General features: G+C 40.6%; 4 protein-coding genes and 2 pseudogenes across 15 annotated transcripts in view; 3 read left to right on the top strand and 3 right to left on the bottom strand.

The window, feature by feature from the left end:
- ARMCX2 (armadillo repeat containing X-linked 2) overlaps window positions 1-1,864 on the top strand; it is a 4,513-nt gene extending 2,649 nt beyond the window's left edge. For all 4 annotated transcript variants that reach the window (XM_043570913.1, XM_043570916.1, XM_043570915.1 and 1 more), the window contains one exon: window positions 1-1,864. This exon is cut by the window's left edge and continues 511 nt beyond it. In XM_043570913.1, the coding sequence (XP_043426848.1) occupies window positions 1-1,448 (1,448 nt within the window). In that variant the 3' untranslated portion in view covers window positions 1,449-1,864.
- Window positions 1,865-29,668: 27,804 nt separating this feature from the next.
- On the bottom strand, window positions 29,669-38,386 carry ARMCX3 (armadillo repeat containing X-linked 3). 6 transcript variants are annotated; one of them, XM_043570903.1, is made up of 5 exons: window positions 38,223-38,386; window positions 37,611-37,718; window positions 37,243-37,303; window positions 36,913-36,983; window positions 29,669-36,636 (listed from the first exon to the last, which is right to left on the bottom strand). In XM_043570903.1, the coding sequence occupies exon 5, from the start codon at window positions 36,488-36,490 to the stop codon at window positions 35,351-35,353; it is 1,140 nt and encodes a 379-aa protein (XP_043426838.1). In that variant the 5' UTR covers window positions 36,491-36,636; window positions 36,913-36,983; window positions 37,243-37,303; window positions 37,611-37,718; window positions 38,223-38,386; the 3' UTR covers window positions 29,669-35,350. The 6 variants fall into 6 exon arrangements, with proteins under 6 accessions (XP_043426838.1, XP_043426840.1, XP_043426839.1 ...); XM_043570905.1 differs by having other exon boundaries at window positions 37,611-37,690; window positions 38,223-38,376; XM_043570904.1 differs by having other exon boundaries at window positions 38,069-38,374.
- Window positions 38,387-43,268: 4,882 nt separating this feature from the next.
- Window positions 43,269-46,208, top strand: LOC122477655 (protein ARMCX6-like). Of its 4 annotated transcripts, none has more exons than XM_043570912.1 (4): window positions 43,273-43,400; window positions 43,703-43,780; window positions 44,112-44,231; window positions 44,549-46,208. In XM_043570912.1, the coding sequence occupies exon 4, from the start codon at window positions 44,694-44,696 to the stop codon at window positions 45,594-45,596; it is 903 nt and encodes a 300-aa protein (XP_043426847.1). In that variant the 5' UTR covers window positions 43,273-43,400; window positions 43,703-43,780; window positions 44,112-44,231; window positions 44,549-44,693; the 3' UTR covers window positions 45,597-46,208. The 4 variants fall into 4 exon arrangements, with proteins under 4 accessions (XP_043426845.1, XP_043426847.1, XP_043426844.1 ...); XM_043570909.1 differs by having other exon boundaries at window positions 44,112-44,237; XM_043570911.1 differs by having other exon boundaries at window positions 43,297-43,470; window positions 44,112-44,237.
- A 4,391-nt stretch (window positions 46,209-50,599) lies between these two features.
- On the bottom strand, window positions 50,600-52,471 carry LOC122477105 (annotated as a pseudogene).
- A 723-nt stretch (window positions 52,472-53,194) lies between these two features.
- On the top strand, window positions 53,195-55,216 carry LOC122477653 (annotated as a pseudogene).
- Window positions 55,217-59,606: 4,390 nt separating this feature from the next.
- On the bottom strand, window positions 59,607-71,457 carry LOC122477104 (protein ARMCX6-like). Its single transcript, XM_043569998.1, has 2 exons — window positions 71,400-71,457; window positions 59,607-60,775 (listed from the first exon to the last, which is right to left on the bottom strand). The coding sequence occupies exons 1-2, from the start codon at window positions 71,455-71,457 to the stop codon at window positions 60,219-60,221; spliced, it is 615 nt and encodes a 204-aa protein (XP_043425933.1). The 3' UTR covers window positions 59,607-60,218.
- Window positions 71,458-71,852: the final 395 nt, after the last annotated feature.

Genomic DNA, 71,852 nt, shown 5'->3' with positions numbered 1-71,852 from the left:
AACCAGTAGTCAGGGCCACAGCAGCTTCTTCAATGGCACCACCTCCCAGGGAGGCAGAGGCTTCCGTGGCTGTAGAGGCCCCCACAATCACAAGGGCTCCCAAACTGCCAGAAGCCCTTGACACAGCAGAGGCTCCCGGGGTGCTAGCAGCACCTCCCAGGGCGCCAGTGATGCCTCCTACGGCGCCAGCACCTACTGAGGCTGTGGAGGCTCCTGTAAGGGCAACGCCTACTGCAGCACCAGTGCCTTCTGGGGTAACAGTGCCTACTGGGGCTGCAGAGGCTCCTGGGACTTCAGGATCCCCTAGAATAGCAGCCTACAAGAAAGCGACCCCTGGGGCTCATACAGGCGCAATACCTAAGGCCGGATCAGCCACTGGAGCTGTACCTAAAGGTGGAGCCAAGGGAACCAAGTCTCGGACTGGGGGCAAGGGCAAGGGAAAGAAAAACAAGGTTGAAGTAGACGAATTGGGGCTGGGCTTCCGCCCTGGGGATGGGGCTGCAGCAGCTGCTGCAGCCTCTGCTAATGGAGGACAGGCTTTCCTGGCAGAGATCCCTGATTCTGAGGAAGGAGAGTCTGGGTGGACTGACACAGAGTCAGAGTCAGATTCTGAGCCTGAAACCCAGCAGAGAGGGAGAGGGAGGAGACCTGTTCCCATGCAGAAGCGCCCCTTTCCTTATGAAATAGATGAGATTCTTGGTGTCCGAGACCTCAGGAAAGTCCTTGCTTTGCTTCAAAAATCAGATGATCCTTTTATCCAACAGGTAGCTTTGCTCACTCTGAGCAACAATGCCAACTATTCATGCAACCAAGACACAATTCGCAAATTGGGAGGCCTCCCAATTATTGCAAACATGATCAACAAAACTGATCCCCACATTAAGGAAAAAGCCTTAATGGCCATGAATAACCTGAGTGAGAACTATGAAAATCAGGGCCGACTTCAGGTATACATGAATAAAGTGATGGATGATATCATGGCCTCTAACCTGAACTCAGCAGTACAGGTAGTTGGACTAAAATTTTTAACAAACATGACTATTACCAATGACTACCAGCATCTGCTTGTCAACTCCATTGCAAACTTTTTCCGTTTGTTATCTCAGGGAGGTGGGAAAATCAAGGTTGAAATTTTGAAAATACTTTCGAATTTTGCTGAAAACCCAGATATGTTAAAAAAACTGCTCAGCACCCAAGTGCCATCATCATTTAGTTCTCTTTATAATTCCTATGTGGAATCAGAAATTCTTATTAATGCCCTTACTCTATTTGAGATCATCTATGACAATCTCAGAGCAGAAGTATTCAACTACAGAGAATTCAATAAAGGTTCCCTGTTTTACTTATGTACTACATCTGGAGTGTGTGTTAAGAAAATTCGAGCCTTAGCAGATCACCATGACCTCTTGGTGAAAGTGAAAGTTATAAAACTAGTGGATAAATTCTGATTGGCTATGTGCTGTCAAAAGACTTGAAGAAATTTCTTGGTTTTCCATTCTGGAAGCAATGAAAATTGAAAGTTACTACTTTTCCACTTTTCATTTAGTAAAGGGATCCTTTCAGCTGCCAGTTTTGAATAATGTATCATCCAGAGTGATGTTATCTGTGACAGTCTCCAGTTTTAAGCTGAACCATTTTATGAATACCAAATAAGTAGTCCTCTTGTACTGAAAACACATTTGTGACATTAATCATGCTGCTTGAATGGAAATATTTTTACTTGTTCCTCTATGTAAATTGACAGTGAACCTGTCCATCAAAAATAGCCTACACTTCTGTCATATGTTTTGTCTTGAATTTATCCACCAAAGACTTCATTTGTGTATCATCAATAAAGTTGTATGTTTTGACTGATGAAAAAAAATGTTCTCATGTTTGAATTTAAATTCTAGCTGGTGAGATAAAGTACATAAACACAAAAGGATTACTGACAGCACCTGGGCATCTGTTCATTGTCAAATATATGCTGTCTGGTTAAATAAAGAAGTTGCTGGAGACCTTTAAGGGGGAAGGGCACACTTAGGCTGGGACCTGAAGGGAGAGCATGAGAAAACACAGAAGGGCATTCAGGTGGGTAAGATGGCCTGAAGAAAGGCATGAGGTGGAAAATCTGTTCTGTGATAAGAAGACAACGAATTTGCCTGAAATGGAAGCTGTGGAAGAGAAGGATGAATGAAAAAGGTGGGGAAAGTTTTGAGAAATCCTGAACCCCCACCTGAGATGGAAATATCCCAGAGTTACTGGACATTTTTGACAAAAGGAAAAATAATCTGGTGGCCGTGTGAAAAATGTATTGGAGCTAGGATGGGGTTAGGCATAGAGACTGGAAATGAGAACTGTTGTTAGGAAGTTATCATCAACCGAACATGAGAGTGTGAAGGGTGAAATAGGGTGATGATTATAAGAACTGTTAGGGAAGGGTGCCTGTGGCTCAGTCAGTTAAGCGTCCGACTTCAGCTCAGGCCATGATCTCACGGTTCGTGGGTTTGAGTCCCGCGTCAGGCTCTGTGCTGACAGTCCAGAACCTGGAGCCTGCTTTGGATTCTGTGTCTCCTTCTCTCTCTCTCTCTCTCTCTCTCTCTGCCCCTCCCCTGCTCACACTCTGTCTGTCTCTCTCTCTCTTTCTCTCTCTCTCAAAAATAAACATTAAAAAGGGGCACCTGGGTGGCTCAGTCAGTTAAGCATCCAACTTCGGCTCAGGTCAGTATCTCATGGCTTGTGAATTCAAGCCCCGTGTCAGGTTCTGGGCTGACAGCTTAGAGCCTGGAGACTGCTTCCAATTCTATGTCTCCCTCTCTCTCTGCTCCTTCCATGCTTATGCTCTGTCTCTCTGTTTCAAAAATAAACATTAATTTTTTTAATAAATAAAATAAACATTAAGAATTGTTAGGGAATGGTGGGAATAACAGATGCTTACAAAAAAACAAAAACAAAAACAAAGTACCAAGATCTGCTGTCTGACTTGACTGTAGGTTGACAAAGAGGGAGAATTGTATGATCTGGTGCAAGTCCTAACAAAGAAAGCCTTCTTTCTTGGGCGGTTCTTGTGATCAAGTAATGCCAAAGTGAGTTATCATTTCTAATGATGAGACAAAACATTGTGACAGAAAGAAAGACTCATTGCAAAGAGTGTTTCTTTCCCCTAAGATTAGAGATTTAGCTCTGTCTTCTTTTAGAAGAGGGGCAGTGGTTAGGCCTTTATGGGAACCCCACCCTCACCCTTAAATTCATTAAAGAGCAGATGCATCTTCCTTGCTCTTCTCCCTGGCCCACTGAAGCAATGAACATAGAAAATGGGTCCAGACATTTTTCAAACCCAGCCTACTTTCCTGACACCTCTCACAAAATCCTAATTTTTTAAGTTTATTTACTTATTTATTTTGAGAGAGAGTGACAGTGCAAGTGTGAGTGGGGTAGTGGCAGACAGAGAGGGAGAGAGAAAATCTCAAGCAGGCTCCATGCTCTCAATGCAGAGCTGGGCATGGGGCTCAATGCCATGAACTGTGAGATCATGACCTGAGCCGAAATCAAAAGTCAGGTGCTTAACTGACTAAGCCACCCAGGGGCCTCACAAAATCCTCATTTTTGTACAAGTGTGTGATAACCTGAGGCAAGGATAAAGATAGGGATTCCTGGGAGGAGAATACATAGAAAAGGGGCAGGTGGTTATTATTCACTGGCACAATTTATCTGGAAGGCAATTTGGTAGTCAACATAAGAAGCTATAAAGATAGCAATCTCTATCAAAATAACACCAGCATTCTTCACAGAGCCACAGCAAACAATTCTAAAATTTGTATGGAACCAGAAAGACCTCAAATAGCCAAAGCAATCCTGAAAAACAAAACCAAAGATGGATGTATCACAATCCTTGACTTCCAGAATTATTACAAAGCTGTAATCATCAAGACAGTATGGTACTGGCACAAAAACAGACACATAGATCAATGGAACAGAATAGAAAACCCATAAATTGACTCATAAACATATGGCCAACTAATCCTTGACAAAGCAGGAAAGAATATCCAATGGAATAAAGATAGTCTCTTCAGCAAATGGTATTGGGAAAACTGGACAGTGACATGCAGAAGAATTAACCTGGACCACTTTCTATTAAATGCACACACACAAAAAAAACCCTCAAAATTGATGAAAGACCTAAATGTAAAACAGGAAGCCATCAAAATCCTAGATGGATGAAAGACCTAAATGTAAGACAGGAAGCCACCAAATTCCTAGAGGAGAAAACAAGCAACAACCTCTTTGACCTCGGCCACAGCAACTTCTTTTTTATTTTTTATTTTTTTAATGTTTATTTACTTTTGAGACAGAGAGAGACAGAGCATGAGCAGGGGAGGGGGAGAGAGAGAGGGAGATACAGATTCCGAAGCAGGCTCCAGGCTCTGAGCTGTCAGCACAGAGCCCGACACGGGGCTCGAACTCACGGACCGTGAGATCATGACCTGAACCGAAGTCGGATGCTCAACCGACCGAGCCACTCAGGCGCCCCAGCAACTTCTTACTTGACATGTCTCTGGAGGCAAGGGAAACAAAAGCAAAAATGAACTATTGGGACCTCATCAAGATAAAAAGCTTCTGCACAGGGAAGGAAACAATCAGCAAAACTAAAAGGCAACCGACAGAATAGGAGAAGATACTTGCAAACAACATATCAGGTAAAGGGTTAGTATCCAAAATCTGTAAAGAACTTATCAAATTCAACACCCAAAAAACAAATAATCCAGTGAAGAAATAAATGGGCAAAAGACATGAATAGACACTTTTCCAAAGAAAACTTCCAGATGGCTAACTGACAGATGAAAAGATGCTCAACATCACTCATAAACAGGAAATACAAATCAAAACCACAATGAGATACCACCTCACACCTGTCGGAATAGGTAAAATGAACAACTCAGGCAACAGATGTTGGTGAGGATTCTGAGAAAGAAGACCCTTTTGCACTGCTGGTGGGAATGCGAACTGGTGCAGTCACTCTAGGAAACAGTATGGAGACTCTTCAAAAAATTGAAAATAGAACTACCCCACGACCTAGCAATTGCACTACTAGGAATTTATACAAAGGACACAAGAGTGCAGATTCAAAGGGGCACATGCACTCCAGTGTTTGTAGCAGCACTACCAAAAATAGCCAAATTATGGAAAGACCCCAAATTTCCATTAACTGATGAATGGATAAAGAAGATGTGGTATATATATATATATATATATATATACATACATATATATGTATATATATATATATATACATATATATGTATATATATATACAATGGAATATCACTCGACAATCAAAAATAATGAAACCTTGCCATTTGCAACTACGTGGATGGAACTAGAGTGCATTATTCTAAGCAAAATAAGTCAGTCAGAGGACAAATATCATATGATTTCATTCGTATGGGGAATTTAAGAAACACAACAGATGAACATAGGGGAAGGGAAGGAAAAATAAGATAAAAACAGAGAAGGAGGCAAACCATAAGAGACTCATAAATACTAAGAACAAACTGAGGGTTGCTGGCAGGGTGTTATGTGGGGGGATGGACTAAATAGGTGATGGACATTAAGGAGGGCACTTGTTGGGACGAGCACTGGTTATATGTAAGTGATGAATCACTAAATTCTATTCCTGAAATCATTATTAAACTATATGTCAACTTACTTGGATTTAAATAAAAAATAAATAAAATTTAAAAAATAAAAAAATGAAGACACACCTACTTTCAGATAAGGCATTCCACTGTGGAATGTTTTTCTTAAGGAAATAATCAAATAATTTTACACAGAGAAATATACAAGGGATGCCCATTTCAGCACTGTTTCTAAGGGAGAAAAATTAGAAGCAACTTAAATGTCTAACACTATAAAACTGATAAACAGGGATGCCTGGGTGGCTCAGTGTGTTGAGCGTCCAACTTTGGCTCAGGTCATGATCTCATGGTTCATAAGTTCGAGCCCCACATCAGGCTCTGGTGGTGTGGAGGCTGCTTTTGATTCTCTCTCTATCCCTCTCTCTCTGCCCCTTCTGCACTTGAGCTCTCTCTCTCTCCAAAAATAAATAAATAAACTAAAAAATATTTTTTAAACTGCTAAACAATAGGTGGTATGTCCACACAGTAAAATATTATACAATAATCAAAATCCGTGATGTGCTTCTATATTATGGGCATGAAAAGACATTCACCATATTTGAGTCCATGGCATCAGTCTAAAAATGCTACTGCAACTGAAAGTCAGTGAAAATTCTTGCAGATGTTCATGTCATCTCTATGTATTTTTACACAGAATTGGAATCATATTTGTACATCAGTGGTTCTCAATATAAACCCCACAAACCATTGCAGGTCCCTGAAGCTGTAAGGTCAAAGTTATTTTCAAACAATATAACATTTTATTTGCTATTTTCACTAGGTTGACATTTTCACTAATGCTGAAAATGCTGTGGTGTATAAAACTGCTGGTGTCTTAGCATGGATCAATGCAGTGCCCCAAACCATACTAGTAGTGATTGACTTTTTACAGACACAGATTTAAAAAAATGTTTTAAATCTAGTTTCATTTTAAAATGTCATGAAGGGGCACCTGGGTGGCTTAGTCAGTTGAGTGTCTGACTCTTGATTTCGCTTAGGTCATGGTCCCAGGGTCATGGGGTGGAACCCTGTGCTGGACTCCACACTGAGAATGGAGCCTGCTTAAGATTCTCTCTCTCTCTCCCTCTCTCTCTCTCTCTCTGTTTATCTCTTTCTTTCTCCCTCTCTCACTCTCTCCCTCTGCCCCTCTCCCCAGCTCCCACACTCTCTCTCTAAAAATAAAAAACAAAAAATAAATAAATAAAATGTTATGAAGAGAGTCCTTATTTATAATAAAATCATTACTTTTATTAAATCTCAATGCTTGACTGCATGCCTTTTTAATATTTTGTGATAGAATGGGACATGTGCAAAAAGCACTGCTGCTGCAAAGCTTAAAACAATGGTTGTCTCAAAAAATATATTTGCATGATCATTTAGTTATGACCTGAATGCACTAGGGTTTTTCTTGTATGTTTTTTTTGTTTTTTGTTTTGTTTTTTTATTATGAAATTTATTGTCAGATTGGTTTCCTTACAACACCCAGTGCTCATCCCAAAAGGTGCCCTCCTCAATACCCATCACCCACCCTCTCCTCCCTCCCACCCCCCATCAACCCTCAGTTTGTTCTCAGTTTTTAACAGTCTCTTATGCTTTGGCTCTCTCCCACTCTAACCTCTTTTTTTTTTCCTTCCCCTCCCCCATGGGTTTCTGTTAAGTTTCTCAGGATCCACATAAGAGTGAAAACATATGGTATCTGTCTTTCTCTGTATGGCTTATTTCACTTAGCATAACACTCTCCAGTTCCATCCACGTTGCCACAAAAGGCCAGATTTCATTCTTTCTCATGGTCAAGTAGTATTCCATCGTATATATAAACCACAACTTCTTTATCCATTCCTTGGTTGATGGACACTTAGGCTCTTTCCATAATTTGGCTATTGTTGAAAGTGCTACCATAAACATTGGGGTACAAGTGCCCCTATGCATCAGTACTCCTGTATCCCTTGGATAAATTCCTAGCAGTGCTATTGCTGGGTCATAGGGTAGGTCTATTTTTAATTTTCTGAGGAACCTCCACGCTGCTTTCCAGAGCGGCTGCACCAATTTGCATTCCCACCAACAGTGCAAGAGGGTTCCCGTTTCTCCACATCCTCTCCAGCATCTATAGTCTCCTGATTTGTTCATTTTGGCCACTCTGACCGGCATGAGGTGATATCTCAGTGTGGTTTTGATATGTATTTCCCTAATGAGGAGCGACGTTGAGCATCTTTTCGTGTGCCTGTTGGCCATCTGGATGTCTTCTGTAGAGAAGTGTCTATTCATGTTTTCTGCCCATTTCTTCACTGGATTATTTGTTTTTTGGGTGTGGAGTTTGGTGAGCTCTTTATAGATTTTGGATACTAGCCCTTTGTCTGATATGTCATTTGCAAATATCTTTTCCCATTCCGTTGGTTGCCTTTTAGTTTTGTTGGTTGTTTCCTTTGCTGTGCAGAAGCTTTGTATCTTCATGAGGTCCCAATAGTTCATTTTTGCTTTAAATTCCCTTGCCTTTGGAGATATGTCAAGTAAGAAATTGCTGCGGCTGAGGTCAGAGAGGTTGTTTCCTGCTTTCTCCTCTAGGGTTTGGATTATTTCCTGTCTCACATTCAGGTCTTTTATCCATTTTGAGTTTGTTTTTGTGAATGGTGTAAGAAAGTGGTCTAGTTTCATCCTTCTGCATGTTGCTGTCCAGTTCTCCCAGCACCATTTGTTAAGGAGACTGTCTTTTTTCCATTGGATATTCTGGTGTTTGTTTGTTTGTTTGTTTGTTTTTATGGAGTGCCATTTCTACTTGAAAGAATAGTATAAAAACTGGTTTTTCAGACTTGGGTATTGGGCAGACATTTTCTTGAAAATGAATGTGTGAACCTTCAAAGTAAACATTGACTGTATTTGTCACCAACAATAATACTTGAGCTTTCAAGCAAAATCAGAATTTTGCAAAACTTGCATCCACAATCATAGCCTAAGGATTTTCTGAAGCAATCTGTGGTGATAATGAAAAAGGCTAAAGGCTTTTTTTCTCCTTAGAGGAGAAATGATGGAGGATCCAGAGCCTAATGTTGATCTTCCTCGGTTTTACTATGACCATTGTAATTCATATAACATCAAACCCATGGCCATTTTATAAAGAATACCATTGCTGTAGTAACAAGGTGACCCTGTGTAAGGCTAGACCCAAGAATGTTTGAGCCCTTAGTAAGGAGTATCTGAAAAGATGTCAATCTGGAACTGTAATGTCTTCTCCTGGGTGAGGTAGAGGTGGTGTTTGAGCTCATATACTGAGGATGGATGCATCAGCATCTCTTGGTTCAATTCCAGCTATTAGGGTAGTCCACCCAGCTTCCTTTACTCTAGTAGTGGAAACTTCAATCCACTTCTGATGAAATGTATTCTGGCACAGAGAAATGTAAATCTGGCCTTATGAATGAGCTAAGAATTACACAATAGGCAAATATTTCATTTCCTGAAGTCTCAGTTTTTGTGTCTTAAATCACATTACACGTGAAAGATCAACAGCATAGCCCAGGTGTGGCTGAGACATAAGAATAGTTATTTGAAAAGATTTAACTTTACAGGAAATGTACTGTTCTATTATTTCTAAAATATGACTGTTGAAACATTCTTTAGACATTCTGTACTATAGTTTTTACTTTTTACATTGTGTGTCCAGGGCATGGGTGAAATGGAACAATTCTTACAACCATGTTTGCACTGAATAGTGCTTCCTTGCTTTAATTTATTGGTCTGGGTAAACAATCGGATTATGAAGTGATCATGTTCTTTTTCTTCAATAATATGAACAGATAAATGTAAAGACTGAGAACACAGGGCTGTTGTTTTAGTCACCAAGCGCAAGGCTGAAGTGATACAAACTGCTGCTATTGGAATCCCTAATGCTGCACCTGTTTCCACCTTTCATCAGGTCAGGTTATTCAATTTGCCACTACTTGTAAGATATGTCACAGTATATTTCCTTATATTCCTTTTGTGTGCTTAAGCAATGGCTACAGACTAAAAGTCAGAAATAGGGTAGTAAATAATAGAGTCTCAAAAAAACATGGGATATTTGGGTTGAAATGGGGAAAGTAAAAATGAGACTACCTTCCACAATCTGGGTTTGAAAACTAATAGCCTACAATTAACTGAGCGCTTTCCCTCTTATAATAGGTCCTACGTGACAAATAGTTGTTCCTATAGAATGACTTCATGGAGAAAAAGAATTAGTTGGTATCAGATATTTGTTTCTAAGGACACTGACCAACTTCCAGTGAAAACAATGAGTAGACTAAATTATGGAATACCTGATTCAATATAAAAGATAAAATAGAGCCTTTATAGAATTCTCATACAAGAATTGTCTTACACTTAAAGCTGTCAGACCAAGATAATTTGAAGAATGAGTTTAGAAATTGGTCTACTATTTAATTGTAGTATCAGTTGAATTCACCACTTGACCACATTTCTTCTTTTTTTTTTAATATGAAATTTATTGCCAAATTGGTTGCCATACAACACCCAGTGCTCATCCCAACCGGTGTCCTCCTCAATGCCCATCACCTACCAGCCCCCTCCCTCCCATCCCCTATCAACCCTCAGTTTGTTCTCAGTTTTTAAGAGTCTCTTATGCTTTGGCTCTCTCCCACTCTAACCTCTTTTTTTTTCCCTTCCCTTCCCCCATGGTCTTCTGTTAAGTTTCTCAGGATCCACATAAGAGTGAAAACATATGGTATCTGTCTTTCTCTCTATGACTTATTTCACTTAGCATAACACTCTCCAGTTCCATCCATGTTGCTACAAAAGGCCATATTTCATTCTTTCTCATTCCATCAACTGATGAATGGATAAAGAAATTGTGGTTTACATACACAATGGAATATCACATTTCTTATTTTTTTCAATATACGAAATTTATTGTCAAATTGGTTTCCATACAACACCCAGTGCTCATCCCAAAAGGTGCCCTCCTCAATACCCATCACCCACCCTCCCCTCCCTCCCACCCCCATCAACCCTCAGTTTGTTCTCAGTTTTTAACAGTCTCTTATGCTTTGGCTCTCTCCCACTTTAACCTTTTTTTTTTTCTTTTTTCCTCCTCCTCCCCCATGGGTTTCTGTTAAGTTTCTCAGGATCCACATAAGAGTGAAACCATATGGTATCTGTCTTTCTCTGTATGGCTTATTTCACTTAGCATCACACTCTCCAGTTCCATCCACGTTGCTACAAAGGGCCATATTTCATTCTTTCTCATTGCCACGTAGTACTCCATTGTGTATATAAACCACAATTTCTGTATCCATTCATCAGTTGATGGACATTTAGGCTCTTTCCATAATTTGGCTATTGTTGAGAGTGCTACCATAAACATTGGGGTACAAGTGCCCCTATGCATCAGTACTCCTGTATCCCTTGGATAAATTCCTAGCAGTGCTATTGCTGGGTCATAGGGTAGGTCTATTTTTAATTTTCTGAGGAACCTCCACACTGTTTTCCAGAGTGGCTGCACCAATTTGCATTCCCACCAACAGTGCAAGAGGGTTCCCGTTTCTCCACACCCTCGCCAGCATCTATAGTCTCCTGATTTGTTCATTTTGGCCACTCTGACTGGCGTGAGGTGATATCTGAGTGTGGTTTTGATTTGTATTTCCCTGATGAGGAGCGACTTTTCATGTGCCTGTTGGCCATCCGGATGAGCATCTTTTCATGTGCCTGTTGGCCATCCGGATGCCTTCTTTAGAGAAGTGTCTATTCATGTTTTCTGCCCATTTCTTCACTGGATTATTTGTTTTTTGGGTGTGGAGTTTGGTGAGCTCTTTATAGATTTTGGATACTAGCCCTTTGTCTGATATGTCATTTGCAAATATCTTTTCCCATTCCGTTGGTTGCCTTTTAGTTCTGTTGGTTGTTTCCTTTGCTGTGCAGAAGCTTTGTATCTTCATGAGGTCCCAATAGTTCATTTTTGCTTTAAATTCCCTTGCCTTTGGGGATGTGTCAAGTAAGAAATTGCTGCGGCTGAGGTCAGAGAGGTCTTTTCCTGCTTTCTCCTCTAGGGTTTGGATTGTTTCCTGTCTCACATCCAGGTCCTTTATCCATTTTGAGTTTGTTTTTGTGAATGGTGTAAGAAAGTGGTCTAGTTTCAACCTTCTGCATGTTGCTGTCCAGTTCTCCCAGCACCATTTGTTAAAGAGACCGTCTTTTTTTTTCCATTGGATGTTCTTTCCTGCTTTGTTAAAGATTAGTTGGGCATACGTTTGTGGGTCTAGTTCTGGGGTTTCTATTCTATTGCATTGGTCTATGTGTCTGTTTTTGTGCCAATACCATTCTGTCTTGATGATGACAGCTTTGTAGTAGAGGCTAAAGTCTGGGACTGTGATGCCTCCTACTTTGGTCTTCTTCTAAATTACTTTGGCTATTCAGGGCCTTTTGTGGTTCCATATGAATTTTAGGATTGCTTGTTCTAGTTTCGAGAAGAATGCTGGTGCAATTTTGACTGGGATTGCATTGAATGTGTAGATAGTATTGACATTTTGGCAATATTTATTTTTCCAATCCATGAGCAGGGAATGTCTTTCCATTTCTTTAAATCTTCTTCAATTTCCTTCATAAGCTTTCTATAGTTTTCAGCATACAGATCTTTTACATCTTTGGTTAGATTTATTCCTAGGTATTTTATGCTTCTTGGTGCAATTGTGAATGGGATCAGTTTCTTTATTTGTCTTTCTGTTGCTTCATTATTAGTGTATAAGAATGCAACTAGGGGCGCCTGGGTGGCGCAGTCGGTTAAGCGTCCGACTTCAGCCAGGTCACGATCTCGCGGTCCGTGAGTTCGAGCCCCGCGTCGGGCTCTGGGCTGATGGCTCGGAGCCTGGAGCCTGTTTCTGATTCTGTGTCTGTCTCCCTCTCTCTCTGCCCCTCCCCCGTTCATGCTCTGTCTCTCTCTGTCCCAAAAATAAGTAAAAATGTTGAAAAAAAAAATTAAAAAAAAAAAAAGAATGCAACTGATTTCTGTACACTGATTTTGTATCCTGCAACTTTGCTAAATTCATGTATCAGTTCTAGCAGGCTTTTGGTGGAGTCTATTGGGTTTTCCATGTATACTATCATGTCATCTGCAAAAAGTGAAAGCTGGACTTCATCTTTGCCAATTTTGATGCCTTTGATTTCCTTTTGTTGTCTGATTGCTGATGCTAGCACTTCCAACATTATGTGAACAACAGCGTTGATAGTGGACATCCCTGTCGTGTTCCTGATCTCAGGGAGAAACCTCTCAGTTTTTCCCCATTGAGGATGATGTTAGCTGTGGGCTTTTCATAAATGGCTTTTATGATCTTTAAGTACGTTCCTTCTGTCCCAACTTTCTCAAGGGTTTTTATTAAGAAAGTTGCTGAATTTTGTCAAATGCCTTTTCTGCATCAATTGACAGGATCATATGGTTCTTATCTTTTCTTTTATTAATGTGATGTATCACGTTGATTGATTTGCGAATGTTGAACCAGCCCTGCATCCCAAGAATGAATCCCACTTGATCATGGTGAATAATTCTTTTTATATGCTGTTGAATTCGATTTGCTAGTATCTTATTGAGAATTTTTACACCCATATTCATCAGGGATATTGGCCTGTAGTTGTCTTTTTTTGCTGGGTCTCTGTCTGGTTTAGGAATCAAAGTAATACTGGCTTCATAGAATGAGTCTGGACGTTTTCCTTCCCTTTCTGGAATACCACATTTCTTTAGTGAAACTGGGAACACTGGTAATCAAAATAGGTGATATGGGAAATCCTGAGTCTTTCTGGGCCTTTAAAAAATAGTTCCCACTATGACCTGCTGATAAGGAAAATAAATAACAATTTGTCTCATATGCTCTCTTTGAGAGTCATACTGCAAAATATAAAAACACCTTAGGTCTGGTTGTGATACTGCAATATCAGAACAAAAAAGAGAATTATAGGTTTTGAGGGTGCCTAAGAACATAAATTTATATCAGTCCATATTAATTGTAATTGAGCTGTCACCTACTATTTATATACTGTACTGATTAGCTCTAGACTTGTTAGATATGAAAAATAAAATTTCAGAAGAGACTACTAAAATAATAGAATGTATGATGTCTAAGGCAGTAAAGAAAAAATGCACTAACAAAAAAATCCAAAAGAAGGTAAGAAATGAGAAAAGTAGAGCCTCAAAAACACAATACAAATAGAAAGCACAATAGTTCACATGTATTAGTATTCATAATAAGTGAAAATGGGCTAAACTTAGTAGTTAAAAGATATTGTCATATTTTTTACATCCAGCCACATGCTCAGGAATAAGTATGCAGAAACTTGGAAAGTAAAATATGTGAAAATATACCATATAAGCACTAACCAAAAGAAAGTTGGCATAGCCAAATTAATATCAGACAAAATATATTTTAAGACAAAAAACATTATTAAAGATAAAAATAGGTGAATGGTTAAATAAATTGTACATCTATATCATTAAATACTATTTGCTAATGAAAAGGAATGAACTATTGATACACACAACAACTTGAATGAATCTCAAGGGCATTATACTGAGTGGGAAAGAGAAAAAAATCCAATCTCAAAATGCCACATACCGTATGATTCCATTTATATAACATTCTTGAAATGAAAAAATTATAGAGATGGAGAACAGATTAGTGGTTGCTAGGCATTAGGGATGGTCGGGTGCAGAATGTGTGTGACTAGAAAGAGGTAGCACAAAGGAGATCTTTGCAGTGATAGAACAATTCTGTATCTTGATTGCAGTGGTGTGATAAAATAGTGTAAAACTATGTACACAGTGTACTAATGTCAGTTTCCTAACTTTGTTATTACACTATAGTTATGTAAGGTGTAATCATTGGGGGAAACTGAATTGTATGGAAGAAGTCTCTGTACTATCTTTGCAACTCCTTGTAAATCTATTATTATTTAAAGATAAAGGTTTTGTTGAATGATGATAAAAGGTTCAAATCACAAAAAAAATAATTCTAAATGTATGGGAATTACCCTATGACCCAGCAATAGCACTGCTAGGAATTTACCCAAGGGATACAGGAGTACTGATGCATAGGGGCACTTGTACCCCAATGTTTATAGCAGCACTCTCAACAATAGCCAAATTATGGAAAGAGCCTAAATGTCCATCAACTGATGAATGGATACAGAAATTGTGGTTTATATACACAATGGAATACTACGTGGCAATGAGAAAGAATGAAATATGGCCTTTTGTAGCAACGTGGATGGAACTGGAGAGTGTGATGCTAAGTGAAATAAGCCATACAGAGAAAGACAGATACCATATGGTTTCACTCTTATGTGGATCCTGAGAAACTTAACAGAAACCCATGGGGGAGGGGAAGGAAAAAAAAAAGAGGTTAGAGTGGGAGAGAGCCAAAGCATAGGAGACTGTTAAAAACTGAGAACAAACTGAGGGTTGATGGGGGGTGGGAGGGAGGGGAGGGTGGGTGATGGGTATTGAGGAGGGCACCTTTTGGGATGAGCACTGGGTGTTGTATGGAAACCAATTTGACAATAAATTTCATATATTGAAAAATAAATAAATAAATGCATGGGAATTTAATAAAGTAACCTCAAAATATATAAAGAAAAATGTTATGGAACTATAAAAAGAAATGAACAAACCAACAATCACATGAGAAAATTCAACATACTTCTGTAAAGTATTCAAAAGACAAGGAGAACAAAAAATAGTAAAGATATAGAATAGTGAACAATGCGATCAACAGGCTGATTTAATGGACATATACAGAATCCTGCCCCCAATAATAGGAGAATACACTTTCTTCTTAAGCTACATAGAAAATTTACAATAATTAATCATGTACTTGGCCATAAAGCAAGTCTCAACAAATTTCTAAGAATCAATATCATAAAGATCATCTTATCTGACCAAATGAAAATAGGATAGAAAACAGTAACAACAAGATAAGATTTTTAAAAATCCCATGTGTTTGGGGTTTTTAAAACATGCTTCTAAGTAATTCATATTTTTAAAAAGGAAACATAATGGAAATTTTTAAATACTGAAAACTGAGTAATAATTAAAATACTGAAGATCAAATTTGTAGAATTCAGTAAAAATAGTATTTCAAGGTGAATTTATGTTCTTAAATTTTTATGGTATACAATATTTTTCGTATAGGTAAATCTACAGAGACAGAGAGTAGAATTGTGGTTGATGAAGGCTGAAGGGGAAGTAAAGGAGATATGGAGAGTGACATCTAATGGGTTCAAGGTTTTTGGGGGAGGTGATAAAAATGTTTTAAAATTTATCATGGTGATGGTTGCACATCCCTGTGAATATACTAAGAAATGTTGAATTGTACACATTAAATAGTGAACTGTTTAGTATGTGAATTATCTCTCAAAGAAGCTGTTATTATTTTAAAACGTTATGTTAGACTAAAAAAACAACAAAAATCAATAAGCTAGGTATCCAAATTAAGTTAGAAAAAGACTAAGAGGATAAATGTAAAGACAGAAGAATGAAAAACACAGGAGCAAAAGATAGATCAAATAAAAAGCAAAAATACATTAGACAGTATTACCAGAGACAAAAGTTCTTCCTTTTAATGGTATAATAAAAAAGGCAAATCTTTGGTGAGAGTAGTCAAGAAAAAATGTAAATAAACTATTAGCAATGAACAAAAAGACATAATATTGCAAAAGCAGAGATTTTTAAAGATAATATTATGACTAACTTTATGATAATAAATTTGAAAACAGGGACGAATTTGATGAATTCCTTGAAAAATAGAACTTACCAAAACTGACTCAAAAATAAAAAGCCAAAGATTCCTATAACCACTGTGGAAACAAATATGTAGGTTAAAAGTCCCTCTGCCCCTCAAAACAAGCCCATATAGAATTGATAATTCAAGTCTTATACAAACTCTTCCAGAGAACAGAAAGAAGTAATACTGTCCAATATATTCTACAAGACTAGTATTAACCTTTATATCAAAATCATAAAAAGTCAGTATTAAAAAGGAAAATTGTACATGTCTCACTTATAAACATATATGTGGAAATTTACAACAAAAAACAAGCAAGTAGAATCCAGCAATGTACAAAAATATATCACGATCAATATTGGAAAGCAAAATTGGCTTAAGGTTAAAAAAATCTATCAAAGCTTAATTGATACAGTCTAACATTTATATGAAAGTATTCACCTTAAAAGAGTTATGTCAATTTTGAGAAATAAGGATTAAGAGGAGATACTTATTCAACCAAATAGTAAGATATACTACAAAACCATATAGATTAGTCAAGGTAACAAAAGGCTATGCTGCATTAACAAAGGAACCCCAGAATCTCAGTGAAATAAATAAATGTTTATTCCTTGTTTACATAAAATTTAATAAGGTTTGAGCAACTCTCCAGTCTTCCATGCAGTTACTCACTGATCCAAGGTTTCTTCCATCTTTTGGCTCCTCCATCTTAATACATGGTCTTTTTTACAGGTGTTTAAACTACCTTGGCCCAGAAGTCATTTACATTGCTTTTGTTTATAGTACCTTGTCTGAGTCTGGTCACGTGGTCCCAATCCAAGCGCAAGGCAGGCTGGGAAAGTAGGGAAGTACAAAGACCATTTGGTCAGTATTAGCTGTCCCCGCCATATCACAGTAATAAAAGCAATATGGAAGAGATAAATAGATAAATGAAAAGACATAGAGACAGAAGTAAGTAAATATAGAAACCTAATATAGTATAAAATTGGCACCACAAATCAATGGAGAAAGGACGAAGAGTTTAGTACATTATATTGGGAAGACTGGCTCACTATTTGAAGAAAAATAAAACTGGACTCCTGACTAGCACCAAATATAAATCTGGACACCAGAGGATGAAAGAACTAAATATGAAAGTTAAAATTATGAAGTTAACAGAAGATAATAGAGAAGCATATCTTTGTGCCCTCGAATTGGATAACAGTGTCTTAAACAGAATCTGGGAACTATATACCATATGGCAAAAAAGATTAATATATTTGATTACATTAAAATGAGAATTTCAATAAAGGACACTATGAACAATGTTAATAGATAACAGATGAAAAAAAAACATATTTGCAATATGTTAAACTAACAGAGAATTAGTATCCAGCATACATAAAGTACTCCTGCAAATCCAAACGAAAAGGACAGGAACACACCACCCTAAATTTGCAAAATATATAAAAAGCACAATCAGATAAGAGGAAAACCAAAATACTTAGAAATACACGGAGGGGTGCTTGGGTGACTCCGTTAAGGGTCTGACTCTTGATTTAGGCTCAGGTCATGATCTCAGGGTTGATGAGATTGAGCCCTGACTTGGGCTCTGCACTAACGTTGTGGAGCCTCCTTGAGATTTTCTTTTTCTCCCTCTCTTTCTCTGCCCCTTCACTGCTTGCTCTGTCCCTTTCTCAAAATAAATAAATAAACATTAAAAAAAAATACATGAAGAGATGTTCAAACTCATTATTAATCAGATAATTGCTGATTACAATACAATTAGAAATGTATTTACACCTATTTGGCTGGCAATTAGAAAGCTGAGACATACCAATTGTTAGTAAGTGTCCAGAAATATAGGAACTTCAACACATACAGCTGATTAGATTTTAGACTGGAGCTGCTAATCCAAAAAACAGTCTGGCAGTACTTAATTAAAATAATTATATATATTTCCTATGGCCCCAAACTCCATTTATTTTACATATATTCCAGAACACATCTCACATAGGCATGTAAAGGAACATGTATGATGACATTCATCACAGCGTTTGAGGTAGTAGGAAATCGGAAGCAGTCTAGATTTTGTTTCTAGGAAACTGAAGTAGATTAGAGTAGATGAACACTGTGGTATATCAAACAACAATTAAAAACTCCAGATTAGGGACACCTGGATGACTCAGTCGGTTAAGTGTCTGACTTGGGCTCAGGTCATGATTTCATGGTTTGTGAGTTCGAGCCATTTCAGGCTCAGTGATGTCAACTCAGGTCCTCTGCCCCCCTGTTTCTCTGCCCCTCCCCCGCTCACTCTGTCTGTCAGAAATGAATAAACATTAAAAAGAAAAAGACTACAGATTAGATGTACACAGAGTAACATGTAACATATTTTCTAAAATACTGCTGAGTGGGGAAAAGAAACAATGAGAACCACAGTACCATACCGTTATCTAAAATATCAGAGTCAATCTCCTGAGCAGACGGGGACAGGCCCTGAGCTGGGGTGGCATGTATCCCAAAGGGACCTGGGCCATGCAGGGGAGAGTGACCTCCTGTGCTCCTGATGACCATCCCTCCTTGGCAGTGATGGGGTCCAGACCCATACCCCATCTCTCCTCTCTGTTTTACATGAACATGAGGAGCAGCAGTTTTTTTTATTTATTTGGTCCAAAATCACATGTAGGATTTGGGAATGTGGATTTTTAAACAATTTGTTTTCTTTGGTTTAATGGAGGATATACAGACCAACCAGAACCAAGTGCCAAGAGGGCAGGAAATGGTCTGGTGGTGCCGCCTGGTCTGCATGCTTGTGTACAGCTTGGGCTGGACTGTGCAGCTGGTGGTCATGGGCAGAGTTAGGGGGTGATCTTTGCTCAGCTGATAACTGCCATGCACTGTACCACACATGTCCCCAGAGCCTTCTGGAACCATACACATTCAGGGCATTTCTCCCTCCAACCAGAGCTTGTCTCCCAACTGACTGGCCTAGTCTCCTCCAGGTATGGTTCCCATCTCCAGGGTCCCCCTCCCAGCCTGAGTCCTGCCTCCAAAATCTGGAAGAAGCCCCCTATAGGGTCTGGCTGAGCTCCCACCTTTTCCCTCCCTGGTCCCTTTCCTTTCCTGTCCAACCCCCAGTTGGGGTTGCTGCCTGGACTAACCACGTGTGGAGCCAGGACATCCTAGTAGGCAGCCTTTGTCGCCTGCTGCCCCAGGGGTGCTCTAACAGCTCTCCTTCTCCCCAGATCAGCCCTGGCTCCCTGCCTCCCCTCAGCCTGCCATGGGGACCCATCAGCCTGGCCCCACTCCGTGGAACCCAAAGTCTTACTGTAGATAACTCCAGGTGACATTTCTATATTTATAGCAGTGTTTAAACCCCACATGTTTTACACAGAGAACCACTCTCTCCAACCCATGACCTTTTCCCACCCAACAAAAGGTTTTCAGAATCCTTAAGTTTTCTGGGGCAGGTGGAAACAGGATCATGGATTGTGTGTCAGCTGCAGCAATGATTACAATAAGCAGCAATGGGGAGGAAACACAACATTTTTTTAAAAATCATTTTTAAAAAAGATTTATAAAACAAATTTTTAAGATGTTTGTGATTTGCTGACCTTGCTGTAGATGCCATGTTACCAATGATTTCCTGTGGTGGGGGCTTGTCATTGTTTACTCATTTATTTACCAACTTCTGGCCTAAGCATGACAGTGGGCACTATACCCCTGCCCCAAGTTCTGGCAGGGCTCAGCACTCAAGCTCTGTGATATAATTTGGCAGGGACCTGTTCCTTACACATTTACAGTTACCTCATTTTTCCCATGTATGTATTTAACATAATGTTAATATACAAAGAAAAAATGATTCTTAAAGCTTAAGTGTGTTTTTTTCCATTCTGTGGGATTCACATTAGCTTATAGCATTTAACATAACTAGTATGTTGTATTTTATATGTGTATTTACTGATTGACATTTTGACAGATTTTTACTTTTTAAAAGTGAAAGTTGCTAGTTCTGCTTGACCAAGTAGTACAATCATAATTTTTTATATATTGTTGCTAATTTCAGAGGGATATTCACTAATAAATGTATGATGTATAGCAAGTATTCCCCCAAAATAAAAATAAAAAAAAATTCATGCATATAAAATAATTTGAGTTTTAAAAGAAGTCAAACAAAAATATGCACATCAAATATATTAGGTCAGTAGTCTCCAGAGTGGAGGATGGAAGTGAGGAATAGAGATAAAAGGAAACAAAGTAGTAAATGAATGAATAAAGAGGGAAAGATTTTGATTAGACCAATGCAGATAGCATGGTATGAAGGAAGGAATATAGGAATATAGTTAGTATAATCCTCATCATCTGAAGTCTAAAAAAATAAATAAGGAAAGAAATCCATTAATGTCATAGTAGCTTAAAAAGCTACAACTGTTGTAACAAAAGACTCAATAGTATGCCTTTTTAGAAAATTATTTCCCACTCACAAAAGAGTCTCAAGTTAATGTTCCAGATCAGTAGTGAGTTTTTGCTGCAAATGCCTATTCAGGGTCCCAGGCTCATTCCATCTTATTATACTCCACTCTCTACTAGGTACTCAGCATTCTCTCCATTCATCTGGTAGATAGGAAAAAAACAGCACAGAACAGGCATGCAGTTTTATGAGAGAGAATTTGGAAATGACATACATCACTTCTGCAACTCATTGGTCTAAACTCAGTCTTATGGCCACATTCATTCATAAGGGACAACTGATCATTGTCATCTAGTTGGGTGCCCAGGAGGAAGCAGACAGCATGGTTATAGGGGAGCACTAACAAACCCTTGCCACAATGGATAAGAGCTTTGTAAAAGGAATTATAAAATGTCATTAAAAGATATTAGTCATTCAAGATGATGGTCACATTGCCTGCTTTTCCTGACTCTGGGTAACTTTCTTTCAAATGTCTTCAGACTCATTGATACCTTTCTCAGGGCTAGCCTGATCCCCAGGCCCCTCCCTCAACCTTCAATTTTACAGGAAGTAATATTTTCCATTTCCTCAGCCACCATGTCCATCCACTAAAATGGGAATGTGGGTGGGCAGGAATTGGGATTAGAGAGTGGGCAAGAGGTCAGCAGTAGAGACATGGAGTTAAACATGAGATTTTTATTTCCTCATATTTTCCAGTACTATTGCAGCCTTTAAAAATAAGCACCAACATGCAATCATTTTCACCATCAGAAAAAAGGCAATGAAATTATTTTCACTGAAAAATCAATAAGAAATCAATATGAAGAAAAATCTGTCATGAAAATATTTTCCAGCCTAAGAGGGAGGCATAGTCCAACTAATATTACAATTGTATAATTTTTCTATGTAAGAAGTGTTAATAAACATGCTAAGATATTTAATAAGTTTTTAGACTGAATCCTTCTGAACAACAAGATTCAGCTCTGGGCAAAGGGAAGAGCTGTGAGACTGAGACAGCTCAGAGTGTGGAGTGTGAGGGATGCAGAGATGGTTTGTTTGATCCTTCCTGTCCCGTCAAGAGTGAGAGAAGGTGCTGTCCCCTGGCCCCTTCCTATATTCCAGAGCCTATCATTATTTGCATTCAGGTAACTGACTCTGCTGCTGGCTCCAAGGAATTACATGAACAAGTGATGAAGGTGGTGACCTAAGTAAATGCCTTTTGGACCTCTCCATCCCTCTTCCAGATTCCGATAGAGATAATTCAGTCCCAGCATAGATGGGTGCATTGTTCCTACTGATGGAAACCAGAATGAGATTCCTCCTATGCCTCTACAGCTGAGGGTTTCCATGAAGCCTAAAGAAGTGATTGCTGTGGAGCAATCCCCAAAAACCCACTTGTTCTCAGTCCTTATTCATGATACCTAAGTAGAAGCTGCCCTGAATCATTTCTTCTGCCTCCCACCTAGCCTGAGGAGTGCAGTCTGGCAGGTCTTTCATCCCCAAACTCCAGAGAACCCAGGAGGAGCCTAGCCGTGCTGCAAGTTTTCTGCCTGCCGGTCCACCTCCTACCTGGTGGCCCCTAAGCCAGGCTTAAGCTAGTATCCAAGGAATTCTCACCTACTGACCATACTGATTAACCTAGATAGACCAAGTGTTCTTAGCCAAGTAAAAGCACCCGGAAAGTATATGCAAGATTGTGTGTTGGGAGTGAAAGGAGGGTGTATGTGGATTTTTCAGGAGAGAGAATATAATTACCAACACATTGTTAATGGTAAGTATGACCCTCAAAGGTATTAGGAATCAAAATAAATAGAAGGTATGTTTATATTTTTTTCTAAATGGGATGATTTTTACTTTCTTTTAATAATGAAATTAATACAGTAATTGTGAAAATATTCCAAAATGCAGAAATGTATTCATTTATTCATTTAATAAGTCTTTATTTAGTGCCTATACAAGTTACTGAGAATACAATGGTAAGAAAAACAGACTAGGCCTTTGCACTCATGAAGCTCACAGACTAGGATATACATAAACCAAGTAATCACACAAGTGTATGTATAATTATAATTTCATAGAAGTACAGAGAAGGAATAGAACACAGACATAGAAAAGTATACACCAGGGGCACCTGGGTGGCTCAGTCAGTTAAGCGTCTGACTTTGGCTCAGGTCATAATTTCGCGGTTTGTGGGTTCGAGCCCCGCATCAGACTCTGGGTTGACAGCTCAGAGCCTGGAGCCTGCTTCAGATTCTATCTCCATCTCTCTCTGCCCCTTCCCCACTCGCACTCTGTCTCTCTCTCTTAAATATAAATAAAACATTAAAAAATTAAAAAAAAAATAAAAGTACATACCAGAAGATCAAGACACACTCTGAGGCAGTAGATATGGGAAAAATTCCCTAAGGAAGGGAATTTGAGTTGAAATAAGGAAAAGTATAGTCAACTAGGCAAAAAAGACAATATAAATGTCTTGTAATCTCACTGCTACAGAATACCATAGCTAACACATTGTGGTATATCCTTCTAGCTATTTTATTATTCATATACAAATCTGTATGTACATATATGTGCATATATTTTTATGTAATTGCGATAAAGCCTAGTCTACAAATTCAAGTATTTAAGACATCCGACTTTTATTTTCTATAGCAATACTCATAATTTCCTTTTTGTCTTCTCACTACATGGGGGTGACCAAAATGGTATCAGTTCAAGATCTGCTATTTCCTCTATGGTTGTGTCTAAGTTCAAGGATACTTATAGAGTGCCTTAGAATTATTGAAAGGAAAGACACCATGTGGTTCTGGTGTCATCTACAAAATTTACCATTCTCATTCCTTCCTTGTGGCCCCTTTGGACATGATGGCTCTCTATTTGCTTTTGTGTCATCCTTGATTGATCAAGACTTTCTCTGCTGCTTCCTACCTTTGCTATGCTGGGACATAAAAAGCCTGATAAGACCCTATACTATCTGGATTGAAGTAATATAAAGCAGCCACCTCCACCACCACCCCAGATGTCTCTTAAGAGACATGACCATAAGTCATATATACAATTCAATCCAACAAACCTATTTTAGAAGCTTCCAGTCAATGGCAGACTGAACTGACTCAGAAAACTTCCCTCTTCCCACTTGAAACTCACAGAAATAATAGAATATGCATCCCCTCTAAAAATAGTAATATAGTCAAGCTCATAATCATGAAACAGAAATCCCCAAGAATCAGAAATAACTAACAACATTGAGCGGGAGATGAAGACAAACAGATGGATATTGGTTTGAAGGGCTGGGAACCAGGATTTTAATTCTGCATAATGACAGAAGACAATGCTTCTAGGCAGTGGAAGGTAGGAAGCTGGTACTGAGCTACTGTCTAAACCCAGACCCCACAAAAGCACAACCAGTACATGAAAATGATGACTGAAAAACCTTTCCTCACAGCAAAAATATGGCTTTGCTTATCTTTTATGTGAGGGTGTGGGTAGATAAAGAGCCCCCTGGGAGCAATCAGAACCTAGGCCAACTCCACCCATCAGTATGGGACTGAATTCAGTTCCTACATTTTAGATAACCCAAAGGATACAAACCAACAAAAAAATCTGGAACTGGTGAAATGTGTATGGCACTGGCAGAGGTTAAACTCAAAAGCAAAGAGATAATTAAGACATCAAAACAGAGATCTCAAAAAATTACCTGAAATGAGCCCAAAAAGATGAAGTGGTACAAAATATAAATGAGACGTTAGACTACATGGCAGAAAGAATGTAAAGTATTCAAATATGTCTAGAATAATTTCCAAAAAGAGAAACTAGAGACAATGAGGAAAAGGCAGTCTTTGAAGAGACTGTGGCACAACTGAAGTAAGACATGAATACTCATATTGAACACACTGAGTCTTCAGCAGGCTGAATACAAATAAAACTGTAACCAGGTACATCTTTGTCCAGAGCACCAACTATACCTAGTATGATATTTTCATGTGTTTGGGCCTTGGGAAATCACAAATCCCTTCCATAAACCTTTCTTGAAAAGAGGAATGAGGAAAATGGAAAAGTAAGAAATATTGTGGAAGAGAAAAACAAGAACATAAGTTTATATCTGAAACATAATAATCTATCATATATGCATACATGTAAAATGTATATATTTATAATCTCCAGTGAAATATTAAATCTCTGCTTTGAAAATAAATAAGAAACCATCTTCAAGGAAAGGGAGAAATGGCACTCTTTTTCCAGGATTTCAGTAAGTGAGCACTTGGAAATGTTCAATAGTTTTCAGTATCTGTCACCTCATCCCTTAGTAAATAATTGTATTATTTTCTTCTTTCTTACTCTTCAGAGGTTTCCCTTGGAGACATAAGCAAGATGAGCCCATTGGGAAACGGTATCAGCTATTGGTCAATCCATGGTCTCTATGAAACTTATTTGCTTGCAGTCTGTTTTCTCCTAGACACTAAATTCTGAGCCCAGCTCTTTTAAAGTACAGCTAATCAAAGCACAATACAATAGTTGTATTTTAGTGTACTAATAGAACACTGTGTTAATTTGATACATTGCAGATGTGCAAGGGATTGGGTAGACAGAGTAAGAGAACAGATAAATTATGGGTAACAGTCTAAAGATACTTTATGAAAAATATTCAATCTACTATTAGGTAGGCATCACTAGATATGTCTAAGAAACAGTGTTTGAAGAAAATGTGACTATGGTGAAGAATAAACACAGAATCATAAAATTGATTTCAATAAAATTTCAGTCATATCTCAGTCCTGCCTCCAAGGGATAGCGCCCAGAAGACCTTTCTTGGAGTTTTTCATTCTCCAAATTTCTCCAGTCCCTTGTATTACTTCCATAAGTGACTATTCATATCCATTGTCTGTGCACTGCAAAATTTAAAATATGTCCCACCGAAATAGAACTATTGAAGGAGTCAGAGATAATCTTTAGCAAAATAAATAATAACAGCACTGAAGGGATTATAATTAAAGCAAGAAAAATAATTTCTGGGATTAAAAAGCAAAATTTTCAGAGATGCCTGGGTGGCTCAGTCAGTTAAGCATCTGACTCTTGATTTCAGCTCAGGTCATGTCCTCACAGCTCATGAGATCAAGCCCCATGTCTGGCTTCACACTGGCAGGGTGGAGTCTGTTTGGGATTCTCTCTCCCTCTCTCTCTGCCCCTCCCCTGCTTGCACACGCATGCTCTAGCTCTTTCACTCTCTCTCTCAAAATAAATAAATAAATAAATAAATAAATATTTTTAAAAAATTTAAACACTACTTTCAAGTTTAAAAACTCAGATTAAATGAAGGAGGAAATATATTTTAAAAATGAGACAATTTATAAGCACACCCTCTTATCTTAACAAAATAAAATCAGAAATAAATAATAAAAGATCACCATAAAATGTAACTGCCTGATTATATAGTTCTCTAAAATAACTAGTGGGTCAAAGCAGAAATTAAAACTAAAGTTGTAAGCTATATGGAAAGCAAAGAATACATCATATCAAAGCCTATGGAGCATGACTAAAGCCGTACTCCATGAAAATAAAGTCTTAATTACCATTATGATTCAAGAAGACCATATAAAGGGAAATAAGCACTCTTCTTGAAGAATTACATAAAGATAAATACAACAAAACATATCCAAAACTACAAGAAATTATAAAAGTTAAAGATAAAAATATGACCAAGATAAACAATTGTAAAAGTGAAAAATCCAAAACTGACTCTTTGAAAAGACCAATAAAATAGACTCTTCATGAGTACAACTAAGTGAAAACAGAGGGGAAGCAAAAGTATACACATTATGAAGAATAATGGGTTTAACTATATAAATGTGATTAAAAATTATAATTTTACATACATATCTGACATCAAATTAAAAACTCTAGAGATAATGGGTGATTTCCTAATAGAAATTACCAACATTAACTCAAGAAACAGAGGATTTGAGTAGAGAAATTACTAGAGATTGGAAATGTGATTATAGATCTACCACTAAAAAAGTAACCAGAATCAAATGATTTCACAGTTCAGTTCTATCTAACCTTTAAAGAAGAGATAATATCCATGTTACTCAATCTCTACTAGAAAAGAATAAAAAAATTGAAAATTCACTAAAGAATTTTATAAAGCTAGCAACCCTAAAACCAAAATCTGTTAAAAATAGTACATAAAAGAGAATTATAAAAAATACTAATAATAAATATGAAATCAAAATATTAACAAATTATAAAACATATAAACAAATAGAGCCCAGAAGGTTGGCAAGAAAAAGCTATATCATGATTTAATAGGGATTGATCCACAAAGGCAAAAATGTCAAAATTAAGAATTCTACCAATATAATTAATTTCATAAAAATATTAAAGGAGAGGGGCGCCTGGGTGGCGCAGTCGGTTAAGCGTCTGACTTCAGCCAGGTCACAATCTCGCGGTCCCTGAGTTCAAGCCCCGCGTCAGGCTCTGGGCTGATGGCTCACAGCCTGGAGCCTGTTTCCGATTCTGTGTCTCCCTCTCTCTCTGCCCCTCCCCCGTTCATGCTCTGTCTCTCTCTGTCCCAAAAATAAATAAAAACGTTGAAAAAAAAATTTTTTAAATATTAAAGGAGAAAAAGTATGCTTCTTTCAATAGATATTGAAAAGTGATTGGGGAAAAAATCAGCATATACTCCTAATGGATACCAACAGGAACAGAAGGGAATAACTTAAATATTAAAAGCGCTTTTTACCAACAATCAATAGTAATCCTCATTCTAAACATGAAATGTCAGAGTCATTTCCACTAAATGGGAATAAATCAAGGTTATCCACAATCTTTATTTTTATTCAACAGTATCTTTGGAGATTAAAGCTACTGCAATAAGATAAGAAAATAAATAATTAGTATAAAATTGGGAAAGTTAAAACTAATTTCAATTTACAATAGATATGATTGTGTTTGTCTAAAACACAAAGGACTATTTAAAAAGTACAAAGTTAATAAGCACATTTGAAGAAGTGGTGCAACATAAGATAATACAAAAAAATAGCTTTCATCTATTCCAGCAAATTTTCAGGGAGTATGACGAGACCATGTGCTAACATTATTTTCTTATTTCTTTTGCTTAAAAGGATATATTGTTGGTGAAAGGAGTAACATCTATTAAATTCATCCACAGAAGGTTTTCATCAATTGCTACTTCAGCCAACTGTGTTGGTGTCAATGTCCCACTGGTATCTACTTCATTTTTTATTACATTTTTTATTTGTACTCAAGTGTGTTTTATAAACTTAAATCTCTATCTATTCCAGATTTTATAAGAATATTACTTTATCTTGTTAGTGTCCACCAAAATGTCCTAATTCATAGTGTTCAAGCTCTCTAGATCTAACAGTTCGTTCCATGTTTCAAAAAGATCAGTTTCTTATCTTTGGTTCCAAGGTAAATATAACAATATATAACAACTCTCCTCCTTGGAAGATTGAATTAGCTAGCATATTTTCAAATTATCAGATACACTGATTAGTTCATCCACTGTCATGTGTCCCAAGACAATATTAAGATTGCTTTGAGTGAAGTGTTGTCATACTCACAAAGTCATCTGCTAGACTGCCTTTTACAAATTCTTATGGCATGCTCATACCCCAAAGCACACTGTATTTATCTTTCTGGTGTTTTAAATGTCTTCATAATAGACCCATAACACAATGAATTACTAATTTCACAACCCAGTACTATTAACTTCATCTTTAATAAAAGCGGCTCTATAATACAGGAATTCACCAACTGTCCTCGGTATATCATACTTCAAAGATAGCATAAAGAACAATAATGTTTCCATTTACAGAGAACAATAACATTTTGTACATAGCCTATGACTGATAACATATGAAAAATTCTGCCAAAAAGTGGAGGAGACTATGGCATATTCAATGTCTGGGGCTGGGAAAAAGAAGTAAAATTACTTCTCTATTTCATACCACTCATAAAAGTACATACCAGAAAGATTAAACACACACACACACACACACACACACACACACAATTTTTTTTAAGTTTGAAGAAAATATAAAAAAATTATTTTAAAACTGTGGGGTGGGAAAAGTCTGCCTCAGCATGATCCCAAAACTAGAGACCCTAAAGGGAAAGGTTGAGTGATAGGACTACCTAAAAATGTAGATCATCTACACAGAAGGACAACATGAACAAAGTTAAATGAAGTAAGAGATGCATGGAAAGATACACATGATTTGTTTTAAGTGAAATAAAAGTTGCAAAACAGAACAATGGACTATCAGTTCATTTTCTGATAAAAATGTGAATACATATATCATTTATGTTTCTATATGCATAAAACATATTAGACTTGTAATAGTAGCTAACTGTAATGATGGGTAAGAAAAAGGCAGTTTTATGTTTCACTTTATATGTTTATCTGTTTTAATTTTTAATAAGCATGAGTTATTTCTATGGTTTAATAAAATAAAATAAAGAAGATTAAAAATGAGTTCATTGTGAAAAATAACTTCTCAGAGTTCTGGTAATTCGCAAGTCTGTCTCAAAGTGGTAGTCAAATGCCCAGTTGGATGCATAATGTTGTCCACCAATGCAAAGCCTATACTATGGCCTTCTTCCCCAGACACTAATTTTCTCTGGGTTGAAACAAATCTGGGACATCTATTAGTAGTTTAAGAACATCTTAAAAACATTCCCGGGTGTTATTAACATCTTAATACTTCCCCAATTATAAACATATCCACCTAAACAAACATAATCATATATGTGATATACATTTATAGACATTCAAAGTTATGATATTCATGAATAAGGATTTAAGCTTTATATTGGAAGAAAATCAAACAGAATTTATTGAATTTTCACAGATGACATGGTGCAATTTAACAATTCCATTTTTGGGCTGTAAATTACATGGGTCAGTTTAACAAGAGGTGAAGACTGATGATGTTAAATAGTAGTTGATTATAATGAATCATTGTCCAAATCAGTTTGAATGGATTTACAATTTATAAAATATTTTAAATACTGGTGGTTTTATTCATTCTTGCCTAAATTCCACTTTTCTAATATCAAAATGAGAATCCTTTTAGCTCATTTTAAATGATAAAAGAAAGTAAAAATTAAAATTTTTGCTTTATGAATCAATTTCATTATATCTGCATTTTCACTGCAGTTTATTGAACGAAAGCCACAAAAATTAGCATGAACATAGTTAAATCACATTTCAGTGAACAGAAGACTGAAATGGAAATGGAAAAAAATAATTAAAGAGCTGACAATTAATTTTGCTTGGGTTTCAGAAAAATTTAATAACAAATTATCATTACTCATCAAACAAAAATAATCCAGAAAAGAGAGACACTAATCAACATGTAGGGAAGAATGTATTGCACCAATACCAGTTTCCTCCTGCTGTAAAAGTATACATCTCTCAAACTCTGTATGAAAGCTAATTGATAATATATATTTATAGTCATAGTATATCTTTTATAGTCATAAAACTGCCATCCACTCATACTCTGCCTCTGTCAAAGGGGTATCCAAACAGACAAAATTTAGATTTGTGTCCAGGAAGAAATATACTCTAACTATTGAATATAAGTATTTGATTTCAGTAACAAGTCAATCCCCACAGCAGACATGGATGTACCAGCTTCTTCTGCTTTGATGGCACCATTTAGCTAACATCAATTTGTCCTGATTCCCTGAGAACTAAATAAATAATCATTTGATGATAATTCGGTTTCTAATGTAGACTGATTTCAGGGACAGAATGTTCTGAGCTCCAAACACTAAGAATCTGGTCTACTTGGTAACTATTTTTCTTACAGTAACATAAATTATCACTATATATATATATATATATATATATATATATATATATAAAATGGAATATTACCCAGCCATAAAAAAGAATGAAATCTTGTCATTTGCAACGACGTGGATTGAGCTAGAGTGTATTATGCTAAGAGAAATAAGTGAATCAGAGAAAGACAAATACCATATTATTCCACTCATATGTGGAATTTAAGAAACAAAACAGATGAACCTAGGGGAAGAGGGGAAAAAGAGAAGGAGGAAAAACTATAAGAGACTTTCAACTATAGAGAACAAACTGAGGGTTGATGGAGGGGAGGTGGGCAGTGGATGAGCTAAATGGGTGATGGGTATTGAGCAGGGCACTTCTTGGGATGAGCACTGGGTGTTATATGGAAGTGATGAATCACTAAATTCTACTACTGAAATGAATACCACACTGTATGTTAACTAACTAGAATTTAAATAAAAACTTGAAACAAACAAACAAAAAAGAAATGCTCGATAAACAGGGGGCTCTATGCCCAAAGATCTTGTATTATTACTCTTTCATTTTTTAAAATATAAATGGTCAATAGGGCCAGAGAATTACACTAAGCCCAATCTCATTGGTGGACTGAATTATATGTGCATGAACCTGTAAGGATAAAGTAATAAGGCTTCCTGCTCTCCTCACCTCCTTTCTTCCTACACTAAGGTCTATCACCAAATACACAAACTGTCCAAACCCTTAACACAAGGCCTGAGGGGAACCCAATGCACAGGGTCAAATGTGGAAGTATATCATTCTGAAAAATAAATATTTGATATCCTGCTTAATACAACCCCTCAGGGCAGGACAGACCAGGGGCCACTATCTTAGTTTACTACACACCAAGATGGCATGCAAGATAGTTCTAGTTTAAAGGCAAAGAAGAGCCACAGCTCAAATAGAGAAACCAGAAAAAAACCTTTAACTTGGGATGTGATGTAAAATGAATGTACAAAGATAGCATTGAAAATAGTCATAATCATTCTTAGAAAACCCATTTTCAAGAGAACTTAGCAGAGAAATTAAACAAATGCAAGCATAAACACACAATTTTCCTGAACCATATCAATTTGCTAAACCTACACTTGGAATGTTTATTGAGACAAGACAAGTAAACTATGAATTTTAAAAAAGAAAGCCACTTTCCCAAGCCTTGAAATATTGTGCTTTAGGTGACAATTTATAAGAGAAGTATACTTCAGTTTTGTAAAATTACCTTTGGATACATTTTACTGGGATAGACCCACTTAAATTCCTGAAATTGTTAGATGATAACAAAACCAAAATATCCTCCAAGTTCCTAATTTCCTCAGTTTCCCAGGAGCTGCCATCATCTCTAAAGACAGGACACTGCCTCCTCCATGCCCCCATGATCTGCCACTATCACGGCCACAATCCTAGAACTATACCCTTCCCAAAATGATTGAGAGTGGCAACCTCCAGTGTGAAAGCATCAGGACACTGGCATGTGGCTTGGCTGGCCATGTGGCCTGCCTGGACCAGGCTGTCACACATCTGTCTCACACAGCACTTCCCAAAGTCTGGGCAATTTGGTTCCAAATAATACCAGGCGTGGGACATCAAAAGTACATGCCATGCACATAGGGCTGTGCCACGCTAAGACTAGTTCCTCCTCAGTCTCTGTTCAACAAGAGTTCCAGAAAATTTTTGGCATCCACTCACACCCTAGGTCGCCACATTACCACAGCAATGACAATTCTGTATTAAATGCCCACTGTTGCGTGACCTGGTGTCATGGAAATTAAATGGTCACAGAAGCACAAAGAGACTATATATACATCCAGTGATCTCCCAGAAGGAAGAAATAAAGATAGAAGTGGGAAGGAGGGAAAAGGGAAAAGAGTGGGGAGGAAGGAGGAGAAATCTGCCAGAGCAGATGGATGCTAGTCAGGCCTGTGCCCCTGCCACATGGTGGCTTTTTATTACTTAACCTCATTTTCACCCACATTTCAAATGAGGTTAAGTAAAAAAAAATCACTCAGCACCCCAAATTCAACATGGCTTGATGTGAATTTTTTTTAGATGTTCAAGCTACACATCTGGGTCAGAAAACAAGTGTGTTCTCATTGCCTCTGTTTTCTCAAGTATCTTCAATGAATATTTTTTAGGAGCAAATTAGAAAGATTTTAAATCAGGCTCTGAAAATTTATATACAGTATCATCTAATTTTATGTATACAATATATAGAAATATGGATAGTGAAAGTGTCTGAAAGGGTATACACTCAGCCTCAATTCTGTGCTTCTCTCCCCAGCTGCCACAGTTCCTTTGGCACCCCTCCACTCTTATACTCTGCACCTCCTCTCTGGGAAACCACATCCACTCCCATGTCCTCAATTACCATTCATCTTCTGATGGCTCCCAAGTCTTTATTTTTCCTCTGAGTGCCAGTTAAATCCATTCAAATGACAATAGGCTGTCTCCACCTGGATGGCACATAGATTCCTCAAACTCAATTTATTTTAAGTGTATTACCCTTCCCCTCCCAAATCTTTTTCTCCTACCCAATAATAGAGCAAGAAAAAAATGTTACTTGCCTTTTCCCTAATCTATCCTTAAAACTGGTGTCAAATGAGTCTCCACTTTTACTTCATTCAATAAGGTCCTCGTATGCAACAACTTTAAGCCAACCAGCTCCTGACCCTTTTGTCTACTATAGACAACATTAAGGTAAGTATATAGAAGTCTGGGGCTGAGAGCAGGTGGTAACTGAATGGAAGATTTTACCCTTCCCTGATCTCACTTGGAATATGTTGCGAAAGCTGGTGAAATCATGTCTGAAGAAACACTGAGCCCTTGGAAATAAGGAAGTCTTATTCTTTGAGAAATTATTTTAACAGTTGTCTTGGAGGAATCACAGAACTCTACACAGTAGTCACTTAATAAATGCTAACTTTTATTGTTGTTCTTATTTATTAAATGACACTGACACATGGCAGAATGCCCCCAACAAAACAAAGGCCACCCCAAAAAACTATCAACCCTGCATTCTAGGGAATTAAGAGTGCTTATTTTTCTTAATTAACTGCTCTGTACCAGAACATTCAAAGTATTTTGCATGTATTTAATTTAATCCTCATGACAAGCCCCATCTTCATCACTCATCTATCATTTCAGAGAGGAAACTTCACGCCATCTCATTTTTAATCTAAATTCTTTTTTTCCACTCAGTACATGCTCCAATCACCTGCTTCATTGCCAACACTTTCTTTTTCAATAATTTCCAAAAAAAACAATACTCATTTTATATAAATAAAAATATAAAGATGAATAAAAAATAAAAAAGTAAAAGATCACTCATTATCCTTCCACTCAAATATAGCCAGTTACTTTTGGGGTATCTATAATTCCATAATTGTTAGTGTCTACTTTAAAATATGTTTTATTATCTTCAAAAAGGAAAAGGAATCATTCTATGAATACTGCTATCTAAACTACCTTTCTCATTTAACAATGCAGGATGAGTATCTTTTCCTGGCAACATGGATTTGGATCAACATATTTATCTTATATACTGTGTGAACATTCCTGAATTTATTTCACCATTCTGGTGTGCTAGACACTTAGTTGTTTCCAATTGTTACTGTTTTGGACAGTGCTGGGATGAAAAGCCTTGTCCATAAAGCCTTTAGCCAATTATTCAATTATTTCCTTAGGACAAAAGAGTAACAAACTTTAAGGCTTATATGTATTACCAAATGGCCCTCCACAAATCTTGGGCAAACTCAGTGTAAACTTATTCCTACCACAAGAGTTTGATAGGATCCATTTATCCACACCCTCGCAGATGCTGCACAGTTGGTGAGAGAGGAATCTCTATATGAATTCCAATTGTTCTTTCTAGTCAAAAATATTTGACTCTTGGTGTTCAGTGGGATAATATTCAAACAACTCTCCACAAACTGGCTTCGTTCAGCTTTCCAAGTTTATTTACTTCCATTCCCCACACTCTCTACTCTAAGTAGACTAGTATCCTCACTGTCATAGGAAAAGGGTTCCTACCTCCATGCCTTTCTCACCCTAGTGCCCCCTCACTCCAGCTCTTGGAATGCCCTAACTACGTACACCATTCAGGACTCATTTTAAATAGCCTCTTCTTCCATGAATCTGTAGCTGACTACTGTATCCCACAGAAGCCTTTGCTTCCTCAGTGCTCTGAGACTGCACATTTGACAATGAGTATATGGTCCAGATATTGTTATCTATTTGTTTGTATTTTTCTTACACCTCCAACTATATTATAAACCAAAGGACAAGGCTGGTTTCTTTCTTTCTTCTTGTTTTGTTCAGCATTAATACACAACTTTATTGATGATATACAAATCAAGTTAATGCAAATGACAGGAGGGAGCTTACTTATGAAAAACTAGTTCACTGTCACTTACGCAAAAGAAATAGTAAAAATATTTCAATCTAGGCAGCGAGATAAAAAGCAACAAACATGTTTTCAGAACAGGTACTGATATTCATTCATCCAGCTTAGACCTGAAGATCAGCTCAGATAAAAATCAACATTGATTATACAATGATATTCATCACTCAAAATTGGCAGCTGAAAGGATTCCTTTACCATATAAACAAGGTGGAGAAAAGGAATAGTTTACAATGTGTGTTACTTCTAAACTACAAAATTAAGAATTTATTCCTGGCTCTTTGGGAACATATGCTCAGCCAGTTTGGCCATGAATTTTCCAACTTTTACTTTCACCAAAAAATCATGGTGACTTTCTATCCCCAGAATCTTATCAGCACACACTTGAAATTCTTTTAAAAAGAAGAAAAGTGAACCTTCACTGAATTGATTCTGAGCAGATTCATTTTTTTCCCATTTAAAATTGTCATTTATGTTCTCAAATATGACCAGAAGTTTAAGAATAACCTCTTTGTTCTCCTTCTTATTAAAGAGGGAACCAAGTGAAGATGGTACTTGGGCCCTGAGCAGTTCTCTAGTCATGGCTGGATTTTCAGCCAAATTCAAAAGGAGTTTCAAAACCTGAAATTTGGTTTCTTCATTTCCTGCTGAAAATAAACGAAAAAAGTCTGAAATGGAATTAGCAAGCATGTGCTGATATTCATTAGTAACAGTCATATTTGTGAGCAATCTTAGTCCAGCCAGCTGCACCGATGAGTTCAAGCGAGAAGTGATTGTGTCATCACACACTTGATTCATGTATATCTTAAGCCTGCGCTGATTTTCAGCATTCACACTCAAGTTATTCAGGACAATTAAAGCCTTTTCCTTAACTATGGGATCCCGAGTATTGAGAATCTTTGCAACAATTGGGAGACCACCTAGATCACGAATAATATCTCTGTTAAATGCATAAGCAGCGTTGTTACCCAGAGCAATTAAAGCTGCTTCAAGAATATAAGGCTTTTCAGACATCTCAACCAAGCAAAGAACTTTCTGCAGCTCTTGAGGGGACAAAATAGTATCATCTGAATTGGGGGAAGCCCGTTTCTGAACAGCCCGACGAGCCCGAGTAGCCCTGGCCCTTGCTCTGGCCCTTGCTCTGGTTCCAGCCTCAGTCCCAATCCGGGCCCAAGGTGGGTACCACACTATACCCTTGTTTTCACTGTTGTCATCATCATCATCAGACCAGTCATTGTACCTGGCCCCAGGACAGTCCCCAACATCATCCACATCCCCAGACCCACCCTCAGCCATTTTCTCCTTGTTCTGTTTTCTTCCCCGGGTCAGTCTATAAATGCAATAGCAGGCTCCAGCCCCAATCACTAGTCCCGCAGTCACCCAGCCTACTTTCCTGGCGTAGCCCATGCAATCGTCCCTGACAATAGCAGGGACCAAGGAACAGAGTATTCACTCAGGCTGGGAGAGGAGCACTATGGGCCTGGGTACAAGGCTGTGGAAGGTGATCGTCTTCAGCCACTTCGAGGACACAATAGCTGATACTGGAGGTGGACCTGGGAGTGGAGGAAGGAAATGGGATTTGAGTTTCTTTTTTGTGTTGCCCCACACAGAGAGTTGCACAGAAGGACGGGAGCATAACAAATGTGTAGCTGGTATGAAATGTAGATTGTTAATAAACCCTCTGTATCTTCCTCATTTCACCCTCCCCCTACCCTCCCTAACCCACTCTCTTCCCAAGCCTAGATAAAGGCTATGGAGCCCACAGTCTCTGCTGAGGCCTCAGCACCCCAACCTCAGGTGTACCCAGGGAATGACACTGTTACACTAACCTCTTCCAGACAGACAGTTTGTCCCTTCTTCCCTTCCCTGGAGGTGTGCCACGCCCAACAACCCTTGCGATCTGCAGAGAGACCACAGCCGGTGAGAACTAAGGACTTTGATGGATTGACTGTTCACATCCATAGCTTTCCTGATTCACCATCCAGGCTGTTAGATTTTTTTAACCTCTATGCCATCCAAAACATGCACAAGCCTGCCCCTTCCCTAACCTGAAATGGGAGGGATGTTAGGAAAATAAGGTAGAATTGAGTGAGCTTATCCAACTGCGGCTGATTTCCAGCCCCTCCCCCATTCCAGGCAGCCCCCACGCCTACACCGACCTCTACTGATCCAAGGAAACTTCCTCCCTCTCTTCAAGTGGTGCCACCTGCTACAGCAGACCTGCAGGATGACAGATCGAAAACATCGGACTAAGTACTGTTGAGAGAGGATTATGAACAAACTCTCTGATAGGTTTCCATACTGTCATTCTCCTCCACCCCCACCCCCACCCCCGCCCCTGCGACACACACACACATACACACACACACACACACACACACACACACACACACCCTGAACGCCATTTCACCACAGTCCAGAGAGTACAAGAAAGACACTCAGACTCAGACCTAACCTAGATCATTGCCATCTCTGGCTTCTCCCTAACCCCACCACCGCCCCTCTTAGGGTCTCCAGATAGTCTTACCCTCAAATCGACCTTCACCAATTGGGGTTAATTTCCTTCCTCTTCTCTTGCTTGGTGTAGTGTCGCAACCTACGGAAAGACTGGCAATCCAGGAGAGGCTTGGACCCCCTAGACACAGAGCCATGGTCAGGAAGACACAGCCACAGTCAGAAAGACGGAAAACGGCTGCTACTAGAGCTCTTGGTGGACGACCAGTCCCCAGAACATGAAACTCTTTCCTAATTCAGAGGCCTGGTTGTCAAAGGTTTCCCACCCCTATTAACCACTCTCAGCGTTCTGCTGACACATCACTTTGCACCTTCCCCCTCCCCAAATGTTCAACCTTTCCGCCAGCACTGTCCTGAAGGACTGGGGGCCAACACCCAGGCCACAGCTCCCTTTCCGGATTACAGCCTCGGCTCCCAGCAGATTTCCAACTCCGGATCTCTGTGCTCCTCCCCAAACAGCCCCCTGCTCACCATTTCGTAGCATCAAAATGGTCTGCGGGCGGGACAGATGTCTTGGAAAGCCGGCGGGGAGAGGAAAAGACGACGGAGGCGTCTCAGGACCCGCGACGGTCTCCGCCCTACGCCCTCGGCCATCCCCACCTTATGGAATCTCCCAGGCACTGACCTGCAAGAATCCAGGACAATTTCCTTCTCCTTCACCTCTTTCCCTCTGCCGCAGGTCTGCTAGCCCTCAGGGCAATGGGGAGCTGGTACTCAGACGGGAACAAGGACCAGAACAAGAAGGACTTCTGCACACGTCAGCTCTTGGTCACGTGAGACCTACGTCATCCACCAACTCGGGTCCCTAATTTCCCCTCCCACCAGCAGTGCGGCAGAAGAGGGACCGCCCCCCTCTATTCCCTCCCCCATACCAGGCCTTGTTACTCTTTCTTCTTTGCTAACCCCATTTCCCTGTAGTTGTGTTTGCCTTCCTCGGATTACCAGGAAGGGACAGCATCTTCCCCAGGGGCTACTGGCCACTTGTACTTTTTGAAAAATTGCCTCTTCCTTCCCCTAAGCTCCTGGGACAGCAACCTCTCCTTTAACCTCCCCTCCTCCCAGCTATTAATGTCTACCATTTCCTCTGAAGTCTAGTCCCTGATCTCAAACGAAAAAGCCATCAGAAAAGGAGACTTGTAGTGAGAGCGTGTTTTTTACTTTCTTAACACATTTTTGTTCTTTTTGTTCTGCCCTCTCCCGCCCCCAACCTGCATTCTTTTGTGAGGAAAAAAATACTATAAAGCTATTTTCATTTGAGAGAAAAAAAAAAAAGAGTGGGAGTTGGAGAGTGATGTTGGGTGATGGCCTCCAAAGCCCCACATTTTCTCATTCGTGGGGAGTGTTACACACCTCACTCCAAATCATCTTGATGTCTTCTGAGGCCTAACACATAACACAAACCCTAAATGAGCCCATTGAAGTGTCTAGAATTGCATAAATCTCCTGATGAGGCCAGTCTTCTAAACAGGAGAGCTACACACTTACACTTGCATCAGTCAGCAAGAAAGAGGCGTGGAGCCCTCAGAAGCCAGTAACACAGAAAAGATTGAGTAGGAATCATAGCTACGTAGTGGATATCTGTCCAAAAAGGCATGCACACTGACAAAGTAAGTAGCATAAAAGAACATTACAAAATATACTTGAGTACAAATAGGAAATATCACCTTTAAATAAAATAAGTATTAGAGAAACACTGAGACCTGAATTGCCTGAAATCAGCATCTAGCAATTAGTGTAAAACAATTTCACTGACTGATTTGGTGAACTCTGTGATTCACCTGTCAGCAATGATAGAACTTTTTTATACGGGGAAAAGTAATCAAATAATGTCAGAACATGGGATCTACAATGGAATATTCCTTAATAGTTCAGATATAAGGCTATTATCTGAGTATAACTTTTATAATCCACAGACAATATGGAAGCAAATCAAGAAACTGGAAAGTTTGGGAATAGGCAAAACTCCACAGAAATCCTTGTCAGGGTAACTTCCAGGAGGAAGTACTTGGATATGACTGAAATTTAGCAAACAGAAACCAAATCAGCTATGTGATACTGTATTTGGAGAAAGATCACGTGCAGCGTGGGGCTTATTCAAGAATAGGAATGTATGAAAAGAAGAGTCAGAGAAAAATATTGGTAGTTCCCACCCAAGTGCTGTCTGGGGAGAGGGAGTCTTGGCTAAGATGAATGAAACATTCAGCTTTCCTTGGCAGAGCCATCACCATAATGTGTAAGAGTATTTCAAGCTTCCTTAGCTGAAAGCCACTTCTTAAGGTGAACCAATGACCTTGATCTGATTTCAGGCTCACCAAGCAACCTTCTGAGGTTGTGGCTTCCCAAATAGTAGCTTGCCTACAGGGAGAATGGACTGGTAAAACTGACAGAAACCTCCAGTACCCCCTGACAGTTGAACTTCTCAGGGTAAATTATTAATTTGTCACTCCTATTGAGACTTAGCTTCCCTTTTGTCCCACTTACTGGTAGAGAATGCAGAGATACATGGGTTTGGGTATTCAGATCTCAATTTATACATAAGTCTCTATGAATGGGGTTCTTTCCTTGATAGAGGCCTTACTTTCAGATAAAGTCAGGGGTTGATCATACAACAGTGAGGACAAGACACTGAACTATATATACAGCCTTGTGGAATCCTGTCAGGAAAGCCAGGTAACTCTGGCTTAGAATACAATCCTGTGCATCACCATTTCCAAAATGTACCTCTCTAATGTTTAGTTAATGTGAAAATTACAACTAAGACATCCTGTGGCACATAGGCCCCCAGCATCTCAGTCATAGCTGGACAATGGGTTAATATCCAAAGTAGTTAAAAGGCTCTTGCAAATCAATATCTGAAACAATTTACATTTATCCCTGTGAAAAGAAAGTAAGTGCATATTACGTTTTACATACCCTTTCATTTTCCCCAGCAAAAGGGTGAGCATTGTGCCCAAAATAGACCAACTCAATACTCTCCTACTAAAATTTAAATCTTGAATACAGATTTAAGAAAACACTGAAAATCAGCATAATTGTGGTATCCTGAAGAGACTATCTGTGAATTTCTCCTACCTATACCCTTCAGAGCTGACCCTGATCTTCGACATTCCCTCATTGTTTCCATTAACCAAGTTTGGTTTCTGTTGCTTGCAACCAAACAAAGTTAACTAAAACAAATTATTTAGTACAAAAACAAATAACACAGTACATAAAGTAATACAGCTTTTTAAAATAATCTTCTATAATTTTTTTTCTCACTCTCTACAATCCTATTAGTGTTTCCATCTGGGGATCCTTTTGTGTTTGGGGGCACTCTGTAAGACACCTATCACATGTGACTACATACCAAGTTGAGCCAAAATGTTCCTTTTGGCAGTGGTTTCACATAGTCTTCTTCAGGCTCAGGAACTTTTAACAGGCTTGTCTGAAGAATTGCTTAAGGATTTTCCTCTTTTGCTTTTGAAATGGTATGTCAGGCAAACAACTTGCCCTTAAATAGTTGATGATGCCCTTAAATAGTTATAATGGAAAGCAAAGTAGATTTTAAATGTTAGTTTCTAGGTTCCTTGGTAAGAATTGTGGATCTGAATGACAAAGGAGTAAGATAACTGAAAGGGTTATCATTCCCATGTTTTATAGGAAGTTTTAGAGATGGAGTGGACTCAAACAGGAAAGGTCTGACAGACTGGAAAAATGACGGTCAGGATAGTTATATGTTGGAATAAGTGTAAAACATACCAAAGTAGGGGAGGGAGATATTTTATACTAGTAAGGAGAGGTAAGAGTGGCGCTTTTGTCCTTGAAGCTTTGTTAAGCTTTACATACTCCTAAGTTCTTTCTAATGTATATGGTCAAAACAAGCAAAACCCATTTATATAAGTACTTAGCAGCCAAAAATTGAATGATGAACAGCTAGATTTGTTAGTAAAACTCCATAAATGGAATTCACTCGTCTAGAAGAAAATAAAGGGAGACAAAAAGAACAGTATAAGGAGATGATGCGAAAGAAATGCTGTTTTAGAGAGAAATGGCATAATACTGGTGAAGGAATTTGGACTACAAAAGTTTTGAGGAAGACCAGAAAGTTGTGGTGTGCTCTTGACTTCTGAATATTCACCAGCAAGGCACTCTGGGCTCCCTGACTCACCTCCTGAAAGGGCCTCCCCCACACAGGGGCCCCTTGCAAGGGGAGCTTCCTGCTGGGGTGTCTTATTTCAATGTTCTAAGAAAGAAGCTGCCTGAAGGGTCTATATTTAGAGTATGACTCCCTGGCAGGGACAGCTGAATGTCTGGAGACTAGTTTCTGCATACTTTGTCCCTGAGTTCTGGGATTATTCTGAGGTGTTTGTATGGGTGGTACAGTGAAATTGTCACAGAAGGCAGCGAGTGAAAAGGCCTCTTTCTCCTGGCGACTGCTTGGGATCCTGTAAACTGCGCTTTTTGTGAGGTAAAAATGACAAAGATTTCATTTACAGACCCTCACCACTATCTACACTGGAAGGTGCTGAACACAAGCCACTGCTAAGGTGACATATAGTACATGAACAACAGATCCAGGAGATATCTCACCAATGTTGTGATTAAATGAACATTCCACCTGCTAGGCCTCATTTCCATCAGTGAGTGGGATAACAGGGAATTCTTTAATTTATGGATTTCTTATGGGTTACACTACAAAACTTGAGAATAGATTTTGAATAAAGACTTTTGGGTGAAAAACAGGCTAATCTGTGAAGTTACTAATTTCTAAAGTTCATCTAAACAGTAAGATTAATCTGAATTTAGGGTCTGCATAAAGTATGTCCTTTGAAGCCAGAAGGAAAGCCATTCAGCAATTTTCTATGAAGTTCTCAGCCATCTGACACTTAATACTATGAGTTCAGCCAAAGAAAGGGAGAGTGGTTCATGTATCAAAAATGACCACGATTAAAACACTGACCACCTCACTATACATTCATTTTATCCATCAATCTATAAATCATATTGAAAGCACACTAGTTTTGTTTGCAAGGATATGTTTTTAAATTTTAATATGCTGTTTGAAACCTGCTATTTCCTGTGAATTCAGTAGAAAATATTTTCAACAGGGTATAAATTAACTTGATCAAATCAATGAGGTCTTCCTATTACCTGGAAAATCTTGTTTATTACATATATATGTATCTACATATGTACATAACTTAAATTCTTTTTTCTCCAACTGAAATAGATTTATTATATTTTCTGGTTACAAAATAGTGTAGCTTGAGTCAATAAAAAAGAAAGCATGAAATAGAACATAAATGTATCAAAAATATTAACAAAAACCTCACAACTACTTGAGCTTCCTTTCATGCAACTCCCCCCAAACCCCCGAATTTTGGTGCAGAAACCGGATGTGCAAAGGAGTAGAAAAAGAAGGTATGGGAGCAGGAGTTTCAGAGCCAAGGAAAAGATAAGAAATTTCCCCCCAGAAGAAGTATAAGTAACAGCTGACCCAGGAAAAGATGCTGCCCCGTCGTGTAATTAGAGAAAGGCAAATTCGACCACCAGAGAGCCAAGGCCACGTCTGGCTTAACGGTATTGTTATAGAGGAAAAGAGTGACAGGGCCCCGTGTGAAGGGAGGAGGTACGGGGCAGGCTGGCGCCTGCCGCACTGCTTGTGGGAGTGGAAATTGGGGGCCAGAGCTCATTCGTGACGTGGTGGTCACGTGACCAAGAGCTGCCTAGAGCAGAAGTCCTGCTAATCGCCTCCATCTGGGTACCAGCCCCTATTACTCTGCAGGCGTGTGGAGGAAGAAGGAAACTAGTCCCGGACCGCGAGGTCGGTAGGAGCCTGGGCTCTGCTTAGAGGCGGCGGGGGTAGGAGAGGGCCAAGGGCGTCACGAATTCAGGTTCGAGCTGATCCGGGTTGTGTCCCCTTCTCTCCTATTTTCTAAATGCCGGCGCCCCCCTCCCTCGTGCCCATTTAGTAGAGAGAACTGGTGGACTTTGGGCGGGTGGTTAGAGGAGTGAATGGCGGTTCCAGAGACTCCAAAGAAAGGTGCCACAATTAGGGCACTCGTGTCCCGAGTGCTGCTCCGTCCACCAAACAATCTGTCCCCTGGGTTCCCTGTCTGTTTGCAGGTTTGTAGGTCTGTTGGCCCATAGGACGCCTCAAAAGTCGTCCTGAGGGAAGGAGCAAACTGCCTTGGGACCGTGCAGGTCGGTCTGAGGGTGGGATGAGCCCTGGACCCTGGGTGGGGGTTGGTGATGGGGGTGGCGGAGAAGGAAGGGCTGGGAACTGCGCGGGCCTGGTCTAGTCGCCCTCTCCTGGCCCCTTCTTTCTCCACACCCCCTCCCATCTCAGTGCAGGGAAAGGGGTGTGGCGGCCTTTGCTGGGGAAATGGCGGATGATATGGGGGGAAGGGGGAAAACCCCCGTTAGAAAAGTCAGGAGGGTGTGAAAAATATTTTAAAGTCAAAGGCTGAAAATTCAGAAAAGCAGGTATTAGGACCTGTGTTCTCAGTGCTGATCCATCCAACCACACTTTCAGTTTTTCAAAGCCGGCTATCTGTCTTTCCATCTGTCCTTCTGCCAGACTGTCCATCAATCTCTGTGGAAGGAGCACTGACAACCGAAGACAAGGGAAGAAGAAGGAATTTACCTGACTTTGGTAGAGGTTGGTGGGGAAAACTGCCTGTGAAGCTTTGTAGGTGGGGGTGTGTGACAGAGGAGACTACCTGAAGGTTTGCCTCTCCATGTCACCACCCTCCTGGATAGCATAGCACAGCCCTATCTCCTGCCCTTTTCTGTAGGGCCTGAAAGCATAATGGTTGGTCCCAATGGTACATAGAGAATAATACAAATAACAAAGAAACAGGTTGCTAATAATCCAACTCTCTCAACCAGAACTCAAACTCTACCCTGTTTGTGTAGTGAGGCACAAATTCAAACACAGCACAAGGCCCTGATACTATTTCTCAACCATAGATTCATCACAAGAGAGCTACAGGAACCTGAGAGAGGCTGAAGAGGACTACACTCCACCATTACTCACCCTGGCCTTAGCATCCTCTTCAATCAGGTGGAACAAGTCCCTCTCCCATCCTACCCAAAGACTGGCACAGACCTGAGCATGGGCCGAGCTCGGGAAGTGGGTTGGATGGCAGCAGGACTCATGATTGGGGCTGGTGCCTGCTACTGTGTTTACAAACTAACGTTAGGAAGAGATGACAGTAACAAGTTGGAGGAGGAGGAAGAGGAATGGGACGATGACCAGGAGCTGGATGAGGAGGAACCTGAGATTTGGTTTGATTTCACAACTATGGCTCGGCCCTGGAGTGAGGATGGGGATTGGACTGAACCTGGGGCCCCTGGAGGCACTGAAGATAGGCCTTCAGGTGGGGGCAAGGCCAATCGAACACACCCAGTAAAACAGCGCCCATTCCCTTACGAACATAAAAATACTTGGAGTAATCAAAGCTTTAGAAATTTCAGTTGTGTTCTTGACTTCTCCAAGTGTCCTTTCATTCAGGGCAAAATGTGGTTTACTCAGCCCAAGGATGCTGGTTTTTCATCTATCCACAATATCAATAGTCATTTGGCCAGCCTCTCCATTGTTGGAAACACGATCCCCACTCCTGACCCCGCTATTAAGGAGAAAGCTTTATGTGCTCCGGATAACTTGAATGCAAGTATTGAAAATCAGGGGCAGATTAAGATGTACATCAATGAAGTGTGTCGGGAGACTGTGTCACATTGCTGCAACTCGTTTCTGCAGCAGGCCGGATTAAATTTGTTAATAAGCATGACAGTTATTAATAACATGCTTGCCAAGTCCGTTTCAGACTTGAAGTTTCCTTTGATAGCAGAGGGAAGTGGATGTGCTGAGCTTCAGGTTTTGAAACTGTTGATGGGCTTGTCCGAAAAGCCAGTCTTGGCAGGGGAATTGCTGGGTGCCCAAATGCTGCTCTCATTCATGTCCCTCTTTATGAGGAACGGAAACAGACAGGTTCTCCTGGACACCCTGGCCTCTTAAATGGCCATCTCGAACAGAATGGAACTGAATCTGCCCAAAACCCTTCTGGTGAACACACACATGTGTTCTCACTCAAAGAATCTGCAGTGGGTGCTGTTGAAGATCCAGTCTTAGCCCATCACCACATCACGGGGTGAAAGTTACACTCGCTAAATCGAGGACCACATTCCTATTGGCCAGGCAGGGGTTCCCACAGGGCTTGGAGTAACTTCTTGGTTTTGCAGTCTGCAGGCAATGTGCATTGTCAGTCACTCCCTTGTGGCCTTCTTCCTGTGGTAAAGGGATCATTCCAGCTGCCAGCTGTGGATACAGAACATCCTATTATAGCATCATGAGGGATGCCCTGCCCGTGGTGGTCTCCCTGTCTAAGCGGGACCATTTTGTGGAGACCAGACACATATCGGAGCTTGTGCTGAAAATGCTTTTGCTGCCGCCTAGGTTGAATTCTTTCTCATTTACTGCTTCTTCTTTGCGAGCTGATGGATGGTGAACCTATTCATCAAAAACGTACACCCCCCCTTTTGTGTGCTGTACTGACTTAACCTTACCCACCCAAACCTACCATTTGTATGTATCATCAATAAAGGTGTGTGCTTTGATTGGCAAAAGCGAGACATGGAACTTGCCCTTGAGTTTACAGTCTACATGAAGAGGAAGACAAAAATACGCGACCAACCGACACCAACCCACGCTAACTAACTGGGGGCCTTTGCTCCCTGACAAATGCATGCTTATCAGTGCTCACAGGAGGCGGGGTAGAGGTGGGCTGCAGTGCTCAGGATAAGCCTCAAGAAGGGCCTGGAGGGCTGGGGGTGGGAGCAGGGGAGTGGAGGTGGGGTTAGTGGAATCAGGATGGAGTGTTGGGAGGACTGAAAGAGACAACACTTTTGAAGCAGGCGGCACAGTGCCTGGCACCTGGAGCAGAGAAATACCTCGACGAAGGTGTCTTTCCTTGACTGCCAGCCTAAATAGGAAGGTCAGTATCCTTGGGGTGTGTGTACACGTCCTTGGGGACCACTGGACAACCCATCCCTGCGCATGTCACGCACTAGTATAGCAGTGATGGTTGCCGCTCTCCGAGTGCCCACTTTGTGTAGTTCCGTCTCTCCTGCAAAGCGGCTGTTAAACCTACCTCCAGGCCCCCTCCCTCCCTTGGGACCCCAAGCCCAGATTCCTGGCAGAGCGAGAAGTGTTGGCCTCTGCTTCCTCTGGGGGAACCTCCTTTCTGCCCTTTCCCTGGTACCTTCGGTGAAACCCAAGAAGGGGCCAGCAGAGCCTTCCATGAACTCCCCATTGGGGTGGTAGGGCAGATGTTGAGGGTGGTGGCAGGGTATGACAGGTCCATGGGGAGACATCTCTGTCGCCTCCATCCAAGCTCCTGGCATCCCTAGGAGGAAAGGAGGAACCCAGCCCTGTGCACTGAACCACTCCGTGGATCTGGGCAAGTCACGCTGCCGCCCCTCTCAATACTGCCAGACCCCTCCCAGCAGCACCTTGGCCCCTGCATCACCAAAGCCAGGTTCTCTGACAGCTATTGATGTGTCAAGCGATGGTCCTCTTCCTCAGAGCCCTGGCCAACAGGCTCAACAAGAAGCTTCCCTTGGGCAGAGCTGCTTCTGTGCCTGGTGCCCTCTCCTGGTCTCCATGGGATGCTGCTCTGGGCCACTGTGCCCTGCACATCAGCACTCTGCGCATGCTCTGCTTTTGGACTGCTCTCCTCTGCACAGAGCACAGTTTTACTTTTTTTCCCTTCTCCCGGAGTTTGGCTTGCAGGTAGATTACAACTCTAAGACTTGTATCCATCCTCCCTGTGCTTCGGCCTGACTAGCAGGCACCGGCACCTGCCAGGTGCCCCAGAATCTTCCAACATGCAATGGAGACACTGCTTCTTCCCAGGCACTGGCACCTTGGATGGCCAGCATGTGACTTGTGGTTGCTGTGACACCACGCCCCAGTAGGGCTCACCCCCCAGGAACTCTATTCCTCTGCTGGCTGCTGGGCCCTGCCATGTTGCTTAAGAGTTGCTAATGCGACCACCCCTTTCTCCCAAACCAGCCTCAGGTGGACTGGGCAATCTATTTCCCAAGTAGAATGGCCGTGCAGACAGCGCCCACACCCACTTGTCCCAGTGGAGCCTGCTTGGCCAATGCTGTCTTCAGTGACACCCTCATGCTCATTCTTTTTAATCTCAGCACAAAGGCAGAAAAGATTTTCTCCTTCCTCCTGGCTTGGGGCCCCAAGTTAACACATGCCTCCCTTCTCCTCTTTGCTCTGCCAAATCAACAGTCGAGTGCTGCCACAGGCACTTGTCCTCCATCTCCAAGGCAGGCACTTGGCATTTTTAGGCCACGGCTGACTTCTAACTCAGGGAGGGCCTTGGAGGCTTTCTGCCCATCTCCTGAGCAACTTTCTGTCCCTGGGAAGCCTGTTGGCATCGAAGGGTCTCCATGGTGTGGTTTTGGCCCAACTCAAGAGCCTCCTCTGCGTCTGCTGGCACTGCCCTCCAGAAAACACTCCTTGTGTCTGGAAGCTCAGGCCTCTGGTCTGCCCTTCATCCCTTGGTTGGTTGCTGTGCCAGAGCAGGAGCCCTAGAGGCAGTGGAGGGGACTCAGGAGCATGCCTGCCACTCAGGGCCTGATTAAGACATACAGAGGCTTTCAGCACCAGAAAGACCATGGTGCCCCCTCTCATACCTAATTCAGAATGAAACAGCATGGGACCACCGGGCACCAAACTTGCCTACCTGCCTGCTGCAACTAACAGATTCTTTCTGGGCTTCCCCATGGGAAATATTTGATAAGGTCATCGATGCTTGAGATTGTCACACTCTGTGGGGAAGGGCCCTGCCTTGATGGGGCCCACCCCAGCCTTGCCTGCCTCTTGGCTAAATCTGGAACTGCCCCCACAGACTGCCTTCCAGCTCCCAAAAAGCCCTGGTTCTGCTTCTTATTCATCTCATGATTACGTCTACATTTGGTGCCTGTGGGTACTGGCTTGCACACTAGCTCCCAGTGCCCTCCCCAGCTTGCTACCTCTCCTGGGAAATTTGTGATTTGACCTCCCCCCCACCCCCATTAAGTGGCTCCTGAGGTTGCAGACATCCAGCTTCCCAGCGGATGCCTCCAGTCTCAAAGTCTGCATCCTTCCCCAGGGCCCTATGTGCCACTCTCAAAGCAGTTTCAGCCATAATCCCCTCACCTTGATGTGCCACCCACAGATAGGCACAGCCCTCACCAAGTCAATCTCTAAGCCGCCACAGCACCATTCAGCTTAGAGTTTGACAACTGTGGCTAGTGCTGGCTCCAGGCTCCTTTCCGGGGGCGGGCCACCAGTTGGTCTAAGATGCAGATGGGTGTTACACCACAGTCCAGGACAGTCCTGCAGAGGATTGGCCAGTCCCTTGTCTGCTACACATGCTGCATGCATCACCTCACACCCTGTCACTTCCCTCCTCTCTTGCTCTTGGCCTCCTGTTACCTGGAAGGCAGGCTTCTTTTCCCTAGTTGCCTCTTGTTTTTGTGTGTGGCTTAGGATGTCCTCCCTCATGCCCCAATTACAAAGAGTCTCCTATAGGGTTTCCTAATTCCTTCATACTTTTACACTTAAAGGGTCTCACTGATCTACTTGGAAGTTACCTTTGTGAAAGGTAGGAGGTGTGATCCAACTTGACTTCTTTCCCCAAAGGGGTAGCAAATTAACCCAGCACCATTTAGCACTCCATTCTCACGCTGCAGTGTGGCACATATGGGATCTTCATGCACCCAGCCGAGCATCCCCTCTGTGGCTTCCCGGTGGGAATTATGTCCTGAGGCACACCTTTCTCCCAGGAACTCCTAACTGACTCGGGGACCCTCAGCTCACTGGGGGGCCCTATGGCAGGTGGTGTGTGTGTTAGCAGGGAGGTATGTATTGGTGCTTGTGAGCAGGCCTCTGTCCCAGGTTCCTTCTCAGGACATATCCTGGCTCACAGGAAACATACGAACCCCGTCCCCCAGCCTACTTTAACAACACGGGAAAGTGGGGACTGGTTTCTTCCCTCACCAAAATTACTTTATTTGTGTGAGAGAAAAGCAAGTTCATTTTCTGTTTAGATTTGCTGCACTTTGCACATGGTAGTCTTTTGCCACTGTTGAAGTATGCCTATTGTCACCTGTTGCATTCATGGCTCAATAGTTTCTCTCAACACTGTCCTTGATTTTTTATTTTTATTGTGGTATATTTCATCAATCTGGAATTTTAACTAGTCTGTTCCTGTCAATTTTTGTATTGAACTGTGATATTTTTTTAGGAGTCTTCACATCCCACATTTACTAGAAAGCATTTGCCTATATTTCCTTCTTTTCTTTAATATTTTTTTTTAGAGAGAGAGGGAGAGAACAAGTGGGGTGGAGTGGCAGAGAGAGAGAGAGAGAGAGAGAGAGAGAAGTAGGCTTCCATGCCCAGTGTGTAACCTGACACAGGGCTTGATCACACGACCTGGTGATTATGACCTGAGCTGAAATCAAGAGTCAGATGCTGAACTGACTGAACCCCCCCCTCCCCCCGCCAGGCACCCTGCCTGTATTTCCTTTTAATATAAATACAGTTTTTCTTTTTAGAGTTAAAGAAAGAACTTCTTTAGAGCTAGGTTCTTTTTTTAACCTACTAGTAGCATATATTTGTAATGTGTGTGTGTTTTTGTACATGTAGTTTGAGGTAGACTTTGTATCTTAATTTTCTCTAAATGTATAATGAGTTACACTAATGTCATTCATTGCAGAATCCAATTTTTTCCCATACAGAATTAGGCAAGTATGCTCCAAATTCCCATGTTTAGAATATGAACATGGATTTACATGCATTGTCTCCTTTTGTGGATCTTAACAAGCATGTAGTCTTCAGTCACTGGACCTTTGATTCTTCTTATCAGTAATTCACACTTAGCTCAATTGAGTAAATGACAAACACAGAATGATACATAAGGCGTAGCAATAAGTTCCACCCAATACCATTCACCTTTTTTCCCAAAATCATATCACAACTCTTTCTTGTAAAACATAAATTTTAGAACAAGGCACTTAATTCACTTTACTGTGGAAAAATAAAGAACATTCTACCATCTTGGAGCAATGAATGTCCGAGTATGGCTGTAAGGTACACGCTGAGAATTTAATGATTTTAACGAACCCATTGAAGTTTATAAAGCTGTGTTAACCTAACATCAGGAAAGAATGCAAGATAAAGGCACAAATGTCCCTGCTCATGTTGCAGTGTAATTCCCCAAGGATGCCATGTTATAAACATCCTCATTGTCTTCAGTGCTTGAAGCATATGTAGACTTGGGATTGCTCACCACAATTCCCATAGAAGATAGACTGGTGATGAAGGAGTGCCTTCAGAAGGAGTGCATCTGTTGTGCATAAATATCTCTACTGTTAAAGTAAGGTAGCTTGTGACATGTCTCTGGTGGGTCCTCACTGCACTGGTTCACATCAATGTCCTTCTGCTTCTGGAAAACTTGTTGAAGATAATGGTGGTAGGCCATTGATAGTGATAGCACAGATGATGCATGTGCTGGCGATAAGCTTCCTGGCCAAGGTGACTCGGTGGTTGTCTCCATAGCCCCTAGTAGTCATGCTGATGGTGGCCCACCATCAACATATAGGGATGCTGGTGAGGTTGGAGATGTGGTCATCTTTCTCCACAGAGTAGATAAGCACAGAAAAAAACGGAAATGCCCGCAGAGAGAAAGAGAAGCAACAGCCTAACTTCATGGTAGCTGTGTCTCTATGTGATATCTAGAGAACAAAGTCCTACTGAGTGCTGGGAAAGCTTGAGAATTTGGAAAATCCTTATAAGCCTGAAGATCTGGACCACCATGCCCATGTTCTCAATGTCCTCGCTCTCTTCCTCCTTGGTGTCTACAGTCAAGGTGGCATAGAAGGGAATAATGAAGATGAAGTCAATTATATTCAGAGGGTTTTTCCAGAATTTCTTTTGAAAGGGAGAAACAAGCAGCCAGATGGCAAGCTTTCAGGTGAACCAAGTGATGCATGCAATCTCCAAGCCTTCCAGCACGGGGTCATCTACCTCTCCATCCTCATTCTGGAACTCTGATATACTGTGGACACACATGGCCACAACAGAGGCCAGCACCACACTCAAGGAGGTGATGGCAATCAATGAGCTTGGCAGACAGGCAGTAGGCTGGATTTTCCATTCAAATCCAGATCTTCTTCTGTAGTTGACCAAATTGCAGCTTATCAAACTTCTCCAGCTCCTTCTCAGAGAAAAGTCTTCAGAAGAGCCTGTACTCACATCATTGCTTTTCATGTCCCAATCTTTCTCATAGTTTTCTTCCTTGCCTTCCTAGTAGCCCTTACTCCAACAGAATAAGGGGAAGGACAGAGAGAGAGGGAGATACAGAATCCAAGGCAGGCTCCAGGCTCCCTCCCCTGCTCAAGCTCTGTCTCTCTCTGTCTCTCAAAAATACATAAATGTTAAAAAATTTTAATAAAAATAAAAAATAAAAGAAACAGAGTTCTCAGGACGCCTGGGTGGCTCAGTCGGTTAAGTGTCTGACTCTTGATTTCAGCTCTGGACACGATCTCACAGGTCCTGAGATCGAATCCAGCATCAGGCTCTGTGCTGACCAAGTAGAACCTGCTTGGGGATTCTCTCTCTACCCCTCTCCCACTTGCTCATGTGTGCTCTCTCTCTCTTTCTCTCTCTCCCTCTCTCAAAATACACAAGTAAACTTGAAAAAAGAGAAACTTAGACTTCTCAATGCTAATTTATAAAACTCATAGCAATCAATTTAAAGTTTGGCTAAATTCCAATACCTCTCCTTCCTTCAAAGTCATCCCATATCGATATATCCAAGAACAATAGAACATGGTTAAACTTAATGGAGACCTTGCCAGGATTGAAAAAAAAAACATGATTGAATAAGCCAGAATAACCAGTTTGAACTACTCCACTCCAGGGAAGAGGGAGCAAGAGAATATAAAAGTGTAAAAAAGATAATAATGAAAGGGTCTATAGGGAGAGTTCCTGGAAAAGAGCATTTGTGGAACAATAGGACTTAAATCTTGTCCTTTTCCTTTTCCTTCCTCTTTAGGAGTAACTATGGTGAAGCACTTGATCATTCTCCTTTGTTATTGCTGTTCCAAAAGCAGCAGACACCACACATATATCTAGTGTGTTGGCACATGGAATAAGAACAGTGGAGTTGAAGGAGAATAGCATTGTGGGAGAAGGTAAATGCCTATTCACCATGCCTATTCACAAGCGAACAAAAACAGACAAATACATAGGAATAAAACCCAAAAAGAAATGGGAAAGATGATTATAAAGAAAACTTCACTGAAGAAAATGAGGATTTAAATAAATGTGCCTAGATGGGAAAATTATAAAGATGCCAACTCTTGCCAATGATTAACCCATAAACTTAGTGCAATTTCACTTAAAACATTAAAAATTGGATTCTGCATAGACAGACAGACAGATCTAGGCAAGCCACCCTGCTTTCCTCGCTGCACCATGAAGCCTGATCCCCACAGCCGTGGGCAGGCAGCATCACAGAGCTGAGTGATCCTGAGTTGTCTGGACTCCTGCAGTTCCCAGGACAGTGTGTGCCACAAAGCAGACACGGGAAACAGAAGAAGCTTATGATCCTACAGATGACAAAGAAGCCCATTGGTGGAGGATCTTATCCCACTCAAATCTGTAAGATTGATTTCCTAGCAATTGCTTCAGCTGGTATAACCGGAGAACACGATTATTTTCTTCCTTTTGGCCACTAAATGCCTGTGTGCACCACACATTCTGTGAGGGAAGAAGGGCAGAGCTTCTTAGATGATGATGGACATTCCACTGGATGGGACGAGGGCAGAGAGTGTGACATCTAACACAAGGGTGCAGTGTGAACTTCCTCATCTCCCTTCACATCCAGCTCCCTGCCTCCTCTATCCACCATGGTATTTGATTAGTTTTTGCATCATCTTGGACAAGAGGAGGGACTTGTCAACTTGAACGAGGGAGGCTCTAAGAAGTGCATCAACCGAAGGCACCCTCCCTTGGTTTCCTCACACCAGACTCAGAAAGCTGCTCACCTGTCACTCAGAAGAGGCCATTCTGGAGCTGTGAGACTACAGTGAGTGATGCCGATAAGGAGTACTATTTTGAACTGAACCCCTCCTTGTTCAGATATGTTTTGAATTTTTATTACACGGGTAAGCTACATGTCATAGAGGAGCTGTGTGGGGGTTGTTTCTGTTGGAGTAAGGGCTACTAGGAAGGCAAGGAAGAAAACTATGAGAAAGATTGGGACATGAAAAGCAATGATGTGAGTACAGGCTCTTCTGAAGACTTTTCTCTGAGAAGGAGCTGGAGAAGTTTGATAAGCTGCAATTTGGTCAACTACAGAAGAAGATCTGGATTTGAATGGAAAATCCAGCCTACTGCCTGTCTGCCAAGCTCATTGATTGCCATCACCTCCTTGAGTGTGGTGCTGGCCTCTGTTGTGGCCATGTGTGTCCACAGTATATCAGAGTTCCAGAATGAGGATGGAGAGGTAGATGACCCCGTGCTGGAAGGCTTGGAGATTGCATGCATCACTTGGTTCACCTGAAAGCTTGCCATCTGGCTGCTTGTTTCTCCCTTTCAAAAGAAATTCTGGAAAAACCCTCTGAATATAATTGACTTCATCTTCATTATTCCCTTCTATGCCACCTTGACTGTAGACACCAAGGAGGAAGAGAGCGAGGACATTGAGAACATGGGCATGGTGGTCCAGATCTTCAGGCTTATAAGGATTTTCCAAATTCTCAAGCTTTCCCAGCACTCAGTAGGACTTTGTTCTCTAGATATCACATAGAGACACAGCTACCATGAAGTTAGGCTGTTGCTTCTCTTTCTCTCTGCGGGCATTTCCGTTTTTTTCTGTGCTTATCTACTCTGTGGAGAAAGATGACCACATCTCCAACCTCACCAGCATCCCTATATGTTGATGGTGGGCCACCATCAGCATGACTACTAGGGGCTATGGAGACAACCACCGAGTCACCTTGGCCAGGAAGCTTATCGCCAGCACATGCATCATCTGTGCTATCACTATCAATGGCCTACCACCATTATCTTCAACAAGTTTTCCAGAAGCAGAAGGACATTGATGTGAACCAGTGCAGTGAGGACCCACCAGAGACATGTCACAAGCTACCTTACTTTAACAGTAGAGATATTTATGCACAACAGATGCACTCCTTCTGAAGGCACTCCTTCATCACCAGTCTATCTTCTATGGGAATTGTGGTGAGCAATCCCAAGTCTACATATGCTTCAAGCACTGAAGACAATGAGGATGTTTATAACATGGCATCCTTGGGGAATTACACTGCAACATGAGCAGGGACATTTGTGCCTTTATCTTGCATTCTTTCCTGATGTTAGGTTAACACAGCTTTATAAACTTCAATGGGTTCGTTAAAATCATTAAATTCTCAGCGTGTACCTTACAGCCATACTCGGACATTCATTGCTCCAAGATGGTAGAATGTTCTTTATTTTTCCACAGTAAAGTGAATTAAGTGCCTTGTTCTAAAATTTATGTTTTACAAGAAAGAGTTGTGATATGATTTTGGGAAAAAAGGTGAATGGTATTGGGTGGAACTTATTGCTACGCCTTATGTATCATTCTGTGTTTGTCATTTACTCAATTGAGCTAAGTGTGAATTACTGATAAGAAGAATCAAAGGTCCAGTGACTGAAGACTACATGCTTGTTAAGATCCACAAAAGGAGACAATGCATGTAAATCCATGTTCATATTCTAAACATGGGAATTTGGAGCATACTTGCCTAATTCTGTATGGGAAAAAATTGGATTCTGCAATGAATGACATTAGTGTAACTCATTATACATTTAGAGAAAATTAAGATACAAAGTCTACCTCAAACTACATGTACAAAAACACACACACATTACAAATATATGCTACTAGTAGGTTAAAAAAAGAACCTAGCTCTAAAGAAGTTCTTTCTTTAACTCTAAAAAGAAAAACTGTATTTATATTAAAAGGAAATACAGGCAGGGTGCCTGGCGGGGGGAGGGGGGGGTTCAGTCAGTTCAGCATCTGACTCTTGATTTCAGCTCAGGTCATAATCACCAGGTCGTGTGATCAAGCCCTGTGTCAGGTTACACACTGGGCATGGAAGCCTACTTCTCTCTCTCTCTCTCTCTCTCTCTCTCTGCCACTCCACCCCACTTGTTCTCTCCCTCTCTCTCTAAAAAAAATATTAAAGAAAAGAAGGAAATATAGGCAAATGCTTTCTAGTAAATGTGGGATGTGAAGACTCCTAAAAAAATATCACAGTTCAATACAAAAATTGACAGGAACAGACTAGTTAAAATTCCAGATTGATGAAATATACCACAATAAAAATAAAAAATCAAGGACAGTGTTGAGAGAAACTATTGAGCCATGAATGCAACAGGTGACAATAGGCATACTTCAACAGTGGCAAAAGACTACCATGTGCAAAGTGCAGCAAATCTAAACAGAAAATGAACTTGCTTTTCTCTCACACAAATAAAGTAATTTTGGTGAGGGAAGAAACCAGTCCCCACTTTCCCGTGTTGTTAAAGTAGGCTGGGGGACGGGGTTCGTATGTTTCCTGTGAGCCAGGATATGTCCTGAGAAGGAACCTGGGACAGAGGCCTGCTCACAAGCACCAATACATACCTCCCTGCTAACACACACACCACCTGCCATAGGGCCCCCCAGTGAGCTGAGGGTCCCCGAGTCAGTTAGGAGTTCCTGGGAGAAAGGTGTGCCTCAGGACATAATTCCCACCGGGAAGCCACAGAGGGGATGCTCGGCTGGGTGCATGAAGATCCCATATGTGCCACACTGCAGCGTGAGAATGGAGTGCTAAATGGTGCTGGGTTAATTTGCTACCCCTTTGGGGAAAGAAGTCAAGTTGGATCACACCTCCTACCTTTCACAAAGGTAACTTCCAAGTAGATCAGTGAGACCCTTTAAGTGTAAAAGTATGAAGGAATTAGGAAACCCTATAGGAGACTCTTTGTAATTGGGGCATGAGGGAGGACATCCTAAGCCACACACAAAAACAAGAGGCAACTAGGGAAAAGAAGCCTGCCTTCCAGGTAACAGGAGGCCAAGAGCAAGAGAGGAGGGAAGTGACAGGGTGTGAGGTGATGCATGCAGCATGTGTAGCAGACAAGGGACTGGCCAATCCTCTGCAGGACTGTCCTGGACTGTGGTGTAACACCCATCTGCATCTTAGACCAACTGGTGGCCCGCCCCCGGAAAGGAGCCTGGAGCCAGCACTAGCCACAGTTGTCAAACTCTAAGCTGAATGGTGCTGTGGCGGCTTAGAGATTGACTTGGTGAGGGCTGTGCCTATCTGTGGGTGGCACATCAAGGTGAGGGGATTATGGCTGAAACTGCTTTGAGAGTGGCACATAGGGCCCTGGGGAAGGATGCAGACTTTGAGACTGGAGGCATCCGCTGGGAAGCTGGATGTCTGCAACCTCAGGAGCCACTTAATGGGGGTGGGGGGGAGGTCAAATCACAAATTTCCCAGGAGAGGTAGCAAGCTGGGGAGGGCACTGGGAGCTAGTGTGCAAGCCAGTACCCACAGGCACCAAATGTAGACGTAATCATGAGATGAATAAGAAGCAGAACCAGGGCTTTTTGGGAGCTGGAAGGCAGTCTGTGGGGGCAGTTCCAGATTTAGCCAAGAGGCAGGCAAGGCTGGGGTGGGCCCCATCAAGGCAGGGCCCTTCCCCACAGAGTGTGACAATCTCAAGCATCGATGACCTTATCAAATATTTCCCATGGGGAAGCCCAGAAAGAATCTGTTAGTTGCAGCAGGCAGGTAGGCAAGTTTGGTGCCCGGTGGTCCCATGCTGTTTCATTCTGAATTAGGTATGAGAGGGGGCACCATGGTCTTTCTGGTGCTGAAAGCCTCTGTATGTCTTAATCAGGCCCTGAGTGGCAGGCATGCTCCTGAGTCCCCTCCACTGCCTCTAGGGCTCCTGCTCTGGCACAGCAACCAACCAAGGGATGAAGGGCAGACCAGAGGCCTGAGCTTCCAGACACAAGGAGTGTTTTCTGGAGGGCAGTGCCAGCAGACGCAGAGGAGGCTCTTGAGTTGGGCCAAAACCACACCATGGAGACCCTTCGATGCCAACAGGCTTCCCAGGGACAGAAAGTTGCTCAGGAGATGGGCAGAAAGCCTCCAAGGCCCTCCCTGAGTTAGAAGTCAGCCGTGGCCTAAAAATGCCAAGTGCCTGCCTTGGAGATGGAGGACAAGTGCCTGTGGCAGCACTCGACTGTTGATTTGGCAGAGCAAAGAGGAGAAGGGAGGCATGTGTTAACTTGGGGCCCCAAGCCAGGAGGAAGGAGAAAATCTTTTCTGCCTTTGTGCTGAGATTAAAAAGAATGAGCATGAGGGTGTCACTGAAGACAGCATTGGCCAAGCAGGCTCCACTGGGACAAGTGGGTGTGGGCGCTGTCTGCACGGCCATTCTACTTGGGAAATAGATTGCCCAGTCCACCTGAGGCTGGTTTGGGAGAAAGGGGTGGTCGCATTAGCAACTCTTAAGCAACATGGCAGGGCCCAGCAGCCAGCAGAGGAATAGAGTTCCTGGGGGGTGAGCCCTACTGGGGCGTGGTGTCACAGCAACCACAAGTCACATGCTGGCCATCCAAGGTGCCAGTGCCTGGGAAGAAGCAGTGTCTCCATTGCATGTTGGAAGATTCTGGGGCACCTGGCAGGTGCCGGTGCCTGCTAGTCAGGCCGAAGCACAGGGAGGATGGATACAAGTCTTAGAGTTGTAATCTACCTGCAAGCCAAACTCCGGGAGAAGGGAAAAAAAGTAAAACTGTGCTCTGTGCAGAGGAGAGCAGTCCAAAAGCAGAGCATGCGCAGAGTGCTGATGTGCAGGGCACAGTGGCCCAGAGCAGCATCCCATGGAGACCAGGAGAGGGCACCAGGCACAGAAGCAGCTCTGCCCAAGGGAAGCTTCTTGTTGAGCCTGTTGGCCAGGGCTCTGAGGAAGAGGACCATCGCTTGACACATCAATAGCTGTCAGAGAACCTGGCTTTGGTGATGCAGGGGCCAAGGTGCTGCTGGGAGGGGTCTGGCAGTATTGAGAGGGGCGGCAGCGTGACTTGCCCAGATCCACGGAGTGGTTCAGTGCACAGGGCTGGGTTCCTCCTTTCCTCCTAGGGATGCCAGGAGCTTGGATGGAGGCGACAGAGATGTCTCCCCATGGACCTGTCATACCCTGCCACCACCCTCAACATCTGCCCTACCACCCCAATGGGGAGTTCATGGAAGGCTCTGCTGGCCCCTTCTTGGGTTTCACCGAAGGTACCAGGGAAAGGGCAGAAAGGAGGTTCCCCCAGAGGAAGCAGAGGCCAACACTTCTCGCTCTGCCAGGAATCTGGGCTTGGGGTCCCAAGGGAGGGAGGGGGCCTGGAGGTAGGTTTAACAGCCGCTTTGCAGGAGAGACGGAACTACACAAAGTGGGCACTCGGAGAGCGGCAACCATCACTGCTATACTAGTGCGTGACATGCGCAGGGATGGGTTGTCCAGTGGTCCCCAAGGACGTGTACACACACCCCAAGGATACTGACCTTCCTATTTAGGCTGGCAGTCAAGGAAAGACACCTTCGTCGAGGTATTTCTCTGCTCCAGGTGCCAGGCACTGTGCCGCCTGCTTCAAAAGTGTTGTCTCTTTCAGTCCTCCCAACACTCCATCCTGATTCCACTAACCCCACCTCCACTCCCCTGCTCCCACCCCCAGCCCTCCAGGCCCTTCTTGAGGCTTATCCTGAGCACTGCAGCCCACCTCTACCCCGCCTCCTGTGAGCACTGATAAGCATGCATTTGTCAGGGAGCAAAGGCCCCCAGTTAGTTAGCGTGGGTTGGTGTCGGTTGGTCGCGTATTTTTGTCTTCCTCTTCATGTAGACTGTAAACTCAAGGGCAAGTTCCATGTCTCGCTTTTGCCAATCAAAGCACACACCTTTATTGATGATACATACAAATGGTAGGTTTGGGTGGGTAAGGTTAAGTCAGTACAGCACACAAAAGGGGGGGTGTACGTTTTTGATGAATAGGTTCACCATCCATCAGCTCGCAAAGAAGAAGCAGTAAATGAGAAAGAATTCAACCTAGGCGGCAGCAAAAGCATTTTCAGCACAAGCTCCGATATGTGTCTGGTCTCCACAAAATGGTCCCGCTTAGACAGGGAGACCACCACGGGCAGGGCATCCCTCATGATGCTATAATAGGATGTTCTGTATCCACAGCTGGCAGCTGGAATGATCCCTTTACCACAGGAAGAAGGCCACAAGGGAGTGACTGACAATGCACATTGCCTGCAGACTGCAAAACCAAGAAGTTACTCCAAGCCCTGTGGGAACCCCTGCCTGGCCAATAGGAATGTGGTCCTCGATTTAGCGAGTGTAACTTTCACCCCGTGATGTGGTGATGGGCTAAGACTGGATCTTCAACAGCACCCACTGCAGATTCTTTGAGTGAGAACACATGTGTGTGTTCACCAGAAGGGTTTTGGGCAGATTCAGTTCCATTCTGTTCGAGATGGCCATTTAAGAGGCCAGGGTGTCCAGGAGAACCTGTCTGTTTCCGTTCCTCATAAAGAGGGACATGAATGAGAGCAGCATTTGGGCACCCAGCAATTCCCCTGCCAAGACTGGCTTTTCGGACAAGCCCATCAACAGTTTCAAAACCTGAAGCTCAGCACATCCACTTCCCTCTGCTATCAAAGGAAACTTCAAGTCTGAAACGGACTTGGCAAGCATGTTATTAATAACTGTCATGCTTATTAACAAATTTAATCCGGCCTGCTGCAGAAACGAGTTGCAGCAATGTGACACAGTCTCCCGACACACTTCATTGATGTACATCTTAATCTGCCCCTGATTTTCAATACTTGCATTCAAGTTATCCGGAGCACATAAAGCTTTCTCCTTAATAGCGGGGTCAGGAGTGGGGATCGTGTTTCCAACAATGGAGAGGCTGGCCAAATGACTATTGATATTGTGGATAGATGAAAAACCAGCATCCTTGGGCTGAGTAAACCACATTTTGCCCTGAATGAAAGGACACTTGGAGAGGTCAGGAACACAACTGAAATTTGTAATATCTTAAGCATCACACACAAAAAATGTGATCATTTTAATTGGGGAAAGAGTGATTCTTCCCTATTGGGACATTGTTCTCTTTGGGAAGCCCTGTTTATGTTTTGTTTTGTTTTATTTTTTTTTTGTTTTGAAATAAAGACATTCTCAGACAAAAAGTATATACCAGTTGCAAATTCAAGTATGCCTGGCTGGCTTTGTCAGTGGAGCATGCAAGTCAGATATATATATAAGATATAGAGATAGATAGATAGAGATATAGATATATAGTTAGATATAGATACAGATATAGATATAGATACGAGCAAATTCATACTAGAAGAAATACTAAATGTTGTTCTTCAAGCATAATGAAAATTTATCTTTTTACAAACCAGGAAGAAAAGAACTACAAAGGAAAATGTAAATATATGAATCTTGACTATATGAAATAATTGTAAGAATTCTTAAAATATTGAAATATAAAGAGAAATAGGTTGGAAGCATATAGAAAGTTTGAATGCATGACAACAATACCATATACATTGAGATGAGGGTAAGTGGAGTTGGCATTTTAAGTCCTGTGAGTTGTCTGAGAAAAGGGGGAAAGGATTGATTCATAGAAAACTTTGAAAAATCAAGAATGCATGGTGTAATGTATAGAGTAATCACTAAACAATAGTGAATTAGTACAACTATCAAGCTAGTAAAGAGGAATAATAAAAAAGTGAATAAATCCTAAAGAAGATAAGAAAAAAATTGGGACATAAAGTAGGCAAGTCAAATAGAAATCACTGAATAAGATAAGAGATTATACTCTAAATGTATCAGAAATTACATTAAGTTAAAACAGAATAAATGCTTCAGTTCAAACATAAATATTAAAATATTGGATACAAATAACAAAACACAACTATATGCTGTTCAGAAAGGATACATCTAAAACTCAAACATACAGAAAGTTTGAAAGTGTAAAAATGTAAAATATATACCATGAAAGCATTAACTAAACAAAAATTGATGAAGATATACTAGCATCAGGGGCACCTGGGTGTATCAGTCAGTTAAACGTCCAACTCTTGATTTCGGCTCAGGTCATCTTATCGTTGGTGGGATCAAGCCCTGCATCAGGCTCTGTACTGACAGCATGAAAGCTGCTTAGAATTCTCTCTACCCCTCTCTCTCTTTGCCCCTCCCTCCACTCGTGCTCACTCACTCTCTCTGTCTCAAAATAAATAAACTTAAAAAAATACTAATATCAAATAAAATGGGCACTATGTCAAAAAGCATTACTAGAGATAAAGAGGGATACTCCATGAGGGAAAATGTATAATTCACCAGAAAGATGTAACAATTCTAAATTTGTATGCATCTAATAACATAGTTTCAAAATATATAAAAAAGAAATGGACAGAACTACAAGAAATAATAGAGATCCCCAATCACAGTGGGAGATTTTAACATATCTCTTTTTATAGCTGACAGGATGAGCAAATAAAAATAGCAGAGACATAAAAAATTTGAACATGACTGGCAAAATTGACCCAATTAATTCAAACCTTGGTTGGTATAAAGCTATACTCAACAATTACAACTATATGTTTATATATTATTTTTAAAAACATACAGAATATGTATAGGAGTACCTGGGTGTCTCAGTTGGTTAAGCGTCCAACTTCGACTCAGGTCATGATATCATGGCTCATTGGTTTGAGCCCCATATAGAACTCTGTGCTGACTGCTCAGAGCCTGGAGCCTGCTTCAGATTCTATGTCTCCCTCTCTCTCTGCACTTTCCCCGTTCTCTCTCTCTCTCTCTCATAAATAAACTAAAAATCATACAGAACGTGTATAAAAATTGATCATATCCTGGGCCATACATCAAGTTCTAACATTTCACAAAGATTAAAGTCATACAGAGTATGTTTTCTAACCATGGTGCAATTAACTAAAAATCAATAATAACAATGTAATAACTAAAATCCACGTATTTTTTGGAATTAGGAAATACACTTCTAATAACATAAGGGTCAAAGAAGAAATTACATCTAAAATTAGAAAGCATTTTGCATGGGATGGTAATGAAAATATTATGTTCAAAGTTTTGAAATGTGCTCTGCTTCTGGCTATAATGGCCTACTAATAGAAGACTAATCCCCTCCATTTAGAAGGACAAGAAAACCTGAAAAATTCATTGTTATTATATTTAAATAGATTAAATTACTTAAAGACATCAGAAAGCTTCCAAAGCAGCCAGGATTGAGGTACCAAAACCCTGAAAGAAGGGAAATTTAATGAGGTGAACTGACATTTGGCACCAATTTTCCCCTTGAGGCATTGACCAGTCCATTATCAGCATTGGTGAAGAGGCTGAAAAAGAAGCTGGGAAGATACAGAAACCTGAATAGAGCTTTTAGTAATTATGCAGAGTTAAGGAGTCAAAATCCAGAGCACAAAGCCAACTAGACAGCCAGGGTTTGATGGGCTAATATCCTGGAGAAAAGGAAATTACAAAGAAATGAAATGGGTAATCTGAGTTAATTTTCTCCTTGATGCATTCACCAATTCTTAATAGGTATAGAACTAGAAGCGAAGAAGCCAAGTAGAAATAGGTAATTAAGAGTTTGGGAAGATAAACAGAGCTATTGGCAACTTCAAAGTTCAAGAAAGATGAAAAATTGGAGTTTGGGGACTTCCAAGATTGGGGGAACTGATAAATTCCCCAGGCTGTCAGTTAGAAGCCCTGAAGAATTACACACTGGCAGTAAGGGTGACCTAGAAATAGAATAGGTCTGACAAAGATTGAAATCCAACCTCAAAATAGTTTAATTCTTGATTTACTTAAGCTAATTTACTCCTTTGTATACTGCTTTCCCAAAGCAAAAGAAAATCCTCTACAAATTAAGAAAATTTCATCTAAATTTTCTAGAATTTTTCTTTCATAATGTTTAACATTCAAACAAAAGCACACGAGAGACATGACAAATAGAAATTATTTTTAAAAGGAGAAGCCAGAGGGATCCTGGGAAGATGGCGGTGTAGGAGGACGGATAGGTATTGAGAAGGATAGGTATTATCTCTGATTTGAATGTCTTGTAGAATTCCCCAGGGAAGCCATCTGGTCCTGGACTCTTATTTGTTGGGAGATTTTTGATAACCGATTCAATTTCTTCACTGGTTATGGGTCTGTTCAAGTTTTCTATTTCTTCATGTTTGAGATTTGGAAGTGGGTGCGTGCCTAGGAATTTGTGCATTTCTTCCAGGTTGTCCAGTTTGTTGCCATATAATTTTTCATAGTATTCCCTGGTAATTGCTTGATTTCTGACGGATTGGTTGTAATAATTCCATTTTCATTCATGATTTTATCTATATGGGTCATCTCCCTTTTCTTTTTGAGAAGCCTAAATAGATGTTTATCAATTTTGTTTCTTTTTTCAAAAAACCAACTCTTGGTTTCGTTGATCTGCTCTACAGTTTTTTTAGATTCTGTATTGTTTATTTCTGCTCTGATCTTAATTATTTCTCTTCTTCTACTGGGTTTGGGGTGTCTTTGCTGTACTGCTTCTAGTTCCTTTAGGTGTGCTGTTAGATTTTGTATTCGGGATTTTTCTTGTTTCCTGAAATAGGCCTGGATTGCAATGTATTTTCCTCTCAGGACTGCCTTCGCTGCATCCCAAAGCATTTGCATTGTTGTCTTTTCATTTTCATTTGTTTCCATATATTTTTTAAAATTTCTTCTCTAATTGCCTGGTTGACCCATTCATTCTTTAGCAGGGTGTTCTTTAACCTCCATGCTTTTGGAGGTTTTCCAGACTTTTTCCTGTGGTTGATTTCAAGTTTCATAGCATTGTGGTCTGAAAGTGTGCATGGTATGATCTCAATTCTTGTATACTTATGAAGGGCTGTTTTGTGACCCAGTATGTGATCTATCTTGGAGAATGTTCCATGTGCACTTGAGAAGAAAGTATATTCTGTTGCTTTGGGATGCAGAGTTCTAAATATATCTGTCACGTCCATCTGATCCAATGTATCATTCAGGGCCCTTGTTTATTTTTTGATCCTGCGCCTAGATGATCTATCCATTGTTGTAAGTGGAGTATTAAAGTCCCCTGCAATTATCACATTCTTATCAATAAGGTTGCTTATGTTTGTGAGTAATTGTTTTATATTTTGGGGGGCTCCCTTATTCGGCGCATAGATATTTATAGTTGTTAGCTCTTCCTGATGGACAGACCCTGTAATTATTATATAATGCCCTTCTTCATCTCTTGTTACAGCTTTTAATTTAAAGTCTAGTTTGTCTGATATACGTATGGCTACTCCAGCTTTCTGTTGACTTCCAGTAGCATGATAAATAGTTCTCCATCCCCTCACTTTCAATCTGAAAGTGTCCTCAGGTCTAAAATGAGTCTCTTGTAGACAGAAAATAGATAGGTCTTGTTTTTTTATCCTTTTTGATACCCTATGTCTTTTGGTTGGAGCATTTAGTCCATTTACATTCAGTTTATTACAGAAAGATATGGTTTTAGAGTCATTGTTATGTCTGTAGGTTTCATGCTTGTAATGATGTCTCTGGTACTTTGTGGACCTTGCAACATTTCACTCACACAATCCCCCTTAGGATATCTTGTAGGGCTGGTTTAGTGGTGATGAATTCCTTCAGTTTTTGATTGTTTGGGAAGACCTTTATCTCTCCTTCTATTCTGTATGGCAGACTTGCTGGATAAAGGATTCTAGGCTGCATGTTTTTTCTGTTTATCACTTTGAAGATTTCCTGCCATTCCTTTCTGGCCTGCCAAGTTTCAGTAGATAGATCCGTCACGAGTCTTATCGGTCTCCCTTTATATGTTAGAGCACGTTTATCCTTAGCTGCTTTCAGAATTTTCTCTTTATCCTTGTATTTTGCCGGTTTCACTATGATATGTCGTGCAGAAGATTGATTCAAGTTACGTCTGAAGGGAGTTCTCTGCGCCTCTTGGATTTCAATGCCTTTTTCCTTCCCCAGATCAGGGAAGTTCTCAGTTATGATTTGCTCAAGTACACCTTCAGCCCCTTTCTCTCTCTCTTCCTCCTCTGGAATCCCTATTTTATGGGTATTATTACATTTCATCGCATCACTTAGTCCTCTAATTTTCCCCTCATACTCCTGGATTTTTTTATCTCTCTTTTTCTCATCTTCCTCTTTTTCCATAATTTTCTCTTCTAATTCACCTATTCTCTCCTCTACCTCTTCAGTCCGAGCTGTGGTCGCCTCCATTTTATTTTGCACCTTATTTATAGAATTTTTTAGCTCCTACTGACGGTTTCTTAGTCCCTTGATCTCTGTAGCAATAGATTCTCTGCTGTCCTCTATACTTTTTTCAAGCTCAGCAATTAATTTTATGACTATTATTTTAAATTCATGTTCTGTTATATTGCTTAAACCGTTTTTGATCAGTTTGTTAGCTGTCATTACTTCCTGGAGTTTCTTTTGAGGAGAATTCTTCCATTTCATCATTTTGGATAGTCCCTGGAGTGGTGCGGAACTGCAGGGCTCTTCCCCTGTGCTCTCTGGAGTAACTTATGTTGGTGGGTGGGGCCACAGTCAGACCTGATGTCTGACCCCAGCCCACCACTGGGGCCACAGTCAGACTGGTGTGTACCTTATCTTCCCCTCTCCCAGGGGCAGAACTCACTGTGGAGTGGTGTGGCCCCTGTCTGGGGTACTTGAACGCTGCCAGGCTTGTGGTGCTTCTTCTATGGGATCTGGCATATTAGCCAGGGTAGATCTGCAAGGTGCACAGGGGCGGGAGAGGCAGGTCCAGCTCGCTTTGCCTTCAGTGGTCCCCTGGGGGAGGGGCCCTGGGACACCAAGAGGGAGGCAGACCCGTTGGAGAGATGGATCCATAGAAGCTCAGTGTTGGGTGTTTGTACGGTGCAAGCAAGTTCTGTGATGGGAACTGGTTCCCTTTGGGATTTCGGATGAGGGATGGGCAAGGCAGATGGCGCTGGCCAGCACCTTTGTTCCCCACCAAGATGATCTCTGTCCTCCAGGGCTCAACAACTCTCCCTCCCATTGTCCTCTAACCCTTCCACTCTCCGAGCAGAGCTGTTGACATAACATGCCAGATGTTAAGTCCCTCTGGCTGTCAGAATACACTCCGTCTGGCCCCTCTGCTTTTGCAAGTCAGACTCAGGGGCTCTGCCTTGCCTGGCAGGCTGCCCCTCCACCGCCCTGGCTCCCTCCCGCCAGTCCATGTAGCTCACACTGCCTCTCTGCCCTTCCTACCCTCTTCCATGGGCCTCTTGTCTATGCTTGGCTCTGGAGAGTCTGTTCTGCTAGGCTTCTGGTGGTTTTCTGGATTACTTAGGCAGATGTGGGTGGAATCTAAGTGATCAGCAGGATGCGGTGAGCCCAGTGTCCTCCTACACCACCATCTTCAAGAGACTCCTAAAATTTTTTTTTAATAGTATTAAAAGAATGTTTCAATACATTTAAAAAGACATAGAGTATGTTGTCTGACTACAGTGATATTAAACTAGAAATCAATAAGTAAAAGACAACCAGAAAACTCTCAAATACTTGGAAATTAAGTAAAATACTTATAAATAACATAGATTAAAGAAAAAATATGAATGTAAATTTAAACATATTTTGAACTAAATGGTAATGAAAATGCAAATTATCAAAATTTTGTGGACTGCAACTAAAGCAGTGTGTAGAAAGAAATTTATAGATAGAATCATAGTTTTTATACTGCATGTTTGTAAAGGAGAAAGGCTAGAAATCAATGATCTTAGAAAAAGAACAATGAATTAAACTCAAATGAAAATGAAGAAACTAAATAGTAAAGATGAGAGCAGAAATTAATAGAAAACAAGCATATGAGAGAGAAAATATTACATAGAACCAACTTTTTGCTTCTCTCTCATCTGCTTGTTTTCTATTAATTTTTGCTCTCATCTTTATTACTTTCTTCATTTTCATATTGAGTGTTTAATTTTTGTGAGTTCTGTAGCAATGCCTACTTTTTCATGCCTCATATTGGTTTTCCTGATAGAAAATATCAGGAATAAGAAGCAAAATAACAGGAAAATCAACATCAGGCATGAAAAAGTAGGCATTGCTACAGAACCCACAAACATTAAACATTCAATATAAGGATAAACAGATACAAGCAAAGATGAAAATTTGATTAGTGCTGTACTTAATTTTCTAAATTGAATAGGTAAAAAAAAAACAATTTCCCACAAAAAGACACTTCAGCTACAGGTGGCTTCACCAGTAAATTTATCCAAATATTTAAAGAAGAAATCAAATTAATTTTATAGAATTTTTTGCAAAAAGAGGAATAATCAAGATTCTCCACAGAACAAAACCAATAAGTGATAGATATAGATATATAGATATGGATATATATACAGATGAAATACAGATAGATACACAAAGAAAAAGATAAAGATTTTATTTAAAGGAATTGGCTCTGGCAATTGTGGAAGGCGTCAAATATAAAATCTATAGAGGTGATGTCCCAGCTTGAGTCTGAAGACAACCTGGGGGGGCCTGGGTGGTTTGGTTGGTTGAGCATCCAATTCTTGATTTTGGCTTGTGTCATGATGCCAGGGTCACAGGATAGAGCCCTGTCTTGAGCTCGCACTGAGCATGGAGCCTACTTAAGATTCTCTCTCCTCTGCCCTTACCCTGCTTTCACTCTATCTCTCTAAAGTAAAAAAAAAAAAATCTGAAAACAGAATTCCCTCCTCTTCAAATGACCTCAGTTGTTTTCTCTTAAGGCCTGCAGCTCATTGGATTAGGCCCACTCACATGATGGATAATGATCTGCTTTGCTCAAAGTCTACTGATTTAAATGATATCTGAAAAATAACTTCACAGCAACATCCAGACTTGTGTTTGGCCAAACGTCTGGGTACTGTGGCCTAGCCAAGTTGACACATAAAATTATTTACCACACTACCCACTCTGTGTTATGATCCAAGAATAAATATGATATGAAACCTGAAAAAAATATTACAAAAAATTAAATTAAAGGTTAATCCCTCTTATGAAAATAGATGCAAAAATTTCAAACCAAGTAAAAGCAAACCAAATTGAGTGATATACAAAATAGATAATACATAATAATCAAGTTGGGTTTCATCTAAAAACACAAGGTTAAATTAACATTTAAAAATCAATCAACTGGGGCGCCTGGGTGGCGCAGTCGGTTAAGCGTCCGACTTCAGCCAGGTCACGATCTCGCGGTCCCTGAGTTCGAGCCCCGCGTCAGGCTCTGGGCTGATGGCTCGGAGCCTGGAGCCTGTTTCAGATTCTGTGTCTCCCTCTCTCTCTGCCTCTCCCCCGTTCATGCTCTGTCTCTCTCTGTCCCAAAAATAAATAAACGTTGGAAAAAAAATTTTATAAAAATCAATCAACATAATTTGCCACATTATTATAATTAGAGGGAAAAACTTATATAAATGTCTCAATGGATGCAGAAAAGGCATTTGATAAAATTCAACCCCCATTCATGATTTAAAACTTTTAGGAAACCAGGAATAAAGGGGAACTTCTATAATTTGATAATCACCATCTACAATAAACATAATAGTTAATATTGAAATATTGAGAGCTTTCCACTTGAGATCAGTTAACAAGAAAAAGATGGCCACTATTACCACTTTTATTCATCACCATACTGGGGAGAGTACAATAAGAGAAGAAAAAATAAATAAAAGGAACAATAACTGGAAAAAAATAATCATAACTCACATACAAAATGATTGCATATGTAGAAAACCCAAAAGAATCTATAAATAAACTGTAAAAATTAATAAATGATTTCCACAAGTCCACTCAATACAATGTCAGTATATTTTTAGAAATCAGCTCTATTCCCATATACCAGCAGTGAACAAGTAGGATATGAAAATTTAAAAACAAAGCCATCTGGGGTACCTGGGTGACTTGGTTGAGCGTCCGACTCTTGATTTCAGCTCAGGTCATGATCCCGGGGTTGTGGGACTGAGCCCTGCATTGGGCTCCGTGCTGAGCATGCAGCCTGCTTGAAATTCTCTTGCACACTCTCTCTCTCTAAAACACAATAATAATAATAATAAATTAATAAATAAAAATAAAAATGAAGCCATCTAAAATAGCATTGAGATACCATCATATCCTAGGAGTCGTTCTAACAAAATGTGTACAAATCTGAACTAACATGAGTGTAAATTGGCAAACATTTTAAAAAAAAATATGGAGATGCAAAGCACCAAGAATAACCAAGAGAATTCTGAAAAAGAACAATAAAGAGGAGTCATACTACCAAATATTAAGATGCACTATAAAGCTACAGTAATTATGACAGGATTCAAACACATTGATGCAAGGATAAACAAATAGACTAATGGACAGAGGTGCCTGGGTGGCTCAGTCAGCCAAGTGTCTGACTCTGACACGTGGGGCTCTGCACTGACACTAAAGAGCCTGCTTGGATTATCTCTCCTTCTTTCTCTGCCCCTCCCCCACTCTCTCTATATATCTCTCTATCTCTCTCAAAAATAAATAAATAAGGATTAAACAAAAATAGACTAATGGACAGAATCAAAAGTACAAGGACAGACCCATACATATATGGCAACAAGTTGTCACAAATATGACACTGTAGTGTATGTAGTAGAGAAAGGACAGTCTTCTGAAGAAATGGTGCTGAGTTTATTGGATATCTTTTTATAGGGAAAAAATATAATCTTGACACTTACTTCATGTCACATACAAAAATAAATTCCAGGTGAATTGTAGATCTAAATTAGATAAGGCAAAACAGTAAACCTGCTAGAAGATAATGTAGATAATCTCATGATCTTATGGTAAGGGAGAATTTGTTTGAAAAGAATAAAATAAATGCATGAAAATATTGATAATTTTCTTCTTTATGAAGACACTGCTTTGTAAGTGAAAAACAAGCCACACAATCTTAATAACAATATTTGACATATGGATGGACCTAGAGGGTATTATGCTAAGTGAAATAAGTCAGATAAAAAAGACAAATACCATATGATTTCACTTATATGTGGAATCTAAAAAGACAAAACAAAACAAAACAAATAAACGAACAAAAAAGCAGAAACCACAAAGAGAACAAACTGGTGGTTGCCAGAGGGAAGGGGTGGGGGATTAGCAAAATGGGTAAGAAGGAGTGGGAGATACAAGCTTCCAGTTATGAAAGTCATAGGAATGAAAGGTACAGCATAGGGAGTATAGTCAATGGCATTGTTTGGTGACAGATGGTAACTACACTTGTGGTGAGCATAACATAATGTATAGGCTTATTGAATCACTATGTTGTACAACTGAAACTAATGTAACTATGTGTGTCAATCATACTTCAACTTAAAAATACTTGGTGATGTAAAAATAAATAAAACGATGGATTAATCACACCAGTGATGTATATGTGAAAATTCTAAATATAATAATTATAAATGCAACCCAGAAGTATGGCAAAGAAATAATACACTATAACAAATCAATCAATTGCTTCAATAAGAACTCAAAAAATTGTCTCAGTCCCAATGTCCCTCTTACACTTATTTCATTTTATCCTTATATTATTTCTCCATTTTTTCTAAAAACTTTTAAAATTTTCAAAAGTTCAAAAGTGCATTTTACCCACTTTGTCAAACAGGATGTCACTCTCCTTTGCAGGTGCTAGCAAAAATGTCTTCATTAGTACTGCTCATGTCTTCAAGACCTAATAGCATGTTTTGTGTTCCTAAAACATCAATGTCCTATACTTGGTTGCAAGGCAAGATGACAATGTGTAATAACTTGGACAACAGAATTAGGCAGCAGATTTGAAAATGCTTAAATGCACTGATTAATTCATTCGTGGTCATATATCCTGAGATAGGAGGCATTATGAGTACTTCACTTGCTGACTCAGAATTTTTGGTCCAGACCCCCTTCTACCAATTGTAGAATTTTCATAGCCCAAATTATAGTGTATCTTATCCCCATGGTGCTTTAGCATCCTTCATAATGGACTCATAACACAATTATTTGTATCACATTTCCCAATTCAATGTATGTACCATCAAAGTTCCACTTGGCCCAACTGCATCC

The sequence above is a fragment of the Prionailurus bengalensis genome, chromosome X (assembly GCF_016509475.1).
Source record: "Prionailurus bengalensis isolate Pbe53 chromosome X, Fcat_Pben_1.1_paternal_pri, whole genome shotgun sequence".
Taxonomy (NCBI): domain Eukaryota; kingdom Metazoa; phylum Chordata; class Mammalia; order Carnivora; family Felidae; genus Prionailurus; species Prionailurus bengalensis.
The sequence above is the reverse complement of the archived record's forward strand: the minus strand, read 5'-3'. Positions and strand labels throughout refer to the sequence as shown.

Coding starts and splice junctions, on each gene's coding strand:
- ARMCX3 (XM_043570903.1), bottom strand. CDS start 36,490: ATGGGCTACGCCAGGAAAGTAGGCTGGGTGACTGCGGGACTAGTGATT.
- LOC122477655 (XM_043570910.1), top strand. CDS start 44,694: ATGGGCCGAGCTCGGGAAGTGGGTTGGATGGCAGCAGGACTCATGATT.
- LOC122477104 (XM_043569998.1), bottom strand. CDS start 71,457: ATGAAGACATTTTTGCTAGCACCTGCAAAGGAGAGTGACATCCTGTTT. Junction 60,776..71,399: donor CATCCTGTTTGACAAAGTGG/GTAAAATGCACT, acceptor GTGATGCTTAAG/ATATTACAAATTTCAGTTGT.